This window comes from Paramacrobiotus metropolitanus, unplaced genomic scaffold (genome assembly GCF_019649055.1).
Source record: "Paramacrobiotus metropolitanus isolate TYO unplaced genomic scaffold, Prichtersi_v1.0 Parri_scaffold0000161, whole genome shotgun sequence".
NCBI classification, from domain to species: domain Eukaryota; kingdom Metazoa; phylum Tardigrada; class Eutardigrada; order Parachela; family Macrobiotidae; genus Paramacrobiotus; species Paramacrobiotus metropolitanus.
The window spans coordinates 73,560-145,097 of record NW_026570381.1 but is presented as its reverse complement, the minus strand read 5'-3'; the positions used below and the strand labels follow the sequence as shown (position 1 = coordinate 145,097).

General features: G+C 44.5%; 4 protein-coding genes and 1 long non-coding RNA gene across 7 annotated transcripts; 3 read left to right on the top strand and 2 right to left on the bottom strand.

Moving 5' to 3' along the window:
• Window positions 1-1,289: 1,289 nt before the first annotated feature.
• On the bottom strand, window positions 1,290-3,575 carry LOC129600031 (uncharacterized). Its single transcript, XM_055498415.1, has 4 exons — window positions 3,539-3,575; window positions 2,238-2,731; window positions 1,586-2,036; window positions 1,290-1,432 (listed from the first exon to the last, which is right to left on the bottom strand). The coding sequence occupies exons 1-4, from the start codon at window positions 3,573-3,575 to the stop codon at window positions 1,290-1,292; spliced, it is 1,125 nt and encodes a 374-aa protein (XP_055354390.1).
• A 13,363-nt stretch (window positions 3,576-16,938) lies between these two features.
• Window positions 16,939-20,677, top strand: LOC129600026 (uncharacterized). Of its 2 annotated transcripts, none has more exons than XM_055498409.1 (3): window positions 16,939-17,324; window positions 18,407-19,585; window positions 20,091-20,677. In XM_055498409.1, the coding sequence occupies exons 2-3, from the start codon at window positions 18,457-18,459 to the stop codon at window positions 20,363-20,365; spliced, it is 1,404 nt and encodes a 467-aa protein (XP_055354384.1). In that variant the 5' UTR covers window positions 16,939-17,324; window positions 18,407-18,456; the 3' UTR covers window positions 20,366-20,677. The 2 variants fall into 2 exon arrangements, with proteins under 2 accessions (XP_055354384.1, XP_055354385.1); XM_055498410.1 differs by lacking the exon at window positions 16,939-17,324 and adding an exon at window positions 17,776-17,873.
• An 11,288-nt stretch (window positions 20,678-31,965) lies between these two features.
• LOC129600024 (uncharacterized) lies at window positions 31,966-43,872 on the top strand. Its single transcript, XM_055498407.1, has 4 exons — window positions 31,966-37,328; window positions 37,387-38,077; window positions 38,369-40,282; window positions 43,735-43,872. Exons 1-4 carry the CDS (start codon window positions 32,079-32,081, stop codon window positions 43,743-43,745), a joined length of 7,866 nt encoding a protein of 2,621 aa, XP_055354382.1. The 5' UTR covers window positions 31,966-32,078; the 3' UTR covers window positions 43,746-43,872.
• A 9,446-nt stretch (window positions 43,873-53,318) lies between these two features.
• On the top strand, window positions 53,319-58,359 carry LOC129600029 (uncharacterized). Of its 2 annotated transcripts, XR_008692008.1 has the most exons (4): window positions 53,319-53,778; window positions 53,993-54,360; window positions 54,795-55,160; window positions 55,219-58,359. It is a non-coding gene; the product is annotated as an uncharacterized LOC129600029 (long non-coding RNA). The 2 variants fall into 2 exon arrangements; XR_008692007.1 differs by having other exon boundaries at window positions 53,338-53,778; window positions 54,795-58,359.
• A 9,525-nt stretch (window positions 58,360-67,884) lies between these two features.
• LOC129600030 (uncharacterized) lies at window positions 67,885-70,091 on the bottom strand. The gene is made up of 2 exons (XM_055498414.1): window positions 69,021-70,091; window positions 67,885-68,146 (listed from the first exon to the last, which is right to left on the bottom strand). Exons 1-2 carry the CDS (start codon window positions 69,925-69,927, stop codon window positions 68,067-68,069), a joined length of 987 nt encoding a protein of 328 aa, XP_055354389.1. The 5' UTR covers window positions 69,928-70,091; the 3' UTR covers window positions 67,885-68,066.
• Between the last annotated feature and the right edge of the window lie 1,447 nt (window positions 70,092-71,538).

The window sequence follows — 71,538 nt, the reverse complement described above, 5'->3', positions numbered from 1 at the left end:
TACACACACTCTGTGGTTCAAGATGTGCGAGCGAATACAGTACAACATTTACTATAGACTCTATAGCCATCTAATATGACAAGCGCGAAGTGTCGTTGCGCTCGCTACAGCAACCTAATTTTATAAAAAAAACTTGGCTGCCTACATATTACTGCGAGCATTTACCCGTCACATTAGCACAAATAAGACTTTAAACAGTTATGAAAAATCAAAAATGCCCGTCAAAAAGGCAGATGCACTGAACGACTCAACGGCAGACACACACTATTCCGTAAGAATTTACGTTTTGCGGAACGGGTTTCCTATTGCAGCGCTAAATTGCAATTTAGCGACCGCTACAAAAAGTAAAATTACCGGGCAGAATTAATAAAAAATAAGAAGTTAGTAAGGCCTGGAGCGATAGTAAAACGACACTGGAGGTTTCGCTCCTATTTTCTTAGCATTAAGAAGTGAACACAGTTGCAATCGCGGGTTTCTTCGGTAATATTGTTTATGGCCTAAATAACTTCCTAACTTCTCCAATGATTTTCCTACCAGAAATTCCAACCTTCTGGTGCCGTCTTACCGAGATGTCAACCGAGCGTATACAATGCTACGCCAACCAATAAGTGGCCTTTTTTGTACGTATTCCGTTGTAAAAAACGATGTAAATATCTAAATGCAGACCATTGTTGCAGCTTGCTGTTCATGAAAATTGCTAGATTTGCATTCTCATTGTATTTTTGCGGCCTAGGGTTGAAATTCACGAGGCTTAAACCCGTCTGTGAAATGAAGTGAAATGAAATGAAATGTGAAATGCAGAAATTACCCAACGCAGTTTTTATTCATTTCGTAAAACACATTCATTTTAAATAGCCCAAAATGTCTTTCAGAAAGATTATAAGCACCGCTCAGTTCTGACGCGACAGCTTCATCACTTTCTTGCATCTGGTCGTAACTGAACACTAGATCCGAAAAACTAATCTCAACATCCACACAGCCGGTTTCTTGAGTACCATCTGAATCTAATGAAATCGATGAATCGACAATCTCCACAACTTCTTCGTCGTCCTCAACTTCCGCTTCAGACTGCTGCGTATTTTGTTCCCGTTTCTTTTCAGACTCACGTTCACGAATAACATGCAGTTTGACAGCAACCAAATCCCGCGCTTTTTCATCAAGCAAACGGTTACGAGGCCTCGTGGCAACACTTCGCATCATACTCCTAATGCGTTCGATATCAACAGCGTGGGGACACAGTTCGTGTAAGGCAAGGCCAATCTCAGAAAGTGCTGGATACACCGACGCAGCTAGTAGCCAAAAGGATCGGTGATCAGCTTCCGATACAATTTCGTCAAACAGAGATTCTGCAAAATGTAACTCTTTTTAGACGAGGGAAACAAAAGCCGCATTTGCAACATCTCATTAGCTGAAAACTCAGTGGCGTTATCCGCTGTTAGGCAACATGCAAATTGTTATGAACGCTACGTATACCAGCTTCAATCAGACAACACTGCTAGAAGTATTTCTGTTTCAAAATTTATAATTAAGTAGCCTTTTGAGCCGGCTGCAAAGTCCCCGTCCCCGCGATGCTTTAATTTCGTACCTTTATTCATAAATGCCACCACAGAATTTCCAGTGATTGAGTGCTTGGACTTCGGAAACATTTCCTTATGAAGATCTGTCGTCCGCTGCTTGACAATGTGCCAGTTGATTTTTACAGGGTCGTACTGTAGACTGCTTAGGCTGTGGCCTGGGTGGAGCGCTACCGCCAAAATCATCAGGCGTACGTCAAAAAAACGCTTCCATCTACTTTCCAACTTTTCTAACAGATAACCGCTCGGATCCAACTGCTCGAACTTATCGTACAGATTTTTTACCGCCAACATCACATCACACAACGTGCAACTGTTGCTCTCGGAAATAGCTTGCGCTTGTACCAGCGGGTCCAAAATAGACAAGACATTTTCCAAGCCTTTCCAAAAGGACGAACTCTCTATGTCCACACGAACTGGAAGCGATAGTTTATCAACGAAATCGTTCTCTTCTAACACTCTCTGAAACAAAAACACGCAGCTATTCAAACGCCGTTAAACCGAAGGTAAATTACAGCAGTTATGTAGAAGTTGTAGTTACATAACGTCCGGTAATTACGTAACAGTAAATGGTTGTAACTAGTCAATTTATAAGTAGCAGCTAAATGATTACTGGTGTGCTGATTATGTACGTATTATGAACAGACAGTAGGCCGATTTTACCTTTAATACCAATTTCGAATCGAGAATGGAGCGAAAACACTTTGCAAACGAGTACCAGCGGGTTTCGGTAGGCCTTTCAAGGGAAGTGTGCTGTCGATTAGGGTACATCTGCTTCGCAAATTTGCGCAGCTTTCCCAGGAGAATCGTTTTCCGGTCAAAGTCCGTAACAATGGCCAGTGCAGATTTGCACGCGGGAGGTAGAAACGGCAGGTGCAATACATTTGTGGTCCACAAGTTGAACTGGTGCGCATAACAAGGCAAACTAAGCATCGATGGAAACTCGTTCTTAAGCAATTTTCTGGCCTTAATGTGGGCACCAGTAGAATCGCAAACCAGATACGCAGCTCCAACACCAAACTCCTTGTATAACAAATCTTTTGCCGCTTTCACATACTCCACTACGTCTTCAGCAGTATAGGTTTTGTCCCTGACGTTCCCTGTTGACAACAGTGTCACTGTAATCTTGCCTTCCGTGCGGTACAGGAAAGTAAAACCTGGAAAATCAACACACGTGGAGCAAATAACTGTTCAATAACAGGCAGTCAAGTAAATAGTTACTTATTATAGAAGGTCTTATAGTTTCTTACGTATCAGATTTTACTTACTACGGTGGTTGTTTCACTTACCAAGTACGTTTTCTTTCCGGACATTCTTAAACGAATCCATAGACAACGTCATTGCTGGTTTAGTGATCTCTAGCTTCTTCTTGGCGGCAGTACTAAGCCTGGCAGCTTCTCGAGGCAACACAGTTACGGACAAGCATTGACGATGCGGTATAGTTCGAGTAGGGATTCCTGGTCGCAGAAGTGACATGATTCGCATAAAAGTACGAAAATTGAAAAAACTTAAGGCAAGATTATTTTCAGCCAGCATTTTTAGGAGAATCCGCTCAAACGGTTCTTTCTGGTCAGCCGTCAAGTCACCATCCAGAAAGCTCCTTAGAGGTTATACGGCTGATTTCGGCTTCTTTGCAGAATCGACAATTGCGGATTCGTTCTTACGCTTAGACCGAATTTCCACAAGTGTTTTGTGTGCTGTTCCGCGTGACTCAGCAGTTTGGCGTTGCACATGGACAAATGTTTCAGCATCACCGAACGACAACCGCGATTGGGGTTTTTCTGCTCTTTGTCACAGTGCTTGCAGAAGACTTCGTACCCATTAGTCTTTTTGTATTTGATGGTGCCCTTTTGTAAACTCATCAAATTCTTTCAGTCGGTGTTTTGGATCTGGTGCTCCTGCTGTAGGATTTATCAACAGACATTAAGCATGCAAGATTTTAACATTAAAAAGTCTTAGTTTACCTTTTGCATAACTGTCCTCCTCTTCTTCTTCTGCCATATTGATAACCTTACTACACCTTGATCGCGTCTTTCACTTACAAAAGACAAAGAAAATCGAAACAATTCACGGTTCAAATGTTAAAACTAGGAGAACACCTTTGGATTGCGAAACACGAATCAGTAAATTCTACACAGATTACGCCGATGTGCACGGGCATAGTGCAGCTAGCAGATGCGGGCGGTGAGCCCTGAAGTACTAAACATACTCAAAATCAGCAGTCAGCGCAGCCCGATCTTATGTCGGCATTGTTACTATCATTACTAGTTCGTATTTTGTAAATATTTTGAAACTTCGCTGTTTGTCATTGCTGTTCCGTTTCATCGTTTCATTTCGTGGATCCGCGTTTCATGCGGTTTCCCTATTTCACTGTTTCACGCATTTGACATTTCATTTCATTTCACTTTCACATTTCACGCGAGGGTCCGCGTGATTATGAAATGAAAGTGCAATCAAAAGTGAAATGTGAAATAGTGAAAGCGTGATTTCAAGCCTACAAAATTCAGAGTACTACAGATACAAATACAGAGTAATACAGAGTACTACCAAATACAGAGCTAGAAGAGTGGTGACTGCCACGGAACCTTGATGATAACTCGATTATTCAGTTCCGCCAACGTGCCACACTCCAAGAGTGCTATGGTCGTCACATAGACTACAATGCGGCGAAGGAATCGGTTTGCCACAAAAACACATTTTGAATTCGGCAAACATACTTGCAGGCTCGCAGCGGGAAAATATCTGTAGTAGTTTATAATTTTCGAACTCTCTTCAGAGAGCAGCTTTAATTACGATAAAGATGAGACTGCACGGGAAGGTTATAATTCGATAATTGAGGTATTATTACAATGTACGCAGAATATTTCTTTGCTTCAGTAAACTGTATCTGTATTCATTTTCACACCGCTATCGTGCCGTGGAATCCGGAGAATGTTTGGTGCGGGGAAAGAAAACTGTTGCTCGTGGATTACAGCACTTACATTGGCGCGACTGCACTTGCTGCTATAAATTTGAAATCTTTCATTTTCTTTATGTACGCTCACCGCTCACAAGTACGCGTACCATTGATTGATCCAGTGATAGCAACTCGTATCAACGTGTCAACGTTTTCTTTTCGTCGGACTGTTAAATTAACAAACCAGCTGACTGATATCGACTGGCAAAGCCGGCACACGCTCCATTCACGTGATAATTCGGTTACCTCGACTACGAAAAATGAGTAAATTTTAATCTGATAATCTCGCATAATAGCATTCAAACTGATTAAAAAAAAGATCAAAAGCGTTTACGACCGTGAGAAAAGCAATGCATGCAGCTAGTAAAACGTGTTGTACAAGGACCTGAAAGGCAGCAGATACCTAAAATTTATCCAGAATTGAGAAAGGTACTAAGGAACAGTTTTCCCAAAGAATTTCGGTTGTACGCAGTCTAACAAAACGGCAGTTGTTGGGTTCAGAAATTTTGATATTTTCCCAAGTCTGTGTAGGTTTTTCGTGCATAATGCGCTGTAGATAAGGGCTAGTAGCGTGTGTCACCACAATTCGGGCCTATCTGAGCTCCGAATGGCCAAAGCAGCTGTACGGCACGTATGCAGTAAAACCTGCGTGCATTGAAAACCTCCGGTTCCTAAAAAATCGTTCAATCTAGACGCTTGTTCAATGTACAGAAGAACTTTTACAGTCTACGAGACGCGCCGGTTCCAGTACAAGCGTTCAGCTTGCGCGGGTGTTCAATTTACGCGAGTGTCACAGGTTTCATTGTACAAGATACCGCGCTGCACAGCTCCGTTTTTCAAAAACCCGTTTTTACTTCTATGGATCATAACCCACGGCGATAGCGCGCTGCACTGGCCGTATACCAGCTTCCGAGAAACATGTCTGAATCTTGCTAATAAAAACAGCAGTGATTTTGGACCTATTTGGCAACAGGCATTCGGCAACGAACGGGCGCGATGGTGGTCATGCTGTCTAACGAGTACATAGATCTTACAGTTCTTATGTACACTCCAGCACGTTACTTATGGTGGTACGCGTAACCCGTGCGACGGTGAATGAAAATTGCGCCGATAACTAATAAGAACTTCAAAGGGTAAAAGCCCGTCGTCGTGACAAAATTGTGTCAGAACTCGCCGAACTCGGCGATGACCTCGCTGATCAAAGGCAACAACAACAACAGGAAACACTGCAGGACACGGCTCTGGGAGTTGTCGACGGGGTCGGATGGGCGAAGAGGCGCTTCAGGTTCCTCTGGAGCGCAGAGTGACTTGGAGGACAAAGAGAAAGAGGAAGTTGCCCGCGCGGCAAAATTGGTACGATTCTCCCGTGTTGTCCTCCACCGGCAGCTACGTAGTACGTACAGCGTTTCCTGTCAAAATTTAAACACGAATATACCGCGCTTCAAGAATGCGGTGATCGTCACGTGGACAACATGCGTCGCAGCCTTCGACGCATAGTTTTCCACGCGTAGACCACCGACTCGAAGAAATCGGTTTTCCGCAGAAGGAGAAATCCTTTCTGAATTCGCAAAACATGCTTGCGGCCAGATAGCAGCTTCTTGCTGCATTTTTATCCGAATTTGATTAATTTGGGCAACTGCTGCGGGATGCGGGATGTCATCGCAGTTCGTGACGCATATGAAAATTCAGAAGCACAATTTTGCACACCTTGCAATGTGTTTACATCATCGAGCAGGAGAAACTTGAAGAAAAAACTTACTTGCAAATATGACACGCAATAATGATATGTCGCCTTGACAAAATATCTGCTTACCACGTACGTAATAACTTAAGGCCGGGTACACTGGTTGGCATAAGAAATCTAGCCGGACTAGCTAATTTTTTTGCCTCAAATTGGGTACGAGGCAAGCGGCAACTCTTTCCCATCGCTTTAGTAAATTACATCACTTTCCCTGCTGCATCTTACCCGTGTGCAGGCGCTCACGTGATATCGTTGTGATCACTGATCAGCGCTTACTGAGCCGGCGATAAAATCTCGCCTGCCGTGCTCTTCTCTATATTCTTTATCAGTTCGCGTAATCAACTATAGCCGCAAACCGGTTTAGACGTGAAACGGCTGAAATCAAGTATCACGTGTGCGCATTACACACGGTGAAGATGCAGCAGGGAAAGTGATGTAATTTACTAAAGCGATGGGAAAGAGTTGTTGTCGCTTGCCTCGTACCCTAAGCCTGTAGCAGCAACATAAGTGGTAGACAAGGAATAGTATCGATTTTAGCCACTTCACAAACTCATCAAGGAACTTAACGTACAGGAGAATCAGGAGATAAACACCAGATTATATAACGCCCTACACTGAAAAATTACAGGATAACATGTGATCGACCCTGTATTAGACAATCGCTTATTGGCGACGCATCTGGGCACCAATGCCATGGGAAAGCCAGAAACATGGGCTATGATCAGATGAAAGGAAAAGCTTGACTAAACACTATTATATGACTAATCCGATGATTTATTACGATTTAGCAGAAAATTACTGTAAGCTCTGCCTAAAATAGTAATGTAGGATTCTAAAGTACATTTCTGGCGCGGATCCCACATTAACGACAGATACATGTACCGGAAATGTAGATGGAATAAATTGTAAAATTGCAAATTTTTTTTCTATATAAATATTGAGAGGAGTGAATTGAGAGAAAGTCAACATTGTCAGTAGCCATTACTCTTCCTTTGACGAACCTGAAAAAGCGTTGACTAGGTAGTGGTGACGCGTTCGTTGAGCGCAACGGCCGCACCAACGAAATCCAAAATAAAATAAGCCGGCTTTCTGATACGTGAACTCAGAGCGGCAATACTTTAAGTTCTGGTTGTTTTTTTATGAAATAAACTGACGATGATAATCAATTCTTTTCAATCGACCGATAGACCAGATGACCAAAATCCTAATGGCAACGCCCACTTTGTTTACATGAAAGTTTGAGTTTCTTCAGCATTCGTACAGAAAACCGGTTTGTGTACCGGGTCACTGTACCCCAATGTGTTACAAGCTTGTCCGGTAATTTCCTACGTAAAGGTACAAACAGCACATATTTAGCGCTGAGTTTGCCCTATGGCAATTGCCACTACACTACGTCGTAAATTTCGCATTTTGTGTATTTCGCTGTATTGATTCGTAAGAAATTACCGGACAAGCTTTACACTGGTTTACACATGCGTAGGCTTGTTTGAACTTTGAACACCGTCAACACCGGTGCTTCGATTGTGAGTCGGGGAGATGAGCAAAACAATTAAATCTGATAACATCACAGAAACTGATGTTATAAAACGATAGTCTTCTCAGCCGTGTGAAAGGAAGTGAACACAAGATATCAAGAAAGAGGCAGAGTGTACAAGTATATATACCGTTTGAAATGTAGCGATACCGATACACTTTCGTAAGTTAACATGCAATGTGGAAGCCTAAGCAAGCTGCTTCCCTTAAAATACTCGTAGAAAGTTCAACAAAATTAAAATTTGCACTAGCGTTCAATTTTGGCCTCCTCTTCACATAAAAATTTTAATTTATGACATATACATTTTAAGGGATTTGTCCCGGTACATAGCGCTAAAAACCGTGTATATTGACGGGAATATTCGCTTTCGTGCACTTTCAAACACTTTTTTGGGTTGCTTTTTGACATTGTGTAGCCCAATGATTGGTGTACATAGGCGTGAAATCCGTTTTCGCGCGCAACATCCGGTTGCGGAGTTATGAGGGTAACAAAATCCCAAAAAGTTTAAATGCATTCAGGTGTACCAAAAGTCTCATTATGGACCGATCCCTTTCGAACTTTGCACGTAAATGCACATAACCATGAAGATCGTTTTGACACGGATCTACTGTTCTAGCATGTTTTTCACATTTTAAAATGAATTTCAAAAAATTTAAAATTCATTTTAAAATTTGAAAAAAATCGTAGAAGTCTGGATCCATGTGAAAACCATCTTTATGGTTATGTACATTTACGCGCAAATTTGAAAGGGATCGGTCCATAATGAGACTTTTGGTACACCTGAATGCATTTAAACTTTTCGGAATTTTGATACCCTCATAACTTCGTAGCCGGATGTTGCGCGCGCAAACGGTTTTCTCACCTAGGTATAAAATTCTTCTGGCTACAAAATACCATAAAGCAATGCAAAAAAAGTGTTTGGGAGCGCGCAACAGCGAAAGTTCCCCTGGATGTAGACGAACTTGGTGCTATGTACCGGGCCAAATCCCTTAAACTGCTACGCAAGTTATTTAAAAAAAAAACGTGAGGAGGCAAGTGTTGACGGGTAACATCATGCTAATTGTAAGAAAAAATATTTTCAACGGTGAAAGTGAAATGGTATGGCAAGTAATGCATTTTCAGTATACAGGATACCGGTACCCTCGAAATTTATTTTTGGCCACTCCCGCTGAATCATTGCCGATGGAACTATTTTTTCTAGTATCCCCATAATATATACTGTTTTCAAACAAAAAATGAAATTTTTCGGAGGGGAAAGGCGGTGAGTCACCGCCGGTGACCATGGCTTGGTAAGTAATTTTTTGAAGTGAGTACTGCTGCCAGTCTGTCACATGATTGCTACAACTTATGACCCACACCGTAATACATGCAGTTCGTGTGATATAATATTATTACAGTACAGTTTCCGATATCTTGGTAGCAAAATGAAATCGACCAACTGTCACACACCGAACAGAAGTACAACTTTTCACTTCTACATATTTCAAAAGCTGCGAATCCTGGATCAGTGATCATTAAACTTACCAAAAAATTGCTGGCTTCTACCGACCGAGGGGCAGATTCTGCCAGTTTATTTGAAAATGCTGTAATATACAATTTTAACGCTTGGTAGTGGACTTATAAAGTCAAACATGGCTCGAGAGTTGGTATTAGGCTTGTTCCTGGCTGTTATAAGTGTTTCGCCGCTGTACCTCGCCTGCCCTTCTCGAGGAAATATGACGAAATCCGTCGCAACTCGGACAACATCAACACGTTAACAACTTCATTCATCAGCAAGTGCGGAAATTTCACTCATAAGTACGACCATAGAAAATACGCGAATTTACTATTTCGAGTGTTTACTGCTACAAGTGTAGCCTTGTGTTGATGGCAGTCATCCGCGCCGCGGCAAAAGCGGCCAGCAGACCCCATGATCGCAGCCCCCGAGTCAATCCATTCCTCAAGCTGCCGGAACCTGCCACTCGCCCGGCGGCCGACCCTTGGGCCCGGGTACAGCGGCCGTTCGTGGGCGATACCGTCAGCTTTCCCTGTCCGCTGAACAGTTACAAAGGGAAGCCCCACACGAACGATATCGTCTGGCGGATAAACGGCCGGCTGCTTTTTATCAATCAAACCCTCGTGGACGGGCGCCGCTACAGCCATGAGCGCAACGGCCAAGCGGGAATACTGCAGCTGCACGATGTTAAATACTCCGATGCCGGCACATTTGAGTGCTTTCGGGCTTCCGACAGCAGCCAAATAAAGGAATATCTGCTGCTGCCGCAGCCGCGGAACATCGGCCAGGTCTTCCGCCAGCCTATGCCCAACGTGACCGCCGCCTGGCGGACCCCCGTGACCATCACCTGCGCCCTGCAGTTCCCGTGCCAGCCGGATCCCGCGCAGCACTTTATCTGGAAATATCACAACAACTACATCAGTATCCCACCCGGTCACTACCTGAACGACGCGTTCTGCTTCCAGGATCACGTCGAAAGCACCACACCCTCGTCGACCCACGCTGAGAACGTCGTGCTGTCCAACGGAGAGACGTACTGTCAGCAAACACTGACGCTGCTGGTTACCTGGCCGAAGAAGCACGCCGGGCTGGGCCCACTCCGACCCGACCAAGGAGGAATGGTTCGCCCAGTCGACATTTCTTAATTACACCTGAATTGTCACCTTTCACTCGTAAATAAGAGTCCTCGACCTTGGAATCTCTGCACTATAAACGGCCCAACGAAATGATTGGGTTTGTTTCTATGAACTTGTTCATCATTTCATTACAACATAGAAAATCACCAGAAATACTTTTTGCCGCCTAGTGGTAATTGTCTACCGAGTGCCGCCTGATCTTGTGGCATCTCACTGTAATATGGTTTTCCTTCGTGTTATTTATGTTGAATAATTTGCTTTTTAATTGAGCGACTTGACTGCGGCATATATGTGCATATAATTATTTGATCTAATAGAAGAACATGGTTCCGTCGACCATTGCAATACTTCGATGTGTCCATTATTTCGAACGCTTGTACTGCGTGGCTCAATATATCTAACACCGTCTACCCGCATTTGCCCGTGTTGGTCTACACTTGTTGGACCGCAAGATTATTACGACTTTGTTTATCCATGTGTTATATAAATATTTAATAGTGCAAAGTTACACTATAGCAATACTCTTCTATGCAATACATAGACGAAATAGAAACTATGCATGAAACAGCAGCAGATTCTTTAGAATCTGCGGTAAATAGAGAGCTATTAACCGAACATCACATCAGAGCCTCTTAGCGACAACCATAACTGCAGATATTTCGAGCTATAAAGTATTAAGTACAAGATCTATACTACGCGCGGCGCCCCATAGTTTTCAGATCTCGCTAACCACAAAACTTCGAAAAAACGGACAGCGCATTAGATCGGGTATAGTCCAGAAGTGGCTCACATGATATTTTTTTGGAAAACGTTCCATCAGAATCGTGCCGGCACGATGCCGCAAACGATCCAATCCCGTTTCAAGGTGACCTTGTAACTTAGAAAAATTTTGCCTGGATACGATACTCAACATCAATTATTAAATACGCTAATTGAACGGAATAGATTACCTTATTTTCGAACAACACCAATCTGTCACCAACCACAAAATCGAATAAGTAATCTCAACCCTCAAGTCAGTCTCAAATTAGTGTCGGCGCATTTATTTTTTCTAGAATACTGGGAGGTTTTAATTTCCGACCATATCTGTGCGTACGTATTGCGAAATAGGTATACGCACGGACCGTTACAAATACTGTAAGTTTATCGAGCTCTTCGATTTTCCTATACTGTAAGTTATACTGCTCTTCTAAACACTTACTACAAGCCATTGGAAGGTGACAGAGAGACCGAACTACAATCACTGCCCAGTGTAAAAGTTCGCTTTGTGAGGAATTGACCAAGCTACCACCACTGTTCGGTAAGCAAAATCTCTACGTGAATGAGTGACCAAGCTACCACCACTGTCACTGCCCAGTGAGCAAAATCTTTATGCGAATGGTTACGTAATGAGCTACCACTGCCGAATAAGCAAACTGTACGCTTTGTGAGTACGACCGAGCTACCACCACTGCCCTGTGAGCAAATCTCTATGTGAGTGAGTGAGTGAACAAGCTACCACTACCCAGTGAGCAAAATTGAACCGTGAGTGAGTGACCAGGCTACCCCTGTTACCAGTAAGCAAAATTGCTGGGTGAGTAGGTGACCAAACTACCACCACAGTCCAGTGAACGAAATCGCTACGTTAGTTAGTGACCGAACTACTACAGTCCGGTGTACAGAGCCGTGTAGGTGAGTGAGTAATCGAACTAGCACCAGTGTCCAGTGAGCGGAGCTCGTTGAGTGAGTGACTGAACTACTACTGCCCGGTGCGTGGAGCCGGATAATTGAGTTCATGACAGTTCATGGCAGGACTAGCACCAGTGCCACTGAATAGAGCTTGCTAGATGAGTGAATGAGTGAGTGACAAAATTCAGCTACCGTCCAGTTCATGCGTACAAATAACAGTGTTATTTGAAATCTGGCACCTGATACATGTAGACAGTAAGATTTCGTGTGTCCTTTCTCTTCGAAATATAATAAACAAAGCATTTGTAGAAACAAATGGAATGCATCGGAGTGAAAATGATAAACTGATTTTTAATAAAAATTCCGTTTTACGCTTTCACAATTTACCCACCGAACCTTTAATAAGTATCACGGTACGAGTACAAACTATGCACCAGAACAAAACCGAATTTACAAAAGAAACACTTCCTTTATGCAGTCCTGATCAGGGATCGTACCCATTACACAAATCGCGTTTCCCCGTTGTATCTGCATAGATATTCGCTGTTTAAAAACTCTTTTGCCCGCTTTTGACCAGTTGAAGTCGCTATACCATTTACAACCATGTCCACTAGCGTTTTAGTTCCGTCTCCATAGGGTCCGTAAATTTCGAAGGCTGCAGCAACGAAATCGTATCTTGCTTGCATCCAGGCGTGTTTTGCCAGTTTCCCCCTTTTCGCAAGTTGGGCTGCTGCGCCGGCATTCACGGAAGTGCGGTCGACATACGAGGCCGCCTGCGTGTCCACGCAGGTAACATCCACTGCCAGCGGTTTTCCGCGCTTCCACGGAAAAAGGGTGATCACATCCGGCCTCTTCTTATCTTTGAGGGATAGACCTTTTGGTTCTATTCTTGTATTCTTGAAGGGAAGCCAGCTGATTTCAGGCACCAGGCGAATTCCGCGCTGATTCCGTCGTGTCGTGGTAATCTTCCGGCAGACCGCTTACAGCAAAGTCCGTGCCGGCCGAACTCGTCGACCAGCCCACCACAAACGCATACGTGTGGAGTGACGATCGGTGCGCCCAGACGCACCGCAACACTTATGCGAAAACCATTGTCGTCTAACAGATTACCGAGGCACGCTGCCGGTAAAGCATGGATCCACACGCCTGCTTCCGGGACTGACACCGCCTTAACAATGTAAGATGTGCGACTTCCTCCTGTGAAGTTCGTAGTGCGGTCAGCCTTGAGAATGTCTGCAGTGTCGTGGGAGTGTCCCAAGCTTTCTGGACGTGTCGGAAAGCCTCCATCGGAAGTTCGTCAGTGTCGGCCTCTAACTTCCAGGCTCGCGTGGCGGTGATGACATCCGTTGCCGTCAGTGTCGAGCATAATCTGGAAATCAGTTGGTGCAACGAAGAAGCCGATGCCAGGTAGGCAGAGGGAGCTAGCTTCTCGGTGTGTCTGATTCCCAAACCACCGAAATGAACAGGAAGGGAGGCCTGGAGCCATGTTGGGTGGTCCATCCTGACATTGGTGATGATCTCGACCGCCTCGCGAAATACCTGGTCGAGTCTGTATAGCTCTTGTGGAAACATCCATGCGAGGGAGGTGCGCAATATGTGAACAATTTTACCCATTATGCTTTGCCGAATGTAAGGTGCTAAGTGCTAACTACTTGATAATCTAATCGAAACTGTGCGAATGAAGTTATGAACCGACCGTAGACCACAAGAAACGCGGAGGCGAAGCCGAAGCTGTTTCTTGTAAACTATAACGTCCAGCGCAGTTGCATCCGGCACTCGGGGAAATTTTGTGCCGTGCAGATAGCGTGCGTTGTCCGCTTTAACAACTCATATAATTATACGGTCAGCAACTACAGATACATGCATACCGCTCAGTTCTCGTACAAAAGCAATCAGTTAAAAGCAAAGCGTCCAGCTGGTTACACGCAAATATCTGGAGCAGGCGCAAAATCGACGGCAAACGAATCTAAGGCTCGAATACAGGAGTTCTGGTCCCACGATCATGTGCCCACAGCGACTGGGAAGTCGCGAGTTAGCCCAGTCGATCGACAGGTACATATATACCTAAATTCATTGACCGTGCTAATCCGCGCTTCGCCCCGCTTTAAGCTCCGCCTATCAAAATGTCTCCCGTTAGATTTCTTTGCTTGAGTTAACGCCGGCTTAAAAAAGTCACGCGGCTCCTGAAACTCACAGCACCGGTACGGCATTTCACCCTCAATCGCGCACAGATCAGCTTCTCCTTGTGTTTCGTCGTGCTCCCATGGTAGGAGACATTCTCCGAGTAGCAGAACCTGCAGGTTCTGCAGCTAGAAGAGTGGTACCTGCCACGGAACTTTATTGATCGATTATCCAGCTGCAGTTTCGCGGATATGTCATTCTCAAAGAATACCATGGCCGTCGCGTGGACCACAATGCGGTGAAGGAACTGGTTTGCCGCAAAAGGACCTCTTGAATTCGGCAAACATTCTTGCAGGCTCGCGGCGGTCAAATAGTTAGCTTCTTGCTCAGACTTACTGCAATTTTAAACCGTATTCGATTAAGTTGGACAGTCGCTGCCTATAATACCGGATGTTATGAAATTCGGGATACACGTGGAAGCTTTGAAACTTGCAAGGCTTAACAATTTCTTCTTTTGTAAGCACAAATTTACTTACCACGAATTTAACCAAAATCTCTAAGAAACCTAAGAACACCACCTTGACCACGAAAGGTGTGGTGTCTACAAACTGTTGCCCAGTTGTTGGACTTCAACCGTCGTCCGGTGAGAACTGTAAATGGGTATGCAATGGCTGGAAACGGTAATATTGGTTGACATAGAAAATTTAGCCGGACTGGCTAAATTTTCTGTCTCCAACTGGGTGTTCTGGCAATAGTACCTACACAAGCAGTAAGCAAGAAACAGAACCGCTTTTAGACACCTTGAAAACTCTCATCAAGAAACTTAATATAACAAATAAACACACAGCTTATATACGTAACACGTCCCAAACCGGAAATAACAGGATATCAAGTAATCGACTTTGTGTGAGAAAATCGCTTATGCGCAGCGCAGCGACGACACAAGGGTATGGGAAAGGCAAAAATATTGATCTAGATCACATGAGAGCTAACGCATGACCATATAGCATTACCTATACTCGTATGACTAATTCTGTGATTTACATAACACGCTTTAGGTGTCGTGATGAAATTTCCTATACGACCGGAAGGTATGGCTGAAATCGTAGTGCAGGATTTTAATACGTTTCTAACGCGGATAACACATTAACGATATCTGTACCGGAAGTGCACTTAAAAACTAGCAGAGCTACAGCTTATATCTGGACTACAACAGCCGTCAACTCCAGATATAAGCTCAGAATAAGCTCCTCTCACAATAGAGTCACGGCTGTAAGCAGAAGAAAATGAAAAAATGCGCATGTGCCAATGGGCAGGATTAGGCACGCTGAGCCACTTTGATTTCAACTCGTAGATATATTAAGCGCTAAAATGTTCATCTTAATTCTTAAACCTACATTTATTATAGCACAAAATTTGAACCACTGGCGATATTTTCTCGGTATTAATACTGGTTGGCTTGTGATTTTCTTTGTATAACTATGACTTTGTGTGTGAAATGGGCTTCTGTAGTTAGAGCCATTTAGAGCAAAAACCAGTGCCCTTCTTATGTAACAGATGTAGGTATACGTAAATCTCTCATGAAGAACGTGCTCCCTCGACCAAAGAACCGGTTCGGAAGCACACTTTAAACATGATGAATGATTCGAGAACGCCAAAAACACCGAGCGGCCAAAAATTTACGCTTTGTTGGTAACCTATGAGGAATAACATATTCTGGAAGCAGAATATCGCCTCAAATATAAAGCTTACTTACCCAACTTCCGGTTGCCTCAACTTGAAGAACTCAGCAAAATTAAATCTGATAAGCTCCCATGTACACACACAAAGGCACTGATATCGTGAAGCGATAGTGTTCGTGGCCATGTGGAAACTCTTACCTACCTATCAAAACGCTCGGTGTAGGAATGCACCTTAGAAAACCGGTAAAAGTTAGAATTCAATCGACAAGACATTAAATATTGCAAATTCATGAACAGAGATGGATACGGTGGTATAAGCTTATCGCTTTCGTTACGCTCGCAAAAAAAGGTGAAACACAGTTACCCTGTTGTAGAAACCAGATTCTTATATTTAGCGCAAGAAAAATTTTCATAAATTCATTTCTGGTTTAAAATAGAGCTTTTGTGACATCAAGCGTTACTCATTTTGATAGAAAACTGTCCGGCGATAAGTATCCTCCTATCCAGCCCACAACCTGCATGAAAGGCTAAATTTTTGACTCTGCTGCGCGCGACAGGCCTGGTGCGATCAATGCAGCTGACCGTTTCTAAAATTAATAATCTCGTATAGCGAAAGTATTCCTGTTAAACATGCCTGGCGAAATATGTCGGAACGTTCTTATGCCGCGATTCTCGGGCACACAGGAAAAGGCAACGCCTAATAGCGGGCTAGGTCTGTTGTCTTGGTGACATCTTGTAAAGTGTCTGATAAAGCGTGCGCCAATGTACGTTTTCGTTTCGATTTTCAGTATTGTGTAATTAAGCGGCATCGGTTGCTCCATCGGCCAAATATAGCTTTTATGATGGGTTACCCTTTGGCAGAGCAAATTAAATACTGTAGTTGCACAACATATCAAGTTTATTGTAGTTCAAGTTTATATAGTCGTATCTAGTTTATTATCGGAAATTATCATTGTCAGGGGAATTGTTCTGTAGCTCAGCTGCGCACCTGTTCAGTCTGTGCTCTATCTTCTGCTTGGCGTTTACGCGCATTGCTGTGCTGCAGCACGATGTTTCTCTATGTACCTTCAGGCTTATCGTCAGCACGTTTTGTCAGTGATCAACTGAACTTGGCGGATGTGAACGCGGATGCCTACATAGTTGGTGTTCGTCTACAGGCTGTTCACTGTACGGTAATAAGTTAATAACGATATTAGAAAGCCCAGCACCTTCCGTCAGATTCACTTGTTTCTTGAGCTGTAATATCGCGCCCGTACCTCATTATTATCATCGGAAATTTATTGACGAAACCTGGCCAGGATAATGTAATTAGAGAACAGGTACTAATGTCATGATATTATTAGCGTTCTGCTGTGGTCAGAATTGTACGTGGAACTGTGGAAGGACGACGTTCTCGCTTTTTAACTGATCGTTCGAGGTGGGTTATTACGTTGGTGGTTCTCTAGTTATATCTGCATCTGTATAACTGTATTAGGAACATGCATAAATTACCTTATTACTGTTTAAATATAGAGGAAAAGCGCTACCAAAAACATACAGTATTTCTCTTTTAACGTTTTGTGTAAAGCTTGGTCCAAACTCGCACAGATCGTTTCTGTGAATATACGAATCAGCGTTACTATTTTTTAGTAAGGGATTTGGATGGGGACTTTTATACTTTATTTCGAGGATCCGTTGTAATACAATATTATAATTACGTAAGCATGATGCAGGAACGTTTTGCAAGTTTTACTCGATCCTGCTAGAATGATAAACTGCTAGAATGAACGAGAAACGCTTTGTACTAATTCTCTCCACAAAGTAATAACAAGCGACCTAAATAAAAAAAAATTACATTCTCACTATTCAGCTGTGACCCCGACTACAATCTTATGCACCTTGTTACAGTATTTTTACAGGGAACTGTTGGGTTTTTTCTCGCTTTTGGTTTCACCACTTTCTGGTAGATCTGAGCTTACAGCTGAGGGTGGGTAACAATACTCTCTATACTCGTATAAACAACGGACTTACAAAAGCGTCTTAACGCTTACCGTTAAGTCGATTGCATGTCTACTCTGGATCGACGATAAGTCGTTTTTGAAGTACTGTGAGTTGTATGCTAATCGGATACGACTCACTGTAAAAAAAGGTGGCAAGTTGACTCGACAATACAGTAAATCATTTGATAAAACAACGGTAACTTGAACACCAAGTCCACTGACGGCTGGCGTGACAGTCAACCGTGGATGAATGCCCTACCAACGTGCGTTACCGTCAGCTGTGGATGGTTAGTTGCTTACCCTGGCAAACATACCTAACAGTCAACCGTGGAGGGCTGTAGTGTAAAATAACTAGTCACTGCCACGGTGGTCTACCACGGTTGACGGTTACCCATGTTGTCATGACAGCCGTCCACAGTTGGCAGTTAAGTCAGCGCTAGCAGACTTGGTGTTCTGCTCATCGTTCGGCTATATGTTCTTCGTGCCAGTGAAAAAACAACTTTTGCTTTACTGTTCGCAGGTCTACTGAGCAATACAACATACTGTACAACAAGCTCCGACAAGTAAACGATGAATAAAGAAAAAAACCAGATGATTCGCGAACTACGCAGCTCCGGCTTTACACGGCAGGAAATCGCGGCACGCGTGGGCATCGGGTTTAATGCACTGCGAGCGGTTCTCGAAAAGGAACGATTAACACGACGACGTGCGACGCGGACCGAGGAGCAGAAGCAGAACATCATCAGGCTGGCATGCAAAGGGAAAAACAGTCCCGCGCAAATTGCGAAGCAGCTCAACCTTGGCTTGACTACCGTGAAGCGCATCCTGCGAATCGCCGGCGTTACGGAAGAGCAGAGAACAACCATTCTCCAACTGTTCCATCGCGGCTACTCAAAACTAAATATTATGCGCGAGGTTAACGTCGAAGCTGACGCGGTGGTTGCTGTAATTAGCCGCGCTGGACACAGCTTTGCCGCGCGGGATACAATCAATGTCAGCCAGGAGCAGAAAGCAGAAATACTCAAGTGCTTCGACAAAGGCCACAGTGGGCCACACATCCGGGAGAAGTTTGGAATCTCCGAAAGCATTTTGAAGATATTATTGCGGCAGAACGGAAAATCGTTTCAGGAACGCCATCGACAGCTTTCCCAGCGGAGGCGAGATGCTGTTTTGAAGCTGCGTGCCGAGGGGTTGTCTTGGGATGGGATCGCAAAGGAGGTCAAAACCGGTACATGGACCATATGGCAGATCTTGAAGAATGCCGACCAAGACACGTCGGATGAGTCTTCACAGAGCACTGCGTTTTCCGGACCGGATTTAAATAGTCCCCACGAAGAACAGGCCATCCAGGCACGGCAGGTTAACGAGTTCGGTTGTGGTGACATAGTGCAAGGGTGCCAGAAGTCGAAGCGGGAATCGCATGGTCTCGTTCAACGTTCGATTACACAGCCATTAGGCGATACGGATGATGACTGTCGTGGCGCTGTCCCCAAGCGGCGAAGGTCCGCTCGTTTATTGGCGAAAAGACTTCGCCCCACCGATTGCAACCGGGAAGCTAGAGATTATTTTGGTTCCTCAGCAGACTGTTATGGTCCCTCAGCAGAGTTGCACGAAGAAGAAAGCACGGGCATTATGCTTCTAGTTGCACATGGTGTCGAAAAGGAAGTCAGTAACCGGCATTCCGGGAAAAGCCAATCTGGTATGTGGTAAACGTGGTGCTCGTGTATGGTCCAGTAAATTGTATAGTGTACTGACTGTACTCAATGCGAATTTCTCATGTGGAAGACTGTGGTTTCTAAGGCGCAGTCGTTCGGAAGGCTTTACCTTAGCGTTTTTCGCTTTCCGAACACGCTGACAATGAATTCGTGTACCAGACACCAGAGATACGGCATTTTCTGCGTTGTTCCATATTAGAAAACGTGATAATTTGTTTTATGATTACTCGTGTAAAAGCTTGTACGAAAACAGTAATTGTCAGGCATTCAGTTTTTACAAAGTCGTTGCCATCTGGAACAAGCTTCACGAATGCCAGTCTCGGTGACCGGTACGCGAGTCCAGACTGTGAAAGTGAAAACCGGAAAGCGAAAACCGTCGACGTACCGATGTTTTCGCATAATATAGTACTTGTTAGTGGCTCCTAAGCCCTGGGCGCAAACAGGGTTGCCAGTTTTATGATACTAATTTTCACCCTCTCTTTAATGTAGTTGCTGCTGCAAACAGCCGCCAAACGAATACAGCGGATGCACAGCGGTCGCTATCTCCCGAAATCGAAGTGCGTAACTTCTCACCACATTATAACGTAGTGGACAGCGAAGCCTCCACCGTACCGGCTATTACTAGTACTCCCTCTACTTTGCCAAACCACCGGGTCATGAAACTGCGAGAAATTGTAACTGAATGGATCAGCAACCACTACCAGGATCTGCAGTGCGTCGTTGTGAAACTGTGCGAACAGACTTGCACTAAGGCAGTAGCTTAACGATGCATGCCAGAAGCCACGCCGTTGCGAGATGCCAGTGGTGACGCCAACGAGCGGCATCCCAGCATCAATGAGACACATCCTGTTTGTTAACTGTCTGGTGAAAGTCAGTCTGTTCTTGTAGTCGACAACTAGCTCGTTAATTACAATACTGAGCGGCTACATAAAATTGTTTTCTCATGTCGACTGGAGTATGTCAAAGCTTTTTTATTCACAAATGAATTTTGACTAGAATGTTGGTTTTGTTTGATTTGTTTGTGTTTAGCGCACTTCACTGACATCAACCGGACGTCAGACTGTTTGCACATAGAAAACTGGAACGAATATAAATAATTGTACGGTAGCCGTTGCCATCCGGAGTCCGGATGGCAACGGCTACCGTAGCTGATCTGTTCGCAGAAAAATAAGCGGAAAACATAGTTCTTTAATTCATCATATCATGTTCTTCATTGCTGATTTAAAATTTAACTCTTCAAATCTGTTGTTGTTCAATTTCTACTGCCGCGCAGGCGCAATAAATGCTTAAAAAATTCACAGAAACTCAGGTTTTTACCCTACCTTCTTTAACTACCTATGTATTCCTAGGGAATTTTAGCGGCTACAAAACAATGTAGAGCAGTTTTATGAAAACGTTGGCGTTGAAACGACAGACAACAAAAAGAGGAACCATGTAGAACCGCACTTTATGCATGTTTCCTCTATTTACAGGTGAACAGAATTTTGTTTTTGTATTCTCTCGACGTACGATGTTAGTTCTTGTTATCCGATACAAACTGACCCCTACAAAAGCGCTGGGATAAATTTTCTTCGAAAACTGGAAGGGAAGTCTCGCAAGAGGGTGACTGTAAAAAAACACTTGTTCCGTGCAGCATTCGTCTCTCCAAACAGGTTTTATCACTGAATGCGCTAAATCGCTTGTTGCCACAGTTCATGGTTCTCAGTTTGTCTACGTTTCTCAGTTTTTGGTAAGGTTTCGCATACATTTTTTTATTTTTCGCCTGGTTAATATTAAGATTTCCAGTTTGGAAATTTTCAACTGCTTGCGAGGTCGACCTCGGAATCACTACATAATGTGATGTGCCCCGTGTGGGATAATAACTGGATGACTTTCTACGCGTTTGTCACGGTTACTTTACCCTGGCAGCACAGTGGAATCGTTACGATTATGCTTTCTGGTTGGCTCCAGATTTGCACGGAAGTATCTCACGTTTTTTGGAAAGGCATCCCATTCTCATTGTGTCAATTGCTATAGCGTTGAAGTCGATTCATTTCTTTCATTCTTTCTTCTGTTGGGTTCAAGGATTAGCCTGGGACCTGTGTACGCTAGACTGCTGTGTCGAAACCTTGTTGTTACCTAAATTTTCACCACATTATCCTGCGACTGCCATCAGCTCAACTTGAAACTTTTCTTAAAGATTTGGGAGTCGACTCCAGATAGCTCAACATTATAGCTGGCATTAGCTGCTAAGTATCTAAAGAAGGAATCTAAACGCACTTCGATAACTGCTGGGGCCGACGGGGCTGGTAACTCGCTTCAGTCAATGTGCTGAACGTGCTGCAGCACTTGAACTGTAGTTTACTGATGGTGTCAATGATCATAATACGTCGAAATAAAAATGAGTCAACCCAAGCATTTTATTGGAATAAATAAAAGTAAAAATCGTATTGATCAGCCAACGTGAAAGTTAAATAGCGAAAATATGCAAAATTCGAACTGGAATTAAAAATTTAAAATTTGGCGCAAGTGGCTGGATGTCTTGTAAGGCAGCCGGAAATGGGCGTATTGCGAGATTGTGATCGGGGCTGCCTGGTCGGCCCAGGACGGCTGCCGCAGTCGCGGGATTATCGAAAATCTAAAATGACGCGCTTACCAGATGTTTAAGGGTGCCCATTGCGGACAAGTTATGACCACATATGATACATATATGACCACAAAAGATATACGACCTAGATATGACCATAGTTAACGTATTGTCGAAATTGATACAAAGTAACAAAGGGCATTCGAAAAAAATAACTTTTCAGCCGATTATATTACCTCCGTGTCATTTAAGGCAGTATGGAAAGGAAAATCATTATTTTAGTCGAGTAATTTATTTTTTAAGTTCTTGTAGAAAGTAATAATTACAGCGTTTGATGAAAAACTATACGAACAAAAATTGTGAAGTTCGTGTCACTTTTGGCCTAATCAGGGTTGTTTTCGGAACATTCGTCCTTTTAGTTATCAGTTCTCTCCTTCGGAGCGTTCCAAACATTGTGTTATTCACGGTTCAACTTATTGAATATATTATACTGAATGCAATTAGTGTCACTGATTATGCCATGTTGCCAAACCCTCTTAAAAATGTACGAAATCAGATTTTGTTTACTTTCCGTACGAGATACGATATTTTTTAGTTTTCAGCTTTCTAGAATCTCTCAGTTCGGGATTCTTTCTACGATAAAAAAAGCAACTTTGGCCTATCACAGAACGCTAGAGACGACATAATTTACTTTTTTCAGATTAAATATCAGCCCACAATTTTATTTCCATTAATTTTCCGTTTGTATTTCTGGTCAGATGACAGTTAGCAGGTAGTGTGATAGCATCTTAGTTTAAATTTTGCAGCCTCGCGTGTATTGCCGTTTAATAACTTATCCAAATTTAGTATTACAGTTTTCATCCGACCGTAGATGCAACGGTCCCTGAGTTGTAAATTGATAGAAATATTCAGGGTGCGGAATCCTAAAAATCATGTCCAGAGTTCTTCAAGGGGTAATAAAAAGTATCACGTAATTAATTCTTCGTGAAATTTAATTAAACGCACCTGCTGTACGTCCAAACTACTTTGGCGGCACGAATGAAGCCTTTCAAATGAAGTAATTCGAACACGAAGGATGCATAACGCGGGATGCTTATTTCGACTTCATTTATTCCAGCTCTGTGTATTATCAAAGATCTGCAAATTGCTTTCATTACATTCAGTAAAAAAGGACGAGACGGTTTTAAAACATCAATACAAGCAAACAAACGACACAGGATAGAAATTAGAGACCTTGCGATAATTTTTTCATAAGTACGTTGGCCTGGAGGGCGGCATAGGTAGCTGGAAGGATAAGAGTCTGGCGGAAACTAAAGTTACAATGGATCAAATCCGTAGATTTCCTCGCTGGCCGCAGTACTTCACTCGTGACCTCTTACAGCACTATCCAAGTCAAGAACTCAACGGCAGTGCAGAACGGGCGGAAGATCGCGATGCGACGATACAGAAAGTGCTGGGTCCATTCACCTTCATAAAGGAGGGAGTCTTTGAGTACAATTTTTATGACTGGTACTGCGGTGATGACCTTATAAGCGAAATCAAAGTTCCAGCACCACTATGGTAAAGAATAAAAAGTTTGTGACGTGTGCAATCGGAGAACGTAAATTACTTACTTAGTAAAAAAAAATATGTTCGCAAATTCGCTTGTGCCTAAAAGTCACTGGCAGATTGCTAATGGGTGTTGAATTGAGACAAGTTGTCAAACGCCAGCACCGGCATAGTCGCAGAGCTAATCATCCGTCAAAACTTCCGAGTTCATCAGTAATAAAGTTTTCTGGTTTCAAACTGGCGTGTTATTTATCTAGATAAGCGTTTTCAAATGCCGCACAATGGAAATGTTATATACTCTGTAGACTGTACATGATAAAACCACTGAATGAAATCAAAATCCACAGCAGTAAATGAAATGAACAACAGCAGCAACAACATGGAAAAATCGACTCTGGTTTGGAAGCTGAACAACATTTTGAGCCGGCTGATTCCGAGCGGTACTGATATCCGTAACATCCGTTCACTTGCTGGCTTTCGTAATGCATTGAAGTACTTACGCTGCCATTGCTTGATAGGCTCAAGATCTGGTACTTCTCTTCTGAGTGGCTTTTGCTGTAATTTCATCACCGAATATTACTTTTCCACTTTTTGCCAGGTTTAAATTCCCAAACAAGATTACGACCCTCGACTCAGTCGACGGGAATGGATTACCTGCCTACTTGTGCAATAAACATTAAGGAATATCCCGTTATATGGTCTGCTAAATTTTCTGCGTTTGCTAAATTTCTTGTGAGTCCTCTTTTAGTACATACTACATAATCGAGAGTGAGATACAGCTTCCCAGGCGGAAACTAAAAGTGGATAAGGTGTTAAAACTCGTGTTAGACTAAATAGTTAAAAAGCTTTCGCCTCAAGTTACGCTATCTACTTAAACATAACTGCGTAAATCTGCGTTCGAATAATTTATACGAGTGATCGGTTACGTATAAAATGACTGTTTAAAATTTTTTTAAAAATAGACCTTGCTCATGGTATCTCTTGTTAATAGTGTCGAGTACACAGAGCCCTTACGTAAAACAGTTACGTACTAAAACTGACTGTTGAACAGAGCGTTAGGTAAACACGTGGCCGAACCAGCTGTAATACTGCCTGGTGCATGCGGACCTGCCATGCTGTGAGTGCATAATTTGAATGTTGGAGGCATCACCAGTCGCATTTCCGGTGAGCCCTTGTTTCAAAAATTTTTCAGCATTTACGAGTAAAGTCATTAGGTATACAGGGAATTTTCAACGGCTGCTCGAAAATCACATATGTACCTACTAGTTCAAAAAATCGCTTCTTTGCGCTATCCGAATTTATTGAACAGATTTCGCCGAAATCTCATAAGCAACCTTATGAACTGGTATAAATCAATCGTCTAAATAGGCCGAAGAACACAAGTAGTGAGGAGGCAAAGCGACAGCTGCTTCGTAACATTCCCAAAATATCCACTGCTTTTGAAAAACAAACAACAGGAAGCCTTTTTTTTCTTTGCCAGGAAGCCATTCAATGTAAACGATGGCACGCGCTTGGGTAACGCGGCTTTTCCTCATCAATAAGCCGCTTTGACATTAAGACAAACGGCGCCGACGCACTCTTGTCACTCTCTAGCTACGCCTTGAGCACCGAGGATAGTCTTTTTCCTATCGCACAACCGGAGTTCCCTTCCAAAGTGATGTTATTGTCTACCAGCGTCATGCTGACCCCGTCGTTCGATCCCGTTTCCTTCTGCACTTTAAGGGCCCCGTCGTTGGGTGGCTTCCTCGAACGATTCATGGGCAGCGATGTCGTAGACGATGATGGCCTGTCACACTCAGTCGCTGGCTTTCTCCAGCGACTATCCATCCCGGCCATCCTTAAATGTCGTAAAACTATACCATCCCGGACCCCGCTAGTGGTAGTAGTACAACGGGACGATAAGCTTGTACTGCTTCCGGTCGGCGCTGTAACAGGTCTCCATCCCGTCCAGAAGGACCGATGGAAAATACAGTTGTGGCTGTCGTTGTCATTTCGTCAGGGACGAAGCGGAGCCGGATACACGTTTAACCGTTGCCCATTCGATCCGTAATACTGTGTAATTACTACGTTTTTCACTCTTTGAAATTACCAACGGAAATTAGTGCTAAATTTTACTTTGTTTACCTACAGTAGAAGTGATCGTGCGTTTTCAGCGCCGCTTTCAAACGCATGGTATTATAATGCTTAAGTTTCTTTGCTTACCGATAACCGCAATCTCGCAAGCATGTTAATTCCATCACAGTATTGAATTACACACGGTGCAATAAAATCCGCAGTGTATACCGTACCCATTAATGTGCCAACCCAACGAGCCACCAACTACCAGTAATGTGCCACCCAGCCCAAGTTCCTAGAAAGGAATTTGTAAAAAGGAATTTTCTTGAACAATAATTTTTGTTGCCTAATGTATTCGCTGAGGTACGTATTCTGAAGGCACCTATCAGCTTGCCAAGAAAATGTTTGCCCACGTGCAGACAACCAAAATATAATTATGCCTTCACAATGCGCTCGTCCAGCAGCGCCGTATGGCAAATCGGATTTCCCCACGTATGAGTGCTCATTGGTTGCTTAACATGGTATGGTGCAATGTGTTCCCTATCGCCTAATCATAAAATTTATGTCTTTAAAGAAATTTCTGCTCAGCCACATTTATCTTAACGCATCATTTTAAAATTTTTTTATTTTTTAATAAAGGTGGTCGGCCATCGGTTGCTTGAAGACTACTACAAATTTGCCACAATCATGTATTTCTAAGATTATGGCAATATTTTTTATTTATTGCCAGCGTATGTTACCGTAATAATGTTACGATACCATTTTAATATGGAAATGGCTATAGGCATCCCCTTTCACACGCCCGCAGACTACAGGCACCCGTTTTCGAATAATCAATCTCTGCACCCCGTTGCGTGCGAAAGCTACAGGCACCCTTGTATTGCCCGTTGATGCTATGTTTTATTTTCGAATTTCTTGACCTTAGAATGTAGAAAGTCGTTGCATTACCGGCACCAGAATTTTTTTTGTAATATAACCTGCTCTGTAAAGCAGTGTCAAACTTTCAAAGAGATAGGCTCCAAACATTCGAAGTCAGACGATCTGAAAGAGGCCCGACAGTTGCAAACGTTCGGAGCTAGCACACTGCGGACAGAAAATGCTGTTGTTTAGGTGAATATTGAACTGTTTAAATCACGATCTGTATGCTGTCGTCGCCTATAACACCCACTCCAACTTGCTGTTAAAACTCATATCAGACATGATGACGTGCAACCTCGTTTAAAACACTTCACAAGCCGGCTGCCAGACAGTTATGTACGCAGAGCAGCATTACTAACTTCCTGCTGCATGCTCAGAATATTTAATGCGAATCCACGTTGCACGTGAATACAGCGCATAACTGTGTCTGACTGTCGCTTTTTAAACGGCTCCGCTTATCAATGCATTTTATCCAAGTTAAGTTTTGTGGCCTGCCTAAGTACGCAATCTGCAACAGATCGATTAAAAACCAGATAATCGAGAACTGCTACATTTTGGTAACGTGTGTACTTACGTCTGCTGCAGTTAAATTCTTCCGTGGAACACGTTAACTTAAAAAAGCCGGAGGCAATTAATTGGAAATCGCGGGTAAGAATCCATTTAAAATCCATTAGGCATGGTTACATCATACACGCAGCGTGTAACATTGCTGCATCTTAATTGCCTTGCAGTAAATTTATTCCCGTATACTGGCAGTCAGTCACTAGTAAATTATTACAGCCATAAGGCGATATTTTACGACAACGTTAGCTATTTATGACAGTAGCTTAAACTACACGGAGGGATCGTTAACGTTTTCAGTGTGTTTTCTGCGAAATATATGCCCTTTTGCCATTCAGATTGTTGCACAAAGTGATAGACGGAAACGAGCATTATCTTGCGGCGAGAGTCAGAGCGCATGAAAACGGAGAGCAAAAAATGGATTCAACTACGGACGCGGATTTTCAGCGTAAGAAATTAAGTGCTTATCGTTAAGCCGACAGCTCTGGTGGTGGCAGAATAAATAATCTGTGTCAGCCGACATTGGTACGAACTATTGCGTACCGATGTACAGACTGTATGACATAATTATTGTAATCGTTGTTAGTGCAAGAATGCATCGCTCTACTTGACATGCCTTGCATTAAGACGGAAAATGACTGTATTTCGATCAGTTTTTCAGAAAATAGGGAGTGCTATTCGAAAATAAAACATTTAGCTATGAGTTTCCGCCGGACCGTCACACAATAAAAATTTTGTTGTACCAGTGCGCGCATATTCATTTTTGAGTGTTCCTAAGTGTACCAGAAACCGGTTTGTGAAACATGCAACAGCTGCCGTGGTCTGTGTCCCAGGGATATCTTTACATGCGCGCTCAGGTTTTAAATACAAAGGCGCTGGCAATCTGGCGGGATCTCGTAACTGTCTTAACTGCACAGATATGGCTGAGGAAAAAGCCACATTAAGGGAAAATAATGGTCCCGTATATGGTGCCGAATTCGGGAACACCCATTAGAGCTTTTACTTGCACCGATGCGCACAACATCCGCGCACAACATCCGTTTGCTGATAATATCTGGTCACTTTTAATCGACCAAAAGTTTGAACGCGTTTCGATGTGGCAAAGGTCTAGTTATTGTCCGATCCTCTTTAAATTTTGCTGAAAATAGCATGCGTATAGAAGACGGTTTTGCACCAACTTTTTTCTCTGAAATTTTAAAATGAATTGTAAAATTGTCGAGATATATTTTGAACTGAAAAATAACGCTGCGAACGGAATTTGGTACAAAGTCGTCTTCAAGATGTAGCCGAATTCTCCAGCAGTGCTTTGGAAGATTGGATAACAACCGGACGTTTGGTACATCAAATCCCGTTTAAACTTACCGTACATTAAAAGTTACCACATCTCGGCAACCGTATGCTGCGCGTGTATATGCAAAATGAAAGTAATATAAAAGGTTTTGGGGAGTGCGCGCAAATTGAACGTTTCAGTCGGCATACCCGAATTTGATACGATGTACCGGGACATTTCATTCAAACGCTGGCTATTCGTCGATTCGACGAGCGCTATTCGACGAGCGCACACTTCTAACTCTGTCTTTCTGTACTTGTGGCAGTATTTAACCTGAGTGCCGGGTAAAACCCAACAAGAAAAAGTGACCCCAAACAATAATTTATAAGTTATATTTATTTAACTTCGTTTATAGCCAGCTAAAAAATTGTAAGATGTTGACCGCCTTGAGTAATCAGCCGATGCTGCTACAGCGCCACGGTAGCTTCTCCCACTCTTGTGACATATCGTCAGTATTGAAAAATGTAGTATCCTTCCGTTATGAGGCAGGTACAGGTAGGGATTTCCCAATAAGCTATAACATACCTACGGTAATTTATGGCTGGTAGGTGGTGGTCGCAGATATTCGGGAACGTCGAGACGCGGTGGTGGAAAACTACGTACATTATTGGACAAACATCTCAACATTCATAAAACACGGTTTTTTTGTTGTTCCTTTTTTTGTAGTGCACCAATCAGCAGCACTCTCCACTTCCGCTGCAAAAATGAGGACCATATTCATGGAATATGTTCACGATCCCGATTCAAAAACGGTGCGCAACAAGCTTGCGGAAGCGTGGGATAAATTCGGCTCAACGCCGGACCTGCTTAAGATCTTCCCTGTGGGCGAAACAAGCCTTTCGGTCATTTCGGCTTTAAAATACTTATCCCGACGCCACGGTCTACCGCAGTCGGTGATGCAGTACCTGCTTTCCAAACTATGCACGGTTAATGACAAGAACCCGGAAATATCAGACGTTAGTTTCCTGAACTACCAAATCGCGCAGTGCTTGAAATACTGCTCACAGCACGACCCAACAAGTGTTAGCGTGGACGCCATTGCTGGTGCGTGCGGCACCGTTCTGAATGCGGACGTCAACGACGCTTTTCGGGACCTGCCTTGGCATACCCAAGAGACTGTCTCTCAGCTGATGCACTGTGCCGTTCTGAAGCTCGGTGAACAAGGAGAAACTGTTCAAGGAAGCCGTAGCCGTCTGATCGAACTAGCCCGCCGATACATTCCCGCTGTAAACGCTGATGCAAAAGCCCGGCTCCAAGAGGCATTGCTGACACATGGAGTATCGCTATCGGTCCAAGAGGAAAATTGTCGTGAAGCGCCGGTGATGGATTTTAATAGTGATCAGCACGGTAAGGCCGCCAATCGCCTGTTCGAAAGCGGACAAGAGATGCTGGGAAGATGCGTAAAGGCCGGCAAAAATGCAGTGAAAGCGGACGCTGTTAAGACCCAACAAACGGTCACAACAGTTTACAAAGAGAACATGTCAGAGAAAACGGAATTGCAGCGGATTGACCTGGCAAAGGCGTTGAACAGCAGCCGCGCTAGCAGTCGTGGCAGCGAACAAAAAATGGAAATCAACCCGGCGTTGAGCAGCTCAGGCAGCAGCGTCCGTTCCTATTTCCGGACAACTGCTCAGGAAGTCGATATTCTTCTGGCCCGCGCCAAGGCGAGCACTTCCGTGTGCGACGAAGATATTGCTTACCTCAAGAATAAATTCTGTTACGGTTATGCGATAGGTTGGGTGCAAGGTCGCAATGCAATCTTCGCCAACATTGCCCTAGCGTTCTCGGTTATCGCCAAAAATCAGAAAGTGGACGATGACTTACAGCTCGAACTGGCAAAGGCCGCATTTGATGCGTCATTGAACAGTTACTATGACGACTGTCGCTTAAACTTTCTCAAAATGTTTCAGTTGTGCGCTGAAAGAAGCAACGGAAAACTCCCGGAAAAGGTCTCGAAAATACTAGTCAACTTCCACAGGAAAAGCAGCGAGTGTACGCGAGACATGAAGAAAATCTTGTGGGTGATTCTTAAGAAAGACGACAGCAACTTGGAGCATACGTTTCGTGATGCCCTTGAGACACTGAAGAATGCCACAGGGAAACCAGATGAGATGGCCAGACAAGGCATCGAATACATTTGGGAGCAAGTCGCTAATCCGGTTCATGCAGTGGAACTGGAGAAAAGCCTTTGTTATTCCGCCATACTGGTTGACATTTTAACAGGAAGTAAGAAATGTGATTACGATCTGGACACAGCTTCGCCAGTGGCGGCTGTTCTCGATGACCTGTTGGTGCATCCTCAGGATCAGCTTCCAGAAGCCGTGCTGGGCGCTATTCCTGCGTTCGTGATGACCTTCAAGGAATCATCGACGGTATACACCAGGTAACGCAATATCTGGACTTACTGTCGACTAAGCTAATCCACATCCCTAGAACAGCCTCTTTTTTTGTTTCGCTCGCGTATAAGAAAATGGCAGACAAACTTGCACTAAGTTCGCAAGCAAAACCGAAACTTCACTTGCGCGTATTCACCGCGTAAACAGCTTTTGAATTACGATCTTGTAGACGATAGCCAAATGATTAATCCGCATTGATGTGGAAACGAATTAAGCGCGCAACGTGCGGTTACAAGCGTATGACAAGTACGTTGAAGACTTGAAGTGAACGGATCACACGTTTAGATGCAGTGCTGATGCATCGCTAGTCGTGTGTAACCGGTAAAACCGTCCGGACGGATAAACAGCAAAGTCGTACGGCGGTCCAATAGTTCGTCCGCCATAAATTTTTCTCACCCAAAATTTTTTCATTTCTGAACATTCTGACATGACGGGAGCCACAATCACGCCCGGACGGTTTTGCCGGTCTATGTGCAAAAGTTGTCCGGCGTACGGTTTTTCCGCCCGGATGGGTTTGCCGGCCTCAGTCGTGTTATTGCCCGACCTTCTCAAAAATTTAATGCAAAAATGAGCACAATTATGAGGACATGATAAAGTAGGATTATTCTGCAGCTTATTATTGAATTTCGAAACCTTGAAACAGATAATCGGATTGTACAGTATTAAACACGACGATTGGTACATTCACACATGGTTATACATACTTGGTCCATTGCACTGGCCTGGTTCCCTCAACCGTTGTTGCGTGTGCGCTTTGTTCCCGCAGTCGGTAGTTTAATCCTTTGGATACAACGCGATAGAGGCAGAGAGTTCGAGAGTGCGCGAGAAGTTTTAGTGGATCTGTACAAACTTTATACGGTCTACTGGGTCACTCCATTAATACTGAGCTTTACAGCTTACACATACCATCGCATTTGTTCTAGATTTAACGAAAAGGATTCCGCATCGCAGCGGAAGCTGTACATCCAAGGCGTGATCGGAATAATCCTCAAAGCTCTAAGCCATCCGAAATTTGACCTGTCGGGCACTGATTCCCTGGAGACCCTTCTGATGCTCGTCAATGTTGCGGTGAACCCTGAGACTGAGCCAACCGGTACTCGGACATGACCGACAAATATCTGTGGTTTTTGGTGCCGCTGACGACCAGCTCAGTAACCGACGTTAGGATCAACTGCACGGCTGCATACTGTCTCCTCCTGGAGCAGGCGATGTCCAGCAAAAGAATGCAAAGCCTGACTGCTAGTGAACTGAACGACCTAACCCTGATGTATACCTTTGAACCGATTATTCTGAGCGGCCGCGATTTTACCACCGCCATCAATTCCTCGGTGCTAAAGGTGCTGCTTAACGCTGCCCCTGATGTCGAGTTCGGCGACACCGTACACCAACAACTGTCGACAATCCTGATGGCAGACGGATCAGCCAGTGCCAAAGCCGATCAGGAAATCGTTATGAAGATTTTGTGCACACAGGTGATGTCACAGACGATGAGGCGCGGACTGCCGGCTTACTGCTTGAACGCTGTGGAAAATGTGCTCCTAAACGGCAGTGAGAATTTCGAGCTGTGTGCCAACATCTTAACCGTGGTTTTGCAAAAGTTTCGCCAATCCGTAAATCCTGCGGTGTTGGATGCTGTGCAGCAACGCTTCGATACAGAACCACGCTTCGAACGAATATGTTTCTTGTTGACCTTTGCAGCGATCTGTATTCAAGATATTCAGCAGTACCTTTTCCAGAAGTTCGATCTGGAATTTGCGTCCGCACGGTTGTTGGCAAGTTACTATTCAACCCCGACTCTCGGTCTTGACGAACCGCTGAGTCAAAGAACAAAGAACTGTTTGTTCGAACATCTGAAACGCTGTTTCCAGCAAGGAGCAAAAATGTCCATGTTGAACAAGAAGCTGTTTGAGTCGTGCGTTAGACAGCGAATCAATGTGCAGAGTGTCCTGGAATGTTTGCTGTTGGTTTGTGAAAACGGGCAGATTCTCCCGCGTGGTATAATTGACGGTATATTTGGCAGAGATGCGGAGGAACCACAGGTGCAAGGTTCCTTGCTCCGTTTGGCTTCAGCCATCGTCCAAAATAATCAACCAGTGCCGAAAGGCTTCACCCAAGTAATTGTAGCGAACGTCTGCTCGGGAGAGTTTCCCGATTTGTTCCGAAATCCGGAGAACTGTGCGAAGCTCAGTATCGTTACGAAACTGATGCACAACAATTTCGAGGTCCCAGAAATTAGTGATGTTACTGCTAAGCTCTGTGATGGCTGGAGAAAGGAAAGCGGCGGTAATCATCGTCAGAGACTTGATATCCTTTCGGCGCTTTCGGGTCAGGTCAGCTCTGTGTCCGTCGCGAGGGACTTGGACCCGCAAAAACTGAAGACGGTCTTCGTGGATGCCATGAGCTTGGAAAACGCCCAGATGATCGAAACTGCGCTGAACGGTTTCATCGTTCTATGCCATCGAAGTGGCGCTGCGGAAGCGGCGTTGTGCGACGATAGCGATTTCAAGCTGTTAATGAAGCTGCAGCAATCTGCTGCGTCCAGCAAGACGGTAAAGGAAGCGGTTTCGGAGTTCTTAGCATCAATGCACCACGTGTTGCCGGCGCGAGTAAAGGCCAGTCTCAATCTGGCGCACCTTGAGAACAAGACCAACACGGAAGTCATCGCAGATTTGCCGATGCTTTGTAAACTGGACGACTTTGAATTTTTCGAATCGCAGCAGTGCCAAGTTCGACTGCAGAAAATCCTGGAAGGCGATAATGATCCGCAAGTTTTACTAGCAACACTCGGCATCATTGCGAGCTATCCGCGAATACATCGTTTGCCCGAGAAAACGCTGGAAGCAGTAGGATTTACCCAGCTCAGCACTACGAATGCCGAAGTTGCCGGCAGATGCCAGATGGTGATAGCGACTGGACTGGAAAAGGGAATTCAGCTAAGTGAAAAGCTGAAGGCATACATCTCATCTGACCAGCAACATTCCATTCAGAACAGCCAAAATGAAACCGGCAGCCTGGACAGAGTTCGCCAGTTATGCGAGCAGTTAACTAAGGAAAAGACCGCAGAAGCAGTGATGAATGTACAGAACCAAATTAGGCAGTTTGAGCTGGGTGAGATAGTGCTAACAAGGTTGTGGCAAAGCGATGTGACCCAGTCACCAGCTTTTCCCGAATTTCTAGCTAACAATATCCCATCGGCTGCGATACTGAAGGCTCTTGGTGCAAACCGCCAACTGCGAACGAAAACTATAGAAATTTTTTGTCACGAAATTCGCACTCGAAGAGAGACAGTCGCCGATGCATTGCTGGAGGCATTGACAACCGTACTTTCCATGCACGATGAAGCAGCAACAACCACTCCTGAAGAATTTATCGGAGTTTTCCTCAACTCTTTCGCCGATGACGCACCCTCGGTAACCAGAATAATACGCATTCTGCAGTGTCTGGTCGCGCTGATAAAATTGGCGGGCAGCAGCAAGCAGTTGTCAGTCCAGCCCAAAGTCTTGCAGTTTCTGCTTCTACTGCTGCAGCATCCATTATGTTTTGTACGAAGACAGTGTGTACTTGCGCTGAGAACGTTTGATTCAGTTATGCCGGCCGGTAACCCAGAAACCATTACTGCCATTACCGGTTTATTAGCACAGCGCAACATTCATTTTGACCCAATCGCGGCCAACGCCTTTCAGCAGATTTTTCCCGACAACGAGTCAGCTCAACAGTTAAAGCTGGACACCAAATTCAATCGCGATTTCGCTGGATTTCTGTTAGGTTTAACGGGCTGGGATTTTGATATCATCAAGCCGGTCCGATCTGATCGAGAAAAATGGCGGCAACTAATGCTCGTATCCGATTTCGTGCTAAACTTTGCGGATTCCATCAATTCGGCTGTTGAACTACATAATTACGTGAAGATTATAGCGCAGAAGTTTCGCGGTGACGAAGAACGTGAGGAATTTTTCGATTATTTGACAGTGGCATGTCTAACTTCCTCAGCGCTAAAGCTCCCGGAAACGCTTTCTGCATTAAAAACACTGGATATGTCAGAGTTAACAGACCTGCTCCGCATGAGCAGCGAGAACTTTGAGCGACAGCTAGCCGAACGGGTGATTTTGAAGCTATTGCCGGAAAAAGTGATTTTTACCAAATCTCCGCAGGTTCTCAGCTTATTGGCGCAGCAACTCATATCCACATTTGGAATTGATTTGGCCACAACGATCTGCACAGCCTGCGAACAAATTGAGCACATGCAAGAATTCACAGGGTTCATTGATTACTTTGAGGGCACCACAATCAAGGACTGGACAGGTGGAAAATATCGGTTCGGACAACAAACGTTTAAGGCAGGACGGCTGCACAAGGTCGCTGCGCAGCTGGGAACCGCCTTCGTTATGCAGGGCATTCCGGAAAAAATTCTTCATCGACAGAGAATGGAACGCGTGATTACGGAACTCTTGAAAAATGGAGTACAACTTCGCAGTCTGCTGCAGCTTGTCGCGGTGTGCACAACAGCTTCGCCCGCCCTGAAATCGTTCGAACATGCTATCGGCCAAGCGTACCAATACCGATTAACGGGCGCGTCGTTCACCGCGTTTGCCAATGCAGTTTCATTGGCCAAATCCGAATCCGAGATTGTTTCAACCGTGAATAAATTTACCCGTGAGAATGTTTTCGACGGCAAATACGGCGTGAAACAGGCAGCGCAGATCGTCAATGAATTTCGCCGCGACAACACGCGCGTGTCGTATAAATGGAGCTGTCTACGAGAGCGTTTCGTCAAAGCTGGATATGAGTGGGAGATTCTGCAGTTACAGATTTTCCGTATTTTCAACGCCGATTTTCGCAGCCGTGTTTACAAGTCAGACACACTGGTGAACACGTGGACTGATACGGACATAAGCCAATGGGCGCTGCAAGCTTTTGCCAGGAAAAATGATTACCGGCCAGCGGAGTTCGTAGCGGAGGCCTTAGCTATCGCGCGACTGGCGATGGAGAAATTTAAAAATTTCGTTCTGACAAAAGTGCAGATTCTGAGCTGTCTGGTCGCTCTGGACAAATTGAAGAAAGACACAAGCAAAGGCCAGCTGCAGCAAGTAGCCACAGGCTCCGGTAAATCCGCCATCGTGGCGGTGCTAGCGGCAGTCAAGGCTTTGGAAGGTCACACCGTGGACATTTACACCAGTAGTCCGGTGCTGGCGGAAAGAGATGCGCAAGAATGGGCACCGTTCTATCAGATGTTCGGGCTGACATGCGGCCACAACGGCGATAAAGGCGTATATGTTGCCAAGAAAAAGCCGTGCTACGATCAGCAAATCGTGTACGGAGAATGCGCACAGTTTCAGTTTGATTATCTGCGGGACAAGTACAGCGGACTGGGCACCCTGGGTGGTCGCAAAACGGACTTCGCTATCGTCGACGAAGTGGATTCCGCTCTGATTGATGACAGCGCTAAACTTGCGCGTCTGTCAACCACTCTGCCGGGCATGGACACTCTGCACGTTTTGTACTGCCTCATTTGGGATCGCTTGTCGCACATCCAGTCACACCTGTTCTCCATCCGGGAGCGACAGTTCTACCTGGAAGGCCGAATCACAGCGGACGAATCCATTGGCACGTTCGTGTACGAGTTCGCAAACCCGCAAGACGAACTGCTGACAATTCGCGACCTCATAAGATTTATTTTGGAAGCCACAAATGTCGATTTGGAAACAGCACGGATCTTTGCAGTGGACAACCTTGAGGAGTTTGTCAAGAACCACATGAAAACATACATTAATTCCGTACTGGAATCCGATAAGCTCGATCTGCAGTTCCCGGTCCACATTAAGGACTTTGCGCAGAACCAAATTCCGCTGTGGGTTGACAGTGCACTCGCCGCAGTGAAATACCAGGAGAACGTCCACTACATCGTCGATGAAGGCCAGATCAAACCGGTGGACTATCTGACCACCGGCGTAGTGCAGTCCAGCACCAACTGGAACAACGGTCTGCACCAGTTCCTTCAGCTGAAGCACTCGTTAAAGGTCAACTCGGAAACCGTGACGACCAACTTCTTATCAAACTACTCCATGTTCAATAAGTACGGCACCAACATTATCGGCTTCACGGGGACACTGGGATCCAGCTATGAACGGGAGATCATGTACAACATCTACCACGTCAAACTGCTCGTTCTACCGGAAACGTACTTCAAACGGTACATCCAGTTTCCTGATGTCTGCGTGGAAACTGAGGAACAGTGGTTGAAAGAAATTCTCATTACGGCCATGGCGGAAACGTCGAAAAAGCGAGGGGTGTTGGTGATTTGCGAAACCATCAAAACGGCTCATCTGATTGCATCCGTTTTTTCCGGTTATAAGGTGAGCACTCTATCTGGTTTAGTTCATCATGGCACTGAACTGTATTTTGCAATTGTAGGTCAAAGTTAAACTCTACACAAAAAATCAAGAAGGACAAGAAAAGCACATCGAACGGCTTCATCCTGGTGACGTGGTTGTCGCGACCAATCTGGCTGGGCGCGGTACCGATCTCAAGACGACAGAGATCGAAGAATACGGTGGACTGCACGTGTGCCTCACGTTTCTACCGTGCAGTCAGAGGACGGAAGAGCAAGCGTTCGGTCGAACATCGCGTCAAGGCAACAAAGGCACGGGACAGCTGATTATCATTGGTGACCCACGTTCCGATTATAAACACCAGCGCGACCTTGAAGAAAAACGAACGTTAGAGGATTTCCGAGACAGGGAACTGGCACATATCCAGATGAAAGGTGAACTTTTCGAGAACTTCTGTGAGTACTACAACATGGTTCGTCATGAACTGCAAATCCAGTGCATTTTCTTGAAAAACATAAGCGACCAAATTAAAGATACGGCGCAGTTGTGCTTTGGTGTCGGAAGTAGGAGCTCTCCCTCGCTGATCGAAACCGTCACGCTGTTGTCCGTAGAGGAACAGTGGGCGAAATTTCTTATGCTGGTTGACCGTGAGAAGCTCAACAGCGAACAAGCACGCGCAAAATTCCATACTTTCAAGACGACGCTGGAGAAAGTTGGGAATAACCAAGAACTGATCAAAGCCTCTCATAACGCCTTCTACTTTGTGCAGTTAGGTAAGTCAAACCTACAGTTGACGAAAAGAATACGATCACCTAGTAATCTCGTACATCTGCGAAATGAGTGGTACTTTTTTTGCTCTTTAACAATTCGTCAGGAACCTGGTACGAACTTCGCATACATCCAGTGTAACTTTCCTTCACTATAGCGCGCTTTTATATTTCTTTCAACATTCTGTGGTTACGGCTTTTATGCATCGCCGTGAAACTGCAGCCACGCTAAAAAGAGTACCGAAGAGTATCAAGCCCAAAGTTAATTCGTACAGTGACTATGCTCAACTTTTTCAGGCAATTTCCATTACCTCAATGAAAAGTACGCTGACGCTACGGAATATCATAAAATCGCAGTCCAAATGGATCCGCTATGTTCTGTCGGTGCCAAAATGGGCCTTGCCGCAGCCTCGCTGAAACAACGCAAATCATCGAATTACAAGAGCGAAGCAATTGAAGAATTTAATGGCGTCCTCAGTCTGCTGTACAAAGAAATGTCCACAATTAACATGATGCAGGCTTTGTCGCAAAGGCAGCTTCCTCCGGGATCGGACTCTGACACACCGCTTTTCCAACAGCTTATACAGAAAGCCAACCTTCTGGGCTATTTTATCAACATTATTCAAGCCAATATCGACGCAACGGAAAGGTCACTGCGAAAAGTCAACCTGGAATACGAGGCGAAGTCAAACAGATACATGATGCGTTTGTCAAACGATCTTCTTCTAAAGGAATCACAAGAACGCCATCTCGATGACAAGATAAAATCCTTCGAGAAGTTTAGTTTAACCTTCCATGACCAAACGGTTTATAGCGATTGTGGCGATAACGACCAAGCGGTACAGACGCTTCCGGGGACGGATATTTCACAACTTATGCGATCGCTGCCGGGAACGGCTTCTTCGCTGCTTAAGGGATCGCTCACAGAAACGACTGCTTCACTACTTAAGGGTTCTCTCCCGGGGACAGCTGCGTCGCAGCTAAAGCGATCGTTAAAAGTGTCCTTGCACTGCGAGTCCGCCGACATCTCAAGTCTGCTCGACGACTCCAAGCTGGATTTGTTCAAGAAAGTTCCCGAAGTTAGCGTTGGAGTTCTTAAAATGCATCGCGATTTTGAAAAAGAAGGAAAGTTACCCTTCCGGTTCAACAAGATCGAGAAGGTCTGTGTTACCAGTTTCGATATAGAATTCTCCGGTGCATCAGAAACCCTGGCAGCTGTTGCAGAAAATTTAATTACCAATTCGACAGCCTTCCAGCATGGAAATATCATTGTCGCATGGGCTGACCCTGAAAATGACCATCTGCTGATCAGCAAAATCCTTCCATCTGGAATGAGTGAACGAGACAAGCTGGACATCATCAAGCAAAGGAATGGCAACTGGGCCGTGGTTCAAGTGACAGGCTTGGCCCGGGAAGCAGAAGTGCATGGTGCCATTGAAGCACTGGGAAAGGAGTACCATCATGCTGCGGCCCAATTGAACATCGACCTGACATTACGGGGACTAAAGGAGAAAACGGACCAGCAGGAGAGCGAACCGTTCAAAGAAGTTCTTAAAGCAGCATGGAACAAGGAGATTGCCAACTACAAGACGAATCTTATACTCTCCGAAATGTCGACAGATAACGCAAAGGACGTGATAAAAGCCCTTCGAAAGCACAACATCAAATTTACGATGCGATTGTATAATCTGAACTGGGATGATGCTAACACAGTTCTGAAACGCGCCGAGATTACGCAAGAAGCAATAAGCCAGACCAAAGTGCAAGAACTGCCCGACATGTTCACGCAGACCCACGTGCCGCTGCAGGAAATACGCGAACTGAGCGCCCGCGGCATCGTCCTCCTCGTGTCGTTCAATGAGAAGCAGTTTATTCCATGGATCAGTTTATGCAGTATCTGCGCACTAGCTTCCGTGCAAGCACTGGCCGGTGGTGTCCTAATCGTAACTGGCTTTGGCGCCAGCGTAGGAATGGCGCTTGTAACAGAAGCGATGTCGGATCTTACAACAATTCACAGAATGTGCTCTAGTCGTCATTTTAGCTGGAGCGATTATGCTACGCAAAAAGCTGTAAGTTTATTGATCTCGGCAACTACATTGGGTTTGAACAGTCTGCGAAACAGCTGCAAAGGAGCAAAGTTTCTTGTCACCGGCACAGCAGCCAGCGCTCTGGAAGCAGCAGCCGCGGAAACTGCCATTATTCAAACTACCGGTAAGACCAAATAATTGAAACATGCAGATAAACCGTAATTATTCCCATTTGACTTTTGAGACGGCAAGACGTCTCGGCTGAAATGGCCGTGCGACAGACCTCTGAAATTATGTAAAGTCGTTCTGGGACTAGTAAATGCCGAGTCGGCCTACTTTACCTTTGCCGCCCCCTTGCCTTTGCCTTTTCACTTTGTCCTTTTCAAGTTCGCCTTTACCTTTGCCTTTGCCGCCGTGAATACCTTTACCGTCACAATTAACCGTTGAAAAACGCCGTTCGAAGAGCCTTTACCGTTGAATTAAAAATTAAGTACCGTCGACACTTTGCCGTTTCTAAAATTTCTTGCGTATAGATTTTGAAGTTAATTCGTGGCCATTAATAACTGTGTGCGGCTTTTGCGTGCGCCTTGCACCACCGTTTCGGTAATCTAGCCACATTTAGACCTTGCCTAAAACGAGTGGCAATAGTCAAAAAGTAGTACGAGTACATTGCTTCTGAACACCTATTTTGGTGTTCAAACACTACCTTTTGAACACCTATTTTGAACACCTATTTTGGTGTTCGAGCTTTTTATTGCGACTTCACCGGCACGCCATTGTGTGCCTGCATCGCAGACCATATGTACACTCAGGCCTCGTCCCGAATTCGAAGCGAATCTCGTTGCGATACAGCAACTCCACCTCGCGAGGTGGCTTCGCGTACCGTATCTGTAGGCGTGGCCACTGCATACAGCCACCTCGTGCGGTGGAGCAACCGTACCATAGCGAGATTCGCTTCGAATTCGGGACAAGGCCTCAGTTAAAAAATCGCACTGAATTCAGTAAAATCAAATAAAGAGTTGGAAAGGCTGGTCAATAAGGGTGGTGCAAAAATATTTTAAAATGTGGCGCGAGCCAAAGGTGGTGTCAGGGAGGGGGGGATGAGAATCGACATTTCCTTAATGACTGCAAACTTTAACGTTGCATGCCATTTTTTCCCATATTTATTTACGATATGGCACTCCGCACCACGAATTAGGGTAACCAAAATACTGCATGTATTATAGTACTGTGCAAAGTTTTGCACAAATATCGATATTGTCTGTACAGTGCATTTTTCGTATATGAGATAATTTTAAAACAAGCAAGAAATTCTAAAAACGGCAAACTGTCGACGGTAATTTGTCTTTCAACGGTTAATTAACAGAAACGGAAACTGAACGCCAACACACTGCACACTTCATTTTCCTCACATACAACACATTAAAGGCCACCGCAGCACCTTGCTGCGGGGCAAAAAGGAAAAAAGCATCCAGCTCAGATGACGAAATCTAGCAACCAAAGAATCTACCAGATTTAAGATCTGGTAGATGGAGAAAAGCAAGGCAAAAACAGCAAAACAACTTAGCAGCCGCCTGTGCGCGGGTGAACGGGGAGGCCGCTCCTCCTCACATGCCTGCGGTTGGAACCCATAAGGTCCTCCGAATGCATCGAGCGGCGTCGCGAACTCCCCTCCATGTCTTCCCGGGCGTCCTTGCTGCCCGTTGGGGCTTTGAACTTCAGCTCTCCAGCCACATAGCCGATGCGCATCCTTCACACTGCAGGGCCGTGCCTGCGGATCTGGAAAAGCTGACACATACAATGTTAGCACCTTCGCTTAAAACGCACCTTCGCGTGAAAACTGTACAGCTGATGTCACCGGTGCCTGCGGTACTGGAAAGACGTCACATACGGCTGGCTTCACGTCGGCTCGCCCCACGGTACGCTCTGGTTCGGCTTTGACTCCGGTCCACTTTTGACCTGCTTTTCCTTGCTGGGTCACTGCACTGGCTGCGACGAAAGATGGCGTCCAACGCGGAACTGGATAAATTCCATTGCTTCTGCTGTACGAAAAGGTCACATTCTGAGGAAAATTGAGCAAGGGTTCGTGGCATTGGAGCGCTGGTGACCCTGCAAACACCAAAACACGATTCTTCGGTGGGGAAATTGCACTGCATCCGTCCAGGAAAGGTCGTCATCCCAGGAAAAACGGGCAGGGGTTTGGGGTAATTTGACACTGGTGACCCTGTGGGGCAGCTCACTGGTACTTCTACGATGGCAGGGTTCACGTGGGCTTCGGTGAGTGGCAGTCCTTGAGCTGCTACGGACTGGAGTTGGCCAGACTGGAGTTCGCTGGCTGCTGCTGACATCATCCTTCACGTCCTTCTTCACCCTCTCCATCACCACGCTTCGCGATGTGGTATTCCTCCGGCCTCCGGCGGGGATCATTCCTCCCGTCCATCGTCGTATCCGGGGCTGCCGCTTCGGCAAAGTGAACTTTCACTGGGCGCGTCAGACGTCGCACTTGGGGTTCGAAAGGGTGCACATGGTTCTTCCGAGATCTGCTACCATCTAACAGGGGATGAACGGCTAGTTCACCCCTGTGCGCGAACCGAAACGGAAACTGAAGGCCAACACACTGCACACTTTATCTTCCTCACATACAACACATCAGAGGCCACCGCAGCACCTTGCTGCGGGGCACAAAGGAAAAAGCATCCAGCTCAGACGACGAAATCTGGCAACCAAAGAATCTACCAGATGGAAGATCTGGTAGATGGAGAAAAGCAAGGCAAAAACAGCAAAACAACTTAGCAGCCGCCTGTGCGCGGGTGAATGGGGAGGCCACTGCTCCTCACACTGCAGTACTGTTTAGAAGTCAGCTACTAGCAGCCGCTACTTGGCATACCCTCTACAGTCACCAAATACGGTTGCTTTTTTCTGGGAAAACTCAAAAACAAAGTACGGCTTCTTGAGACCTGTGATTAAAATAGGCGCACTTCCCGGCTAAGGTTCCCGACGGGCGTTTCCGTCGTTACGCCGAACGAAACGAAACGTCCGAGAACAACAGAAAAGTTCACCGTGAACTTCCCACCTTTTTTATTATTCTCAACAAGAAACAAGCCCTAGTAGGCCTCAGTATAATTCTTGTCATTATACATCGCCGGACACTACCATCGCAGCGAATTTTCCCAGATACTTTTGTCGAAGCTTTCGGGCCGCCACAAAATCTTACCGCCCAACTCAAAATTTAATCTTCCTGCCCGGACACTCAGTCTTCCTGCCCGGACACTTTTGTTTCGACCAAAGTGTCCGGGCAGGAATAGAATTCATCCGGACTCATAACATACTCGAACAAAAGTTTCCATGCTTACAAAATTTCGCAAACATGTTGTCCACGTTGAAAACGAAGCGAGAAATAGATAAGCAAAATTTACGGCGCACCTTTTTTGGACCCTGGCGTTTCGACCGGTTTAACAAACAAAACGTCCGCCGGTCTAAGTCGTCTGGAGGTTTTGGTCGGTTACGGACGTTTGGTTGCCTTCTGAATAATTTGCCGTTGAAGGCCAGAAGGCCAAGCTCACAGAGATCACAAATGTATATAGAGTTTTTCCTTATCGCGAACACCACATGTAACGACTTTTCTGGTGTTTTAAGCGCCAACCTGAAGATCCTGGCAGTCAAGCACATCGCTGTGCGGACTGCCGAGACCGGCGGCCGTATCGGCCTGAAGATTCTTAATGACAAACTGTCTGGATTCTGTTTCGAAAAAATTCGCGGCCCAATCGAAAAGGAAGTCGAACTGAGAATCGAAAACGGATTTGCCAATCCGGAATTCAAAGCAGTTCTGGTGAAAACGTGGGTACAACACCGAATGCTCGATGCGGACCTTCCGACATCAAAGACGACGCAGAATGTGCAGGGCAAACTGGAACGACTGGTAAAAGCGACAATGAATCCACAACTGCCGGCATGGCGTGCGTGGTGGAATTCCGTCGGCGCGCCGTTGGCTGACGGAATCCTTTCGGATCCGAATTTTCTGGGGAGCATTTACAGCAATGTGACGATGTGCTGGGGTGCTTGGTCCGGTTTCAAGGAAATTGCTAATATTATCTCAAAAGTGTTTTCGGAAATGAATACCAAACTCAAAGACGACTTCGAGGTGTTCCGACAAATACTGCTCAGCAAGAACGATTTGTCTGCCGAGGCAGTCCGCAGAATCTGCACGAAAGAGAATTATGTCAATGATTTCCAGAATATGGGAGCTCTTCTAGATGCAACAGAAAGTAATCTGTTGCAAACCGTCTTGAAGTTATTGTCAGAAAGGCAAAAGGAATTTGAAAAAGCTCAAGTTAAGACAGAAATGAGTGTCCTGCACAAAGCCATCAGCGACCTTGTTGTCGGTCACATCATCCGAACGGCCAACTCGCACCTTGTATCACCCGTGATGTCGCAAGTGGCCGGTGCTATCGTGCGCAGCATTTCAGAAAAACTGCAAACACTTTTCGTGGTAAGCGAAGCTCAGGACTCGAAAGATCCCGAATTCATCGACCGCCGACGAACAATCAAGGGACAAATTGAAATGAACGCTAAAGAATATATGATCAGCTTTCAGCGGCGAGAATTGATCGCTAGTATAACAGAAGCCCTTGAGCGCTCACGAGAAGGCGGAATAAACTCTGATGCAGAAAACAGCGCCGAGATCTTGCAACTGGCAAAAGCGATTGCCGATAACAAGGCCATAGATAATCCGACATTGCTCGTGCTTGCAAAACTCTATAAAATCAATGTCAAAATCGTGCAAAATGCGACGGGCAGGCCAACAAAAGACGAGAAAAAAGCTGGTGTGCGCATTGTCGTGTACACTCCACCGAAGCCCGGTGAAGCAAACGGGATCGGGCATTACGAGCTGGTGGACGCTGACGGAGATGGCTTGGAAACCGAAGGGAACACAACAGGAGCAGGCGATGGAAAGGGCAACCGGTATGACTGCGGCTACGACATTTTATCCAAGCTGGCGGCCGGTAATCCTTCGGTGTCCGAGCTGCGACTCCAGGCGGCAAATGCAATGCTTGCGGATCCGCACACTACCCGTAACATACTCGATATCCACAAATGGTTCGAAAATAACTTCGCTTATGAAGCGTCGCGTTACCTGGGGGTTGGAGGGTTCAGGGAACAGAACCAGTGGACGCCTACAGAGAAGTTAGGAAAAGCGCACGGATACATTTACGCCCTTCTACATATAGATGCAAATGGCGTAGTCAGGATAAAAATAGGCTCAGCCAAAGATCCCCGAAAGCGAGTGAAACAGCTCTCAAAGTGCAACAAGGAAGAATATGTGCTCTTTCATATGAGTCCTGTATATCTTCGATGGTCTTCTGAATGGAATATTCACCAATTGTTAGATTATTGGTGGAGTCCACGGCAGGATGATATCAGAGGGTTCACAGAATACTTTGAACTGGATGAAGACCCGGTGGAAGCAATTGATCTGGCAGTATCAGTAATCGATTCGATTTGCGACCAGTATAATCAGCAATACCTTTCGTACAATCAGTCGGTGGCGCCGTCGGAGGCGCAGTCGGAGGCGCAGCCGGGGGTGCAGGCGGAAGCGCAGCCGGGGGCGCAGTCGGAGGCGCAGCCGGGGGTGCAGGCGGAGGCGCAGGCGGGGGCGCAGTCGGAGGCGCAGCCGGAGACGAAGCGCCGCAAAGCATTGGAAGACAAAACCAACTTTTTGCCTACGCATCGAACGAATCGTACTTCTAGTACCACGCGGCAGTCGGCTGGTACCACGCGGCAGTCGGCTAGTACCACGCCGCAGACGGAGGCGCCGTCGGACGACGTTCAAAGTAGTACATCCAGTGAAGCGAAGGACTAACCGCCTAGCCAAAAATTTTATTCAAAAATTTTGAGCGATCCTTGTTACTCGATACCGGCCTCCCAGCGCAGGCTTACAGTGCTGTTACTTGGTTAGCTATTGCTTGCTTAAAACGTGAATGTATATCGAAAGTAACTTTGGTTACATGCACTGGAGCCTGCAGAGATACTAAGGGTTTAACCTCTTAACCTGGTTTTCATAACATTGTTTTCTGGCTGTTTACTTAACAGGAAAATACATCACTTACGCTAGCACCATAAGACCGAGGCGAAGCTAAACCCTGTTGTCCATAAAATTTGGTGGTCGGAACGTCAATAAAGCTGGTACATAAATATTGCTTGTACAGTTGCAGCAGAATATGGCATAAATGGTTTTCATCCGGAAACACCGCGGGACAATTAAGTCAGGCGGCTCCAGTGTTGTATTTCACGTCTTCACTGGTTGATTGTTTCTTAACTTTTATCGGCTGTAACACTTGAAATAGAAAGGCTGGTTTTAACAGCTAGGCCAGTCCAGTCCTTTACTAGCGAGAAGCCAACATGGATCAGTTTTGACACAAGCTCGCCTTTCCCGATACTGCCTTCTCGCAAGTTGTTCTTTAACCTTTGGCCCAGTTTATGTCAAGAGTGGTAAGCAAGGACGAAAACGTTCTCGGGTCCGAATGTCGGAACGATTCTTACATCCTCCCATACGTGTTAGTTGGAGTCGTGTTGGTGTAACGAAGTTTAGTCATTACGCCTGCCGCACGGCGTACGATCTTCCGTGAGAACGCGCTCCAGCCTGAAAGTTGTTGACCAGCTCTAATCTGACACTGCTAGGAGCTCCTGTTTTGGACGAAGCGATCGCTCCAGAGAAAGCGGCGGCTTTAACTACTGCGTCCGAGAGGATGCAGCTACTCTGTACTTCCTCGTCACCATGCCCTATACCTATTGAGACACTGCCTTGGTGCGCCCAAGATCATTTGTATGTTACGGTGCTGCAATGCTTGGAAGTATCCGCATCAATTGTTCAAGATCGATCAAGTGCTACGTTCCTGCTTCCAACTGCTGTGCAATGTCCGAACCAATCACGATCATCCGAGCTGGCGGCAAGCAAGCCTGCCGGTTAGCAGAGGTGGTATTGGTATACGCCGATCGGAAGAATTAGCGCTCCCGGCTTTTCTAGCCTCGATTCATTCCGTAACCGGAATAGTATCCTTACTGCTTCCCGAACGACCGGCGGTTGATCTCACCGAAGCTCAGGAGAAGTGGAAGACGAAAGCTCGCTTAACTGAACTGCCCGACCTTGGGGCACACAGGCAATTTGATACAACCTTTTGCTGATCGACAAAGATTTACCCGATAGTTTGACGAAACGACAACTTGATGATCGACAGCTGGGTGAAGGACCTTTGCTGAAGACCGACACTTTGCTGACGGTACTTTGATGACCAACAGATCAACTTCACAAGCGCGCTAAAAACCCAAGAAACCTAAACAACCTAAAAAAACTGGAGGAAACCTAAGAAACCTTACAAAAGCACAAGAGAAAGAAAGATTAACGAAGATAGCCTAAGAAAACCTAAGAAAACCTAAGAACACCAACAGAAACACGACCAAGGCTAAGAAACCGAGAAGTCAGAAAGAATGTAGGGACTTAATAAAATACTAACAAACCTAAAAACCGAATAACAGCACTCAAGAAACGAAAAAACTGTAGAACCTGGCCGAAAAGCAGACCTTCGGTCAGCAAAATGGTTTCCGCAAAAAATCTGGCAACAAAATTGTAGAAAAGCGAATTGTCGGTCCACAAGTTGTGTTAATCAGCGATATGCCGGTGAGCGAATTGTCGAGCAGCTAAGCGGAGGCCTGCAAATTGACTATCCACTCGGGGCTTTACGGCCGCGTCGGAAACGCAAACAAAATTTACGGCAGGCGCTACTTTGGTCCCGAGAGCTACCGGTCCCGAGAGTTTTAGTCGGTTCATCAATTACATAATAACATTCGCCGGATGTTTTACTCGAAGGACGTGAAAAATGCTACTGCGTGAAAACGCTAGGACGATTAGAGATCATTAGGCCATTCGAGACCAAAATTAGGGGACATCCATAAATTACGTACGCAGGAAACCACGATTTTTTCACCCCTCCCTCCCCCTTCGTAGTGGTCCGTCACGTTTGCTTGACCCCTCCCCCCTGGTTCGTTCAATCGTAATACATGGAGCTGACCACACCCTCCCCCTGGGTTCGTCGAGGCCGTCACAGCTTGTCACACTTTTTGGACCCATCCCTCCCTGGTTCGCTGCGTACGTAATTTATGGATCCCCCTTACTACAAGTTTGCTAACTTAAAGCTGCTGAAGTAAAATTAAGTATGCGCTTTTTGTTACTTCGTCTACAGATGAGCCTCGACTGTAATCGTTAATCGGAGATCTGTCAATAATGTCGCCCTCGATCAACCTGTATGAACCGTCCTCGGTTCGATCCACTTGAGGGCCTTCAAAAGATCAGCAGTTTCATTGGGCAACAGACTTATTTCAGTAGTAACGAGCTGTGTTCGTGCACCTTCGATTGCAGCAGCAGCGGCATACAGTAACATAGTGCCAACTTCTCCGTATGCGACAAAATGAAACGAACAGTGGACATCTGCTGAGTGTCAATGTTAGACTGCGAATTGTGCGATGCTAATTTTTTGAAGCTCACAAAAGCACGCACAAACAATTCCACTTTAGCACTCGTATTATTAAGCTACGCAATAGTGTAATTGCCGCAGTTCGTTTAAGCATGAGGGTAGCCAGCCATCCATACACGTATCCATCCATCCATTCGCTGCTGCGATACCTAAATGGCAAATACCGTTTGCTTGCTGTACCAGAAAAAAAGGGCCTAGACTCCAACTCTGACTCTGACTCTGATTCTGACCACTCAAACTCTGACTCTGACTACTCAAAGTCTGACTCTGACCGCTCAAAGTCTGACTCTGACTCTAAGGTTTCTTAGGTTTCTTAATAGGTTTCTTAGGTTTCTTAGGTTTCCTTAGGTTTCTTAGGTTATTTAGGTTTCTTAGGTTTCTTAGGTTTCTTAGGATTCTTAGGTTTCTTATTTTTCTTAGGTTTTTAGGTTTCTTAGGTTTCTTAGGTTTCTTAGGTTTCTTAGGTTTCTTAGGTTTCTTAAATTTCTTAGGTTTCTCAAGTTATTCTTAGTTTATTCAGTCAGAGTCAGAGTCAGAGTTTGGACAGTCAGAGTCAGACTTTGAGTAGTCAGAGTCAGAGTTTGAGCGGTCAGAGTCTGAGTCAGAGTCAGAGCTTGAGCGCGGGCCGAAAAAAAGCCTATTAAATGCCTGAAGTCCGGCGTCGCATAATATTTCGAAGTAATGCTCAGATTCAGACATTCGGGTATCTTCCAACGCCTATGTAGGTTTTTTGTGCATTATGCGCAGTAGAAACGACTGGTAACGTGTGTCATCACGATCCGGAGCTTATCTACGCTCTGAATGGTCAAAACAACTATACCGCACGCATTCAAGATACCGCGCTGCACAGCTCCGTTTTTCAACATACCCGTTCTTATCTCTATGAATCATAACTGATGCACCATGGTGCGCTGCACTGGCCGTATACCAGCCAACAGAGAAAGATGTCTGACTCTTCGTAATAAATGTATCAAGCAGACGCTGCAAGACTGCAATACATTGCAAGCACTGCCTTAAGGGAAGTGGCCCGGTACATTGTACCGAATTCGCGTTCACACACGAAAACTTCCACTTTCGCGCACTCCTAAACACATTTTTGGTACGGTTTACGACATTCTGTAGCCGGATGAATTGTATACATTGCTCAGATTCAGACATTCGGGTGTCTTCCAACGCCTACGTAGGTTTTTTGTGCATTATGCGCAGTAGAAACGACTGGTAACGTGTGTCATCACGATCCGGAGCCTATCTACGCTCTGTATGGTCAAAACAACTATACCGCACGTATTCAAGATACCGCGCCGCACAGCTCCGTTTTTTAAAATACCCGTTCTTATCTCTATGAATCATAACTTATGCGCCATGGTGCGCTGCACTGGCCGTATACCAGCCGACTGAGAAAGATGTCTGACTCTTCGTATTGGCGTGAAAACCGTTTATGCGCCAAAGATCTCCTTATAAACCGATCTTCTTTGAATTTGCGCATAAATGGACGAATGTCTAAAGATCGTTTTATACCAAGCCAAATTTGCAGCATTTTTTCAAATTTTAAAATAATTTTTAAAAAATTTGAAATCCGTTCTAAAATGTGAACAAATTTCCGGACCGTGGTTTGGGTGAAAACAATCGTCATGTTTGTATATGTGCGTTTACATGCGAAATTGAAATTTTTCATGCCTATACACAAATTTGGTACTACGTACCGTGGCTAATTCCGTAGATCTGATCGCCTTACAGCCAGAACGTTTTGCAACCTAATCAGAAGACCAGTGGTTACACGGCCTTTGGCTCATGTGCCAACTGTCCATCCGGGGCTTGCATAGTCGACGACAGGAAAGTTTCGCCGACTTTAAGCACCTGACTGTCAGGATAGACAAGGAAAACCCTGGCGGTAACTAATGAATTTAGTTTAGAACTTTATAATACACACTAGTCAGAGAGCTGAATAAGAGTGAGAAAGCAGAGACGGAAAAACAGAGAGGTGCTCTCACTCCTGCAAACGGTTAAAGACGCCTATTGTGGCGCACACGGCAGCGCGTTGTACAAGCCCATCCAACAATTCTTTGACCGCTGTAAGCGGGAATTTAAAGAAACGTGGGCTTGAGCCATTTAATGTGCTTCGACAGGTCACGCCACATGGGTCTGCGCATTCAGCGTAAATAATCAACAAATCTGCATGTGTTGCAGTTACTGTATCTGTGATATACATTGTAATATGTTTAGCATTGTTTATTGCCATCATAATTGATATTAATTTTATGCTTTTGTAACAGTATTATCTTTGCTTTGCAATACAATATCGCGGTGGTAATATCCATATTACTTTCAAATTACTGATTGCAACATGCCCGGGCAAAAGATGATTGATTCGACGTTGGCGATTGCAGTCCATCGAGCTCGACAGACTCATAGCTTATCTTCCCTTGCTAAAATGTTTAACAAAAGCAAATCCTGGATTATCTATGTGTTGTCCCGATTTGATAAGCACAGTGGGTTGCTCCTCAATCGCAAGCCACGGGGGAGAAAATCAAGCACATCTCCAGAGCAAGACGAAGAGCTCTTGCAGTTTGTTAGAGAACATCGGTTCGATTCCCTACGCAACATCGCCGCTGCATGGAGCGCGCTGCATCCAGACGGATTGTGTCGGTCAAGTATTCATGCGCGCCTGCAGGATGCAGGATGGTCCAAGGTAGGGGCTGTTCGGGATGATTTGACAGAAGACCACAAACGCAAGCGCCTGGAATACGTAGCTGCGCAGTTGTACTTATTCGAAGAATGGAAGCGTCGCCCGCGGGAGGATGCCCTACAGCCATCACCATTTTATGTGATGTTGCACAGCGACGAAATGTACGTTACGCTTCAGGGAGGGAAAGTTATGATGTGGAAAGCGCGAGATGAAGATCGTTTTGGACCGGACTTGCAGGTTCCACGGGTGCGAGAAAGAAAGGGGCTGATGATTTGGGGCTGCATCGGAGCGGAAGGCGGTCTGTGCATCCGGATTTTAGACGGCACTCAAACTGCGGCAAAATATGAGGACCTGCTTACCGAGACGCTGTTGCCGGCAATGGACGGCCCAGGACCATGGACTCTCCGCGGTTACACATTCGTTCAAGACAATGCAAGAATCCATACGGCGGCTAGTGTACGAAATTTTTTTGAGAGAGAGGGAATCATTTTGGCCGACTGGCCCGCGCGGTCTCCGGATCTAAACGTGATAGAAAATTTGTGGACTGTGATGAAACAATATATCACCCGTTTCCAGCCACAAAACCTGGTGCAGTTGCGTCATCTGATAAGAGAAGCCTGGGTGATGTCTGCCACAACAGAATTCTGCCAGCATCTTTACAAATCTATTCCAGTGCGATATGAGAAGGTCTTCCACGCGGGTGGCGCTCGAATTGAGTACTGATATTTCGTTCCATATTTGGTTTTATGGATGGTAGTTCATAAACTGATCTGTTTCTTTTGTAATTACTGATAATTTAACTGTGATAATTCTAACTGCGATCTGTTTGGTTTTGTTGATTAACCTGATAATTTTAACTGTGATGATGGCTTTATCGGTGATTAATTGTGATCTAATATATTATTATTGGTTGAATATGATTTTATAAATATATCTGCCACTACACTACGATGCGTATTTGCATTACTGTGCGCGATTTATATGCGCTGCGCTTACAGCGGTCAAAGAATTGTTGGATGGGCTTGTATATTTCGTATGAGGTGCTGCAGTGATAATCATTTCGCACGTGATGCCGGTTCCTGGTAGCACGTCGATGCGCCGGCCTACAATTCACTGACCGACAATTTGCTGACCGACATGTTGCTGACTCGCTGACCGACAATTTGCTTTTCTGCTAAATGGCTGACCGACGTTTTGTCGAAACATTTCTGCTGACTGACAACTTGTTTTTCGGTTCGATACTTTGGTTTTTAGTTTTTTTGACTTCTCGTTGTTTTTTCTTGGGTTTGTTAGTTTTCTTAGGCCTCTTAGGTTTTTTAGGTTTCTCACGTCAGCAAAATGTCGTCAGCAAGTCGTCGGTGTTCACAAAAAGTTTTTCAGCGAATTGTTGTTTCAACAAACTGTCGGGTCATCATTTCGTCGGTCAGCAAAAAGTCGCCAGCAAGTTGTCGGTCAGCCGGATAGTTGTTAGTGTGCCGATGCACTGTTCTGAGCGATGCATCAGCGGAAAATCTGGAGCGTCTGATTCATAACTTGCGAAAGTAATTATCATATTATTATCCACCCTAGTTGTGTGTCTGGAAAAATAGGAAGTAGCAAATGGTAATGGCGACGAACAGGGGTTGTAATAAATTGGCTGCATGCTTGTATACAGGGGGAAAAACCGTTTTAATCGAACCAATTCACGGCAATGCTGCCGTCACCCGACTGGAGTGTGAAGTTACGGCAATACATACATACGGCTAAGTCAGGCGCGGTTCATAAGCACCATGTTTAGTCACTACGTAAACCTGGAACCGGCAGCAGTACAGGGAGACGGTTCGGGTAGACTGGTTTTGCCTCCTGTATATATAATTATTATATGTGTACACTATGTTCGTGTATCGCTAACGTATCACACTGGCTTATAGGGATATAATGTGCCTTCGTTAAAGTTTAAACCAACATTGTACGAGAATGTTTTGCGGTACGCACCTGTACGCTGCGCGACTGGAATTCAAAGTGTATAATTATTTTAAGCAAGTGCAGTACAACTCAGCTGCTTACAATTGTTAGCGATGGTGTACAGATAAAGCATTCCCGGTAAGATCTGAGTCATCTCATTGCTTTTATTTTACTTGGCATGTATCGCTTTGCCGTCTGCACCACGCCGTATGGATCACGCCGTATTTGTCGTGAATGTTGCATGATTTCAAGGTGACATTCAGGTGTATAATGTTTCCATTAGGTTTGATAGTAACTACACGTACGGATTTGAAATACGGTTCTTGCCAGACGCTTATGAGTTGTGAAGCCGTGCTACAATGAACTGGTACTTAGTTAAAAGCTTGATATTTTTTATTGCGCAGCCGGCATTTGGGATGTGGCTTTGCATCTCCCTGTGATGATGCACGATCTTTCATCTTACTAACAAAAACCAAGCGTCTTGGGCATCGATTTGGTCACAAGTTGGCGTGCGTGTATTTGGTAAGCATATCAAAATAACTTGAAGCACATGGTACGGCTGTATTTCGGTTAATGAAATCGTTTGAAAAATATAACTCCAGTAGTGACTGGATATGAGATTTACATGATTATATATACCAATAAGCTGACTCTGAATGCTCTATCGTGTTTTCTGCTCGTTAGAACAGTTTTCTGAGTAAAATAATGCATAATGCATGTGCTGATTTCGTTTCAGATAACGACAGCACTTCAGTTCCACGGGGTTGCGGGACCATGTTACCATTTTTGTGAAGGGCATGACGATACAGTTGAGATTTCTCAGCGAAAAACTTTCGGCCGACTAAGCCGAGTCAAAGTACCATTTTTTAGGTTTCTAATGGGGGTTTAGTTATCGGGCAAATAATCCACGCTCCAATATTCCACTTCGTTCGAAGCTTTGGAAATGGCAGTTCATGGTTCTGATAAAATACATCGGTGCACAACCGATACTAAGCAGTTGGGTGTCGCCCTTGAACCCCCATGCTTCGTCCATACTTTGCCCATTGAACTAGTAGCACGTGTTTTCTCTTTCTTGGACATTTTCGAGATTTCCGATTGCTCGATGTAAGCCCACCAGGGTAAAGGATAATGAGGATATTATTATTCCCAGAAACACCGGTTTGCAGTAACTCAAAACTAGCGATTTGGAGAAACTGTAACACTACAACAACCATACGTTGAGGTCTCATGTGTTTTGTGAGGTGTTTATTCGTTTTACAAATACAGTATTGGAAATTGTGTTTTTCTGATCAGGTGCATAGCTGACTGTCGAGAAATCGTGGAATACTCGATGTCACAGCAAACATTTTTAAAGCGGTAGTCAGAAAACAATAATAAAAAATGATTTCAAGATCAGAAAAATTCGCTGATTATTAGTCCTATGCAGCAGCCTATGCTCGAAATCCTGCTAAGTCGTACTACAATAACTTTGTACTGCACTTTTTTAAATAATTTTATTTTGACTTGCTCGGCATGCATTGACCGTTGTGATTGATTAGCGTTTGCAAGCGATGGAAGGCCATAGCTCATTCACCGTCAGTCCAACGAACCATCGCCAATGACCTGTTCAAACTGGAAACGTATGGCTGGAGAGAGTCAAACAAGTCGTCTAGACCGGATTATGCTGCTGTGGTGCGCCGCAAGATTGAGCAACTCGTGACCAGATTCATAACTCGGACATCGCGTACTCTAATTCTGCGATGGCCACTGGAGAAATGCCCACCCGCTGCGGAACTCCGTATTGAGAATTGGTTTCACGCGGACTACCCGGACCTCGATGAATACACGTGTGTGACCGGCAAAAATGTCCCCCCTGTCCCCCCGGACATTTTTGCCGTGTCCCCCCTGCCACCATCTCCAAAACGGTAACCCTTTGGTCAGAATGGTGACGTGGGGGACCTACAACAGAAAGCTGATTTTCAGGTCGATCGGTGACCTTTGAAAAACTGCCACCAGCGTTACCACAGCGTTACCAGTCCAAAACAGCTAAGAGACATCAGTCACCCAAGGGACTTTACTGCCGAAATAAATTTTCAGGTTTCGGGCATGGGTGACATTACTGCCGGAACGAAATTACTGGTATCTGGCATGGGGGACATTATTGCCGGAACGAAATTACTGGTATCTCGCATGGAGGGACATTATTGCCGGAACAAATTTAGTGGTGTCCGGCAAGGGGGACATTATTGCCGGAACGAATTTAGTGGTGTCCGGCATGGGGGACATTACTGCCGGAACGAAATTACTAGTATCCGGCATGGGGGACATTATTGCCGGAACGAATTCAGTGGTGTCCGGCATGGGGGACTTAGTGTTCTCCTCTTTTCGAGCCGCAAAGATAACTTTCGGCACAAATCTGCTCGTCTCAAACGCAAACAAACACCGCTTCGGTTTTCAAAGAGAAGTTACAATGGTTTCAGCAGCTAATAAAATTGTACACACAGAAAGGATCCATCCAACGAGTTTAAGCAGCTTACGGCGCAGTAAGCGGTTTTCGAGAAACAAACAGAAATTAAACCCGCATTTTTGGCGAGCTACAAGTTTTTCCTTTTACGCAAAATCTGAAGTTAAGGCGAAGGAGCCAAATTTTCAAGGTACCTTACAGGCACCCCTTAAAGCTCCCGTATATTTAAGGCACCCCTTTTCCCACCTTGTTTATTACAGGCATCCGACCTTTGCAAATTAGTACATTATAATATATAATAGATTCACTGTTTTCAGATTACAATACAGGTTTATTTATAGTAGATAACATTATACTGTAATAAACATTAATTTTTTTGGCGTCGACTTAAGTCTATCAGGCTTTCCAGCCGATAATAGGACGATTGGCAAATCAGCCATTCTAGAACGAATTGGTACCGCGTCTTCTATTGTGAGGCATCCAGAAACTCCTTTTTCAGATGTGATGACAGTATTGTTACTGACTTTTCCGGCGTCACTCATTACCACGTTCACGAAAGCGTTTGGATCTTGCACACGTATTCCTGTTAAAACATGATTAACCCTTCCATCTTCCGTATGAAGGTTTTCTATTTTTGTACCTTAATTTTCTGCCTGAACATAGGTGAGGATATAACATGGATGAAAAAATCCACCGGCCATTTTTCCGGAGATTTTTCCGCCTTTCTTCTCTTAGTGGTCCCGGACCGTATAATTATGAACTTTTGGAAAGTGGCGTCAGTATGTCTTAAAATCTTTCTCGAATTCTGCGGAAGAAAGGTCATCCTTTACGTCATCGACATTTTCGAGTGATAGGGAGAGTAAATCAGGGGCCATTGCTTTCGATGGCCCCGGTGGAGGAGGGCTGATTGAACCCGCCGTAATATGTTATTTGCCGGTATTGAACACAAAATTACTGTTGCATTCCTAACATGACTGTGCAGCACAATTAATTCACCTTTTGCCCATAGCAAGTTTTTACGTTTTTACTGTACGTATAAAAAAACAAATCAATGTCGAAATATGTAAATAATATTATTTCACATTATATGTGATATAGAATGGGTGCCTGCTGCCTATAATAAACGTTGGCTTAAAGGGTGCCCATAACGGTTTCCAATTTTTAATTCAACTTCGTCTAAAAACTGCAAGGGTAAATTAAGAATGCCCGTGCGTATTCGATATTAAGTAAAATGGGAAAGGAAATATTAGGTGGCACTTGAATTCTAGCAAACAATTCCTAACTTTCATTTGACACTCACTTGCATCTAGCCTGATACGATCATAATTGAGGTAATGGCGTTACTCCAGTCGGCATGCACTTTTTAACTTACAACAGTATGGTCTCTGGGTGATGCACCCTGGCCCGAGGTCACAGATCGCACAACACTTTTTGCAGAATTTAATTAACCTCAAGGCACATTCATAATTTTCACCATGCAAAATTCCAATAGGAAAGTTTCATAAAAGCGCATTTATCAACGGAAGTGGAAATAGTGTGTGTTAAAACGCATTGCATACGTTAATGTAATAAATATGTTTGTAAAACTTCACTGTACCTTGCGCAAGACGACTAAGTTTAAATCCATTGAGAAACGTTAGACAACTTCCGTGTAAAAAGGTTTCGGTTACTTTGTGTATGAAATTTTGTATTGTTAATGGATTTCTTGATTTTTTAAGACAAAACCCGTCGTCCGTTTCAGGCTCTGCGCGAAACTAAACCAAGCAACTCATACTATTCTTCTTGACATTTTGTCAAGGTTAATTAGGTGGTCGTCACACAATAACGATGCCGTAAAAAAACCCGCTAACAGTTATAAAAACAAGCTAACAAAGCCTGCGCTTAACAGCTGAGAGACAGGGTCATTTTACAATATTGGGTACGGGTCTGTACGGTTGCTTACGTGTAATAACAAAGTTTTGAAATATTTGACGCTTTTCACTCGGCATTAAAGCGGATCTCGGCACCAGAACAAAACTCACAACTCAATTCCCAAAAATTATGTTTTCTGAATCCTAACATAATATTGTCCTAAACAGCAAACTGCGGACAGCAACAAAAATTTCCATAGAATGTCCAAGTTAGGACATTAAGTGGTTCTATGGGGATTAAACCAACAGACTAGGACACAACCACCTGAACAAATAGAACCACATAGAATCACAATAGAACACATAGAACCGCAATAGAACCTTCATAGAACACAATGGAACCGCGTGCAAAGTCACAACCCGGCAGGCTCCCATACTAGCCCCCTTTTTTGGCGCCCATAGAACCACATAGAACCGCCATAGAACCACCATAGAACCACCATAGAACCACAATGGAACCACGTACATAGTCACAACCCGGCATGCTCCCATACTAGCCCTTTTTTCTCGCGCCCATAGAGCCAGATAGAACCACAATGGAACCACCATAGAACCACAATGGAACCACCATAGAACCACAATGGAACCACGTGCATAGTCACATTCCGGCATGCTCCCATACTAGCCCTCTTTTCTGGCGCCCATAGAACCACATAGAACCGCCATAGAACCTCCATAGAACCACCATAGAACCACAATGGAACCACGTACATAGTCACAACCCGCCAGGCTCCCATACTAGCCCTCTTTTCTGGCGCCCATAGAAGTACTAAAAGTCTCATTATGGTTCGATCTCTTTCAAATTTTGCACGTAAATGCACATGGCAATGAAGATCGTTTTTACATTGATCCACTGTTCTAACCAGTTTTTCAAATTTTAAAATGAATTTCAAAAATTTTAAAATTCATTTTAAAATTTGAAAAAAATCATGGAAGTCTAGGTCGGTGTAAAAACGATCTTCATGGCTATGTACATTTACATGCAAAATTTAAAAGACATCGGTCCATAGTGAGACTTTTGGTACACCTGAATGCATTTAAACTTTTTGGAATTTTCTTACAGCCATAACTCCCGCATAGGATGGTGCGCGCACAAACGGTTTTCACGCCAGTGTATACAAATCATTTGGCTACAGAATGTGATAAAACCAGAGGAAAAAGGGTTTGGGAATCCGCGAAAGTGAAAGATTTCGTGCATGTACACGAATTTGGTACCATGTACCGGGCCACTTCCCTTAAGTAGGTAGCCAAAACACGTGTAGTTGCTAGTTGAGTTGCATTTCCTTAAATGCACGTGTGATACAGATATATTTGTGACGTAGCAACCGTTTGGCTGCCACAGACTGCGGTACGCTGCGTGGAGCCAGTGTAAAATATGTTGTGCAGCAAAATTAATACGGGACAATGAGTACTGTGTGTTGGAACTAGCAAGAACTGTATTTTTGGCTTATCTTGTAGAATGCTGTACGGATTAAAATTGCCTTGTAGTCAGTCGGTAATTAACGAGAAGTGCCAAAGCGGCTTTTGCTTGCGTGAAATCGATTACGTAGGATGGGCCATTCTCGTACCGGAAGTACTGATTAAAAATACGGAAGTAGTTTCGGAGAACTAAAAATCCTCGAGGAATTCAGGAGAGCCCTATATCTCTAAAGTCTAAAGTGGAATTTCTGGCGAATTTCTTAAGTAGGCGGAAGGCCGCGTCAAATGTCCCCGTACGAGTAGCGTTAATAGGATTTTCACTTTTTTTATGAGAAGGAAAGGAATGTGATGAACTGACCTAGCAGCCATAACTGCATGCCATAGTCATTAACTGGTTACAGTCATTATTATGGCCATACTAACTTACGATTATTTAGGATATTATTAAACAGTAATCTATGAGCAGCTTACAATTCATGTGAGATTTCCAATATTTCCCAAACAACTTCTTAGAGTCGGAGCCGTTGTGCGTCGCCGCGATAGGCGCTTGTAAAGGTCGGTAATTAGCTGTGGCACAGTCTTGCACTTGCTCTGTGTTTACTTTGTACGCATAACCTTTTTATCTTATCAAAGTACCTGAATAGATACCGAAACACACCGCTCGCTTTTCGAGAATTAATAAACTTGCGATTTCCTCTGAACTTGTTTGACGATGCACCATATACTGCGTTAAAACTAACAGCGGCGACGTTTATTACAATTTCGCTGTGTGCACTGCTATCTTGCGCAATATTATGGCTCATGTGCAACCATCTGCATTTATCTTATCACCGTAACAGAATAAATATTGAAATACAGCGCAGGCTTGCAGTGTAAGAAGCGGTAGACGGATCGTTTCTTATGAACTTACTGGACAATGAAATGCGCCGTACGCTGCATTATATATAATCAGGGTTCACAACGGCATCGCTTACCATGCGCATGCCGCGTGCTCTGCTTTCGACTGCGCCACATAATGCGGTTACTCCTTACAGTGGGAAGTCGTACCGCTTCCCGCTTCGCAAACATTAGCTACAAAGTCTTTTTGCGCCATAACGGTTTCCGGATGTATGTATATTGCATACAGATACATAATGTAGCTGTACTGTTCATGATTTCAGTGCATCGATAACGCAGCGGAAAATGATTATTTAGGATATTATTTAGGATACATATACATAATGCATCTGTACTTTATATACAGTGATTTATTGCTACAGTATTGTCCTTGCATACGCTGGGTTCAGTCACCAGTGCACTCACAGTTCGTATTGAAAAACCACAGCTCAGCCATACAGCTTAGGACAAAATGGTCGCATACCCAACATCTCCACATTCAGTACGAATGCAGCGCAGTGCACTGTACGACTGAGTTCAAAATATCCGTTTCGTACAAGTGCACTGCACCGCTTGCGTACAGAATGCTGGGTATGGGGCTATGCGACCATTTAGTCCTACATTGTATCTTCCACTGCCGTTAGCGCAGTGGAAATAATTTTCATCGAGATGGACAGCTCTTATATACTCTTACTGCTATTCACTGTCGCTCTGCTTATCTTTGTGTGGCTCTTCACTTGTTTGGCTTGTATCTTATCTGTTAGTTAATTCATTAATTGGAGTTAAAATCCGGGTGACCTGTTTGATCATTGACTGTCTTTGTTTCCCTGACCTACTATGTTATCTTTCCCGGATTCGATGTGGTTCATCATGCTAACCTGACTGACTGCTGTACTCATTCTCGATTACCGTATAACCTCTGCTAACATACACTTCTTTATTAAATACACTTCTCTACAACATACAACCTGTAAGGAACCGAATTGGCCCGCATGGTATAACACAGGGGGATTCTCTTTATAAAATTCACCTCTTTATAAGCCTTACATACACTTGCCGCGGAACCAAACGTAGTTTTACCAGTGCAGAGAACCTGTGAACCTGTGAACAATCAATCCGGTTAAATATTGTTATACAAAAGCAACCGGATGCAATGCAAAGCTATCTGAACATCGTCAAACAATAGCGAGCAGCGTAAACGTTGTTTGTGCTAATGCCTAATGGTAATTACTTATGTAAAAATAAATATTAACAGTAAATGTTTTATGTAATTCAAATTAGTAATGTATTGCAGTTTGTACTACAATTACTCGGTACTTGCTAGTTGCCAATGCCGTAATGTTGCATTTATATAATAATGCGATGCCCAATCCCCCACCTCAAAAAATACACCAGCGCCCCTGGGGACAGTTGCCTTTTATAAAATACACCCCGGTATAAAAAACGAAACTGATGGAACCGTGCCTGTATTTTATAGAGAGGTTTTACTGTATTGCCACTACCATAACCTGAATTTTTGTTAAATTGACAACTGATAACGTGTGCAGTTTTTTTTTACCACCCACCCGTCCTTTCTAACCGGTTTGTTGTGAATCGAATTCAATAAAGGGGCAAGTGGCCAGAAGGAAGGTCAGAGGGAGCAATGGGCGCGTGTCTTCGACCTCCTAATCGAAATGGGGACATCTGTCCGCTCTGGCCTTCTTCTCGGCTTCTCATCCCATTTCCGGCACTCACTCACCGAGGATCTTAACATGACATCTTGAGGTACCCATGTTATTTGCGAATGGTATTAGGTGAACTGCAAAACTTACGACTAAACGACTAAAAAGCAGTGCTACTGTTAGCTCAGCGTGCCCCAGTAGGCTATCTACAGGTATAATTTAAACTGCAAGCAGGGAATTTAACCACCGATTCACCGCTGCAACCATTACTAAAGTTTCAGACATTGCTCTTCTCTTCGGTGCAATTTTTGCGCGGCAACAGTTATTCTAACAAGATCGTTCACCTATAATTTTATTACTCCAGTAAGAACGGTGCTTTTGCCGAATTAACTAGAATTGTTTAAAAGAATTGCTATCTGGACGGACTATCATCCACTCTGCTTTATCATTAATTTTATCAGTTGAATTGAACCGGTTTTTACATTTTTAACAATGTCCGTCCGCTACACGCATTCACTTATATAGTAACGTTTTTGTGCAGTTGTTATAATTATGTTAGACAGCGACGTACGGCAGTTGTACTAAATTTTTAGATTACAAAACATCGACCCAAAGAAAAATGCAATCAGGGATCACAATCACAAAGTGCAAACTATAGGCACGCCAAAGTAATACCAACCACGTTTTCTGCAGTATTTTAGTCAACGACTGCAGCTTTTTTTCCAATTGCTGGAATGAACACAAAACGTATTTTTATATCTTTCGGAATACACCAAAGTGATAGAACTTTTTGGGTACTTTAAACTCATTGATGCACTTCGGCTGACGTCGATAAATTCCTGGAATTCTTTCTCGCCTATGGCACGGTTGGTACAAGGGTCATCGACTCATCAGTAACTGCATACTGCAGTTACTGATGACCCTTAAACCTGTGTTCAGTAGGATTCATAAAGGATACCTGAAGGATACGTTAAAGATACGGTGGGATAAAGTGGTTTTCGAAGGTGATATGCATCCAAACATCACGATGTATTTTGCGAATTGCGCGTATCGAAAATTTTGCTAATGTGGTGAATCGTTTTAGCTGGAATATTCTACAGTACCCTTTGCGTATCCTCCATGTGTCGTTTGTGTATCGTGTAATTTTCTTGAATTTTTTTAGGTTTCTTAGATTTTCTTCGGTTTTTTTTGGCGGGTTTCTAAAGAGATACGTAAAGGATTCTGCAGAGATACGGTGGGATATGGCAACAAGGAAAAAGTAGTCAAAAACTGTAAGGGTACACGAGGCATACGTAGAGGATACCGTGAGATATGGCGGGATATTTCGGATACAAAGAAAAAAACACGCCTCGGGAAATTTAATATGTACGAACTTACGAAAGTCAACCATATCTGTTCCTTCTTGGGCGAAATGCCATTCATTTCCCGCTTCCCACTGGATGTCCTTTCGTCGGTTTCTGGCTTGCTGATAACCACAAATTTTCTACAATACAAATTCGGTTATATTGTGGCATGAAAGTAAAACATAATGAAAAGCCATCCAAACTAAAAGAATCTAAAACAATCTCCAATTTTTCTTTCAATAACGGGCGAAACAGTTTAGATTAATTTTATTAAATATATTTACTGTAAAGATTCCTTTTAGGTTAGTAAATATGTGTTTTGAACCTAAGAAACCTAAGAAACCCAAGAAACTCAGAAAATCTAATGAACCTAAGAAGTGAAAGGTATCTCCGCTGAGTAAGCTTTACGCGATAAACGCTGCCTGTTTGTTTGATTATTCGAAAGTTGTGACTGTGTACAATATTTCTGGGTAACGGCTAAATCCTTTCTCTAGCGTATGTGAGGACACAGTATATTGACTTGAATAGGTAATTACCGGTATTTATAAAAATGTAACAGTGGATCAGTAGCCAGCTAGCTCGTAGAATGGTATTAAGTGCAACTGTCCAACCGGGAAATGCAGCAGGTAAAACAGAGTAGTTGATGGGATAACAATGTACACGAAAAGAAGGTATCGTGTACAATATAATTATTACATTGTTTACATTACGTGGTGTCATGCGCAGAACTTACGCGTTCCACAGTTCCCCTGCACTGCTGCCGCCATTCGGCTGGAGTGTGACGTTTCAGTGTGTACTGTTTTGTTCTTTTCGTTCATAACTTCCCACTGCTCATTTTTCGACGGTGCAGGGCGACCTCATTCACTGATAAAAGAATATAATGAAGTTCTAGTGTTTTCCAACTCTGAGGTAGACAGCCGAATCGCCAGTGTATACAAATCTCCTGGTTACAGATTGTCATAAACCGAAACAAAAATGTGTTTGGGAGTGCGCGAAAGTGTAAGTATTCGTGCATGCACACGAATTTGGTACCATGTACCGGCCCACTTCCCTTAAGAAATCGGCGTTTTGTCCGGTTCAACATTTGCTGAGCAATATATTGCATGGCTGCGTGGCGCAGTACTTGGAGATATGGACTTGTACAGAGTCGTTTGGATTTTCTCCTAAGCACAGAATTCTGGAGTTGTTATATTTAGGACTTTAGGATACCTGAGTGAAGTATCAAGGTCAACATGAGCAGAACAGATGAACGGCTTAGTATCTATAGTTGTCAGTCGGTAAAGGTCTTTTATCACCTTAAACAGTCAGCTGCCACAAGCACACAAGCATCTGACAGTGGCGTATTCAATTACAAAATGCTAGTAACTGCAGTTTGGAAGATAAATACTGAATGGAAGAGAAGAAACCAAACATTAAAAAATGGTTAGAATTTTTAACCATCACGCAGACATTCGGCTTTCCGAATTAGAATTTTTCGTTGTAAAACTCAGTGGCTGAATAACAATTCGAGCGCGGTCCTAACCCTTCTATGATGGTCGATCCGGATGAACTCGAGCAATTAGTACCGAAACAGGAACTACCAACAAGATTCTGGAAAAAAAAGCAATTCGCGGCGGCTGCACAACACAGTAACTATTGTTCTTAAAAACTTCAACTGATTTACGGATTCATGTTTAAAGAACTGCAGAGTTGGAGTAATTGTTTCAGGCTACCACGCTTACAAATGGGCGACTAAGGGCTGAATATTCTTGCTAGCACTATAATGAGAAAAAGAAAAAGCAAGCAGATCTTGAAAAACCCCTGTACTCGGTTACGGAGAATGGCGGTGAAAGCGCGCGCATCATCCTGCTTGGAACTCAGCTGAAAAAACCTGGAGACGGGGTTCCTCGCGGATTTTGTACAACTCGGGCGTTTTCGCTTTCCAGGATAACATTAGCCCAGCCATATTCCGTGTCCAGGGTTGGAGATGTCCATTTGAAGGAATCTATCGTGCATAGTGCAACCGCCTGCAGCTTTCGTGCTGATATCTACAACAACGGAAAAATATTTCTGTGGGGAAACTCACCATAAGACACACACTAGATAGTTGACTGTTTTAACCGGCAGCAACGGTCGGACATAGAATATTTTCCCTACCGCGAACTTCGCATCTGTAGTGACGTAGTATTTTCCGTACATCTAATGCACTGTGCCTTGTATTTGTAGTGAGATTTGTCTTTGGATCCAAGCTGACGATGACCGGCTGACTCGTGTTAATGGCTGCGCCATAATCAAATGCGGCATAATGCAGAATTGAAAGGAAATCGTAGGGATAGCCCAGCTGGGTCGTTTGCTTCTTAGAGCGCTTCTCATAGTCCGGGAGATGCGTCGCTGAGAGAAGAAAATCGTTGGCAAATCGTGGTGTCATTCGTCATTATTTGCTGCGTACTTACACCTGATGTTGCCGGTTCGTATTCGTATGTACTGATCCCGATCCGGGCGTGTATGCTCGTGGAAGAAGCCCAGCGTGTGCAACAGTTCATGCACGATATCGCTGACCTGGCAGTCGGTGTGTAGAAAGATGTTTTGCTCTCCGCCTTGTCGACCAACATGTGATCTGCACCTGCAAAAGTTCCGTTCGTTGCAGAAATTATCCGTAAACCATATGACTGTATAACTGTACCGTATAACTGTTCGCAGAATCACTGCATATGACTGTACTACCAATATCCATTTCACGAAACAAACCCCTGCTGAAACATTTACTTTCGCGCAGTCCCAAACCCGTTTTGAACTACTTTATGCCACTTTACAGAGCAAAGTAAAGAGAGCAAAGTAATGCAAGGCAGGAGCGAATTCAAGACTTACCCTGGTCTGCCGTCGGAATCGATCAGTACGTATGAGCTCTCGTCGGTCCTATTCCGGAAGCGGATACAGTTGCTCGTCTCCCGGGTGAGGTTGGTCATGGCCGTATGGAACTCTCATAATCATTTCCGGATCTGCGAAAATCACTGTGGACATCTGTGTTAGCCAAATACTCCCGATCATGAAATGTTACTATACCTAGACGCCGCCCAAAAGTGTACACCACCACACCATCCTTCCATCGACTGCTGTCATTCCTCAGTGCATTTCCCAACATCTAACGAAGGCAAAAAGATGCATCATGCGCTACCATTATTAGTTAAGTAGAGAGTCAACTCTGGAATTATGTGTATACTAACTACACAGAATGATGCTAGATATGGCAACCCTACAGCCTACACCAGTGTTTTGAAACAGCGGTATTGTTCTTAAATAAATGCTTGGTGAAAATTAAAAAACTATAGTTGTTATAACGGCTTATTCGCGCATCTTCGTGTTGCATTAAACTTAAACACGAACTGATAATGCAAATAAATATTGTTCGATTTGGCAAAATAATCAGTGCACTTGTCCATCTAATAACTATACAAATTCTTTATGCGTGAAAACAACGAAGCAGTCAAAACTTTCGACTCAGACAATACTATACTGGGAAAAGAAAACGAATGCTTCAGGGAATATTAAGTTGGCTATGTTAGCATCAGCAGGCAGCTCCTCTAAAACGAATTAGGACAAACTGTTTCAGTGTTACGGAAAAATAACGCTAGGTGAATATAGCCACAAACTCAAATACCTAGCTGCTTATAAATAAATAGGTGTAACGGTACCGAGCTTACAATAATATCGCGCTCGACAAGCTTATACGGGCCGCTATCGGCATCACCACGGTCCAGTGAGTGTCTTGAGGAAGATTTAACACTCATCGTATAATAACTTCCTAAGGGTAAGGTGGACGGTAGGATTTCTGCAACGTCCGTCGCAACAGCAACACCAGTCATTAAAGCAAATACTCCGCAAACAACGATGGTAAACATAGAATACATCGTGATGATTACGTGGCATACATTATACGAGATGGCACAATATTTCCGATTTTGGCTGCACCTTTGAGCAACGCGAGTATTAAGAGCAATACCACTTCAGAACTTTTCTCAGTCTGGATCAAAGCAGTGTGATTTTCAAACTCCTGCGTCTATGTCTTTCGAAACAAAATTTTCATATTTTTACACATGCCTGCCGTGCAGTATCTGTTTTGCATCTGATTATCGGCTGTGAACCGAAAAAGAAGCGTTAAAAGCGGCTCAAGTCCAGATCTAATCATTCGTAAAACAGACGCCCTCGAAACGATGGGAAGTTGCGGCGGTAGTACCCGTCATTTCATCAGCGAAGTTGGCCGACGCATTAAAGAGCAAACAGGAGAAGCGCGCGCCACCGAATTTTTGTGGCAACGTCTAAGTGTGGAAATTCAGCGCGGGAACGCTGCTTCTGTTCTGGGAACGGTTGGGTGTTCTAAACAGCTTGAAGAATTGTTCTTTTTGTTCTAAATTGGTTTACCAAGTTCAAGTGTAAATGGCTTTTAGCTTGTACAATTTGTCAATAAAGTTTATCATTCGTAAACAATCCGATCAAAACAAGATAAAGTGTCAATTAAGATACTCATCCCAAAAACAAGAATCTTTCTCTTTTGTTACTGCGAACCTAACAGGAAACAAGAATCCCGTGAATAGTGACCCTGTTAGCGCATACAAACCGTCCTCTTTCTTGGCCTGTATATTTTATTACAGTAGTAAAATGTGTTCTTTTTTATTTTTGCGACTGTCACTCTCGTCATTGCTTTAAATAGTAAATTGTCTGTGTGTGGATATAAAGTGTGGCTTATCTTAGTCTAAAACAAATGGGCTGCAGTTCTGCTACATCTGACTTCCGGCTTTGTAGGCTGGATCAGTGGAAACTGAGCGGGTCCGCTCGCTGTCCGAAGAAACCGGCTCTCGCAGTCACGTTGTAGCCTTACAGCATCGAGAATTTATGGAATAAACATATAATTTTAGGTCCTTTTTCTGCAAAATTTATTTCTTTTTCACACTGCCCTGAAGCAAATTAGTCCAAAATAAAACAGCATAACAGAGAGCAGCACAACAGGGTATGAAACCTTAGAAAATTTGTCAACACTGTTATTTTTTCTGTACAAATAGTCGGCATTGAAACCCAGAAAACCAAAATAGTTACCAACTGACTGTTACGTGTAGGTTTATAATTTTCTCAAAGCTGCATCAGTCTTTGTACAATCCATCCAGAGCTGCGAAAGTCACATTCGTCAAAGAGGCAATATCCAGTTGCCGAAGATCCTCGGTGTCCCACCGATGCAGATCGTCATCCTGGCGGAGACTATTAAAGCTGTTAAAACATTAACTCCATCAGCGTTAGTTTGGATGCTAAACTGTCTGTTTTTAATGTTTCCACTCTGTCTGGACTTTGCGCTATGTGGTTGCTGTGCTACCGCTGCATACTGTTTTCATACCTGAATGGATTGTATGTACTCGTAAAATATGCGTTCTTTAACGCTGCATGCGTTCTTTAACGCTGCATTGCACTTCTGGCTCTGAGTGAAAGTACTTGCACCCAGGGCCGTAGCGAGGTCCGTGGGATGGGGTAGGCGCAATTTGGCTGCGCCATTTGCGCCCGCTTCGAAGGTCAGTCTGAGCCCACTGCGCCCATAAATTTCGAAGCCTGCGCCCGTTGCGCCCGTATAAACAAGCCGCGCTTTAATACTTTAATTAATATAAAATGTAGTTTAATTATTATAGTTCTTGATCGCCGTACATCAGACCAAGGCACATCCGGCCAAAGTCCACTCTGCGCCACGGGCGCAAGGCCAGTGGCGCCCGCTGCGCCTTTTGAAAAATCTAGAAATTTTGCGCCCGTGCGCCTGTGCGCCAGTTTCGGGCGCAAATATTAGTCAAAAGTTGGCCGAGGAGTGGTAGGCGCGCGCCAGTGCGCCTATACCCTCGCTACGGCCCTGCTTGCACCCCAGAAATTGTATATAGGGGGCAAAACTAAACGTGTTCCACCGTTTCCGGCTACTGCTGCCGTCACCCGGCTGGAGTTTTACGTTGTGGCTGAACATGGCGCTTATGTACCGCGCCAGATTTAACCATATGTATTGCCGTAACGTCACACTCCAGGCGGGTGACGGCAGCAATACAGAGGAACCGTGGAACACGCTTAGTTTTGCCCCTATAGTCATATTTCCCATTAATGACATGTTTACCATTCTGGTGTGCATGCCCAAAATTGAGTGAATTACTTTCCACGCAAACAGACGCCGTATGCTTGTACGCGAGGTATTTATCGCATGCCTCAGTCAAGGAATCTTGATTCCAGAACATACTTCGTCCAGCTTCATCGTAGTGCATTTCCCCACAGATAAAACTGACTGTACTAGATTCCAGCCGCGCGAATAGACGGCAACCAATATTCATATGATAGTGACTTCCCAATGCAAACTCGTGCACTCCTGTGCAGCTGAAGTCCATACCGACCTCCCAGACAATCTTATAAAATTGACAGGTCGAATCGCGATCTCCATCGCCATGTGGTAGTGACAGTTGACATGTCCTGACCATAAACTTCGGGATAAAATCCAAGTCTGGCAGCAGCTGAGCCTGTGGAAAGCTGATGACATGATTTCTGTACAAGAACCCAGTGGTTCGTCCAAAGAAACTGTCGTCGTCGCCTGGCATCGATAGCGAGACACTGATGTGATTCCGCAGCACCATACGGCTGCCTGGTGATGTCGGAGGCCAATTCACCGCCGGCGAATCTTTCTCGTCCAGGCGAACCACGAAGAATATGCTGTGATCTTCCTTTATAATGGTGGCTGGCCGAAAAATCATGGGATTAGCTTCGGCTAAACGCATCGCTACCTGAACAGGGGAGTTTTGCTGCGATCCTGAAGCCCTGCTGAGGAAGTGATGCGGCCAAAGGTACCTCGAGTGAATCCACTGGGGATTGATTGTAGCAGCATCAAAGTCAACGAAGAAATGGTCGCCTTCAATGTCCTGAACGTACCCAAGCCACCATTGACCGTCGTCGCGCTTCACTAGTACCGTGTTGCCGTAGTTGACTTTGCGGGAACCCGAGAACAGCTTGCGAAAATATACCGATGTTGCGTTCATAGTGCTGTTTCGACAGCTCTCAACAGTACTCGTAGAGAAGCGACGTCTGCTAACAGCCTAACACCAATGCGCAGATACAATCAACGCCGTCATCGATTTCTGGTTCACAAAAAAACATTCACTGCTTGGCAAAAACACAAATCCGACGGTTTACAGGAGCTGTAAAGCGTAAACCGTGTCGCAAACAGCATGCGGTTACTAGGATGTGTTAAATTTCCTCGGTGAATATTCATGCATGAGCATGTTACGCACGCGTAAAGCGTAGCGTGACGTAGCGGGCCGTGGTAAGCAGTTTATCTCGGAACCCGTGAACCTGTAAGTATTTCTCGCTGTACCTTTACGCAATATGCAAGAATGAGGAAACTATAGTTGTTATTAAAGTAAATTTTACTGACTGAATAATATTAATTTTACTTTGTACTCTGTATCGACCAGACGTCGGAAGTTACGTTAATAGAGTTGTCTGCTCTTGATGAATACTTCTAGTAAGCACTAAGCAGTAAGACTAGTAAAAGTTAGCTACATAGTTTTTGGACATCTTTGTGGAAGTGCATTTCCGGAACGTTGTCATGGACTGTCGAGAACTGATCAAAAGCCTCAATCCCGACAATACCTCCCTCGTTGCCGCGTCTATGATCGGCCACTGCTGTTTTGACACCGCAGAGCGCTTGACGTCGACGGCAGCGCTGATTGTGGACAAGGTTGGCCAGTCGTCACCGTTTCTTTCGAACACCACGCTAAGAATTGTCTTCGACTGTAGGCACTAGCGGAGCCGTATCCGGTGGAATCTTGCGCCGCTCTCTGCGTTCGCTTGGCCGATTTCGAGACAACGGATTCTGCTGGCCAGCCCCTGCGATTCGGTACAGCTGTACAGCGCCTGGCACTGACGTACTGGGAGAAGGCCCATCTGCTGGAGACCAGCCGGTGTTTGTACAAGGAGCCAGAATCTATGCGAATCCGCTTGAATAATCCTCACAGTCGCTATCTGGCCCTTACGCGGTAAACACAGTTAACATCATAGCAGTGTACCGTGTTCTAACTTCTTCTTCGTTTTGTTTGTGTTCGTGCAAGATGATGTGTATTAGCACCGTGTTCACTCGTAGGTTTCTGTCGCAGTTACACGTAAACGGTGCGCTTGTGGATCACGTCGTTATATGCCTCTTATACAAGCTGCTCCCGCTGCAACCGGAGAACCTCAGCGAGGGGAACATGGAGTGCATGCGCGTAATGCTGGAAACATGTAGTCCACGAATTGAGGACCAGGTGAGTGTTTCTGTTTTGAAAACTGACTTATTCTGCATTCGTGCAAACAACCGTCGCTAACAGATACGAGTATAAATATCAAATGAGATGTTTTTCCCGAGCATTGCATGAATCGGCACAGATGAAACGCTCACTGCATTACCTGCTTCTAAGCTTTGACGTTTAAACAGCAAGAATCGTGGGTTTAACAGAGCGCCGGTCTTGGTGACCTTTCGCCCTATCGTTTGCCTCGTTGTTTTCCGATTCCATGCAAGATGATACCCAAATCGGCATCCAAATCGTCTCAACGGACTATTCCTGAACTCCTGGAGAGCTTCAAAGATGAAATTTCAAAGACCACAACACCTA

Excerpts from the sequence above, each read along its gene's own strand:
- LOC129600031 (XM_055498415.1), bottom strand. The coding sequence starts at position 3,575 with ATGGCAGAAGAAGAAGAGGAGGACAGTTATGCAAAAG. Across the intron at positions 2,732-3,538 it reads GGAGGACAGTTATGCAAAAG|GTTTTACTTTCCTGTACCGC; the intron begins GTAAACTAAGAC and ends TTGATTTTCCAG. Across the intron at positions 2,037-2,237 it reads ATTCGAAATTGGTATTAAAG|AGAGTGTTAGAAGAGAACGA; the intron begins GTAAAATCGGCC and ends TTTTTGTTTCAG.
- LOC129600026 (XM_055498409.1), top strand. The coding sequence starts at position 18,457 with ATGAATAAAGAAAAAAACCAGATGATTCGCGAACTACGCAGCTCCGGC. Across the intron at positions 19,586-20,090 it reads TTCCGGGAAAAGCCAATCTG|TTGCTGCTGCAAACAGCCGC; the intron begins GTATGTGGTAAA and ends TCTTTAATGTAG.
- LOC129600024 (XM_055498407.1), top strand. The coding sequence starts at position 32,079 with ATGACCGACAAATATCTGTGGTTTTTGGTGCCGCTGACGACCAGCTCA. Across the intron at positions 37,329-37,386 it reads CCGTTTTTTCCGGTTATAAG|GTCAAAGTTAAACTCTACAC; the intron begins GTGAGCACTCTA and ends TTGCAATTGTAG. Across the intron at positions 38,078-38,368 it reads CTTCTACTTTGTGCAGTTAG|GCAATTTCCATTACCTCAAT; the intron begins GTAAGTCAAACC and ends CAACTTTTTCAG.
- LOC129600030 (XM_055498414.1), bottom strand. The coding sequence starts at position 69,927 with ATGAACGCAACATCGGTATATTTTCGCAAGCTGTTCTCGGGTTCCCGC. Across the intron at positions 68,147-69,020 it reads TGGGCATGCACACCAGAATG|CTTTAATAGTCTCCGCCAGG; the intron begins GTAAACATGTCA and ends ATGTTTTAACAG.